The 58,542-nt window shown below is 41.5% G+C and overlaps 1 protein-coding gene across 2 annotated transcripts; it reads right to left on the reverse strand.

Moving 5' to 3' along the window:
* Nucleotides 1-6,902: 6,902 nt before the first annotated feature.
* ss18 (SS18 subunit of BAF chromatin remodeling complex) lies at nt 6,903-35,728 on the reverse strand. Of its 2 annotated transcripts, XM_052127913.1 has the most exons (10): nt 35,580-35,728; nt 25,860-25,936; nt 24,632-24,716; nt 20,405-20,531; nt 20,060-20,284; nt 13,068-13,232; nt 10,841-10,918; nt 10,166-10,288; nt 9,207-9,337; nt 6,903-7,686 (listed from the first exon to the last, which is right to left on the reverse strand). In XM_052127913.1, the coding sequence occupies exons 1-10, from the start codon at nt 35,646-35,648 to the stop codon at nt 7,660-7,662; spliced, it is 1,107 nt and encodes a 368-aa protein (XP_051983873.1). In that variant the 5' UTR covers nt 35,649-35,728; the 3' UTR covers nt 6,903-7,659. The 2 variants fall into 2 exon arrangements, with proteins under 2 accessions (XP_051983873.1, XP_051983875.1); XM_052127915.1 differs by lacking the exon at nt 10,841-10,918.
* Nucleotides 35,729-58,542: the final 22,814 nt, after the last annotated feature.

Genomic DNA, 58,542 nt, shown 5'->3' on the forward strand with positions numbered 1-58,542 from the left:
AGGCGCCTTTGGTTTTATTTTCTCCCAAAATACTAAATAAACACCTGTTTGACACTGAACTGCAAAATTTTCCTCTGAAAATTATCATTTTCAGTTTTGTTCAAGGTAATTAAATCAAACATTTATTTCATAAATTCAATAAATGTCCAATAAGTGAAAGGATAATATTTGGTGTTAAAAATATTAAAAACATTGTTTTTCTTAAGTTTTTCTTATATATACAGCTTTGTAAAACATTAAAAGAAATGTTTCTTAAATCAGCATTCCAACATGTATGGCAGCCATTCCATTTCAGTGTATGATGAATTCCAAGACACATGAAAGCTGTGATTGGAAATTAGGGTTATTCCACCAAATATTGATTTCTGAACTCTTCCTAAGTTAAAACGTTAGTATTGTGTTGTTTAAAAATGTATATGAATTTGTTTTCTTTGAAAAAGGTATGAAAACACTGCATCTGTTTTGTTATTTTGACTAGTTGTCATTTTCTGCAAATAAATGCTCTAAATGACAATATTTTTATTTGGAATTTGGGAGAAATGCTGTCAGTAGTTTACTCAAACACTTACCTATAAATAGTAAATCCAGAGAAACTGATAATTTTGCAGTGGTCTCTTAATTTTTTCCAGAGCTATTTACTGTATATTAAACTCAGCAAAAAAAGAAACATCCCTTTTTCAGAACACTGTATTTTAAAGATAATTTTGTAAAAATCCAAATAACTTTACAGATCTTTATTGTAAAGGGTTTAAAAAAAAAATTCCATGCTTGTTCAATGAATCATTTACAATTAATGAACATGCACCTGTGGAATGGTCGTTAAGACACTAACAGCTTAAAGACAGTGGGCAATTAAGGTCACAGTTATAAAAACTTAGGACACTAAAGAGACCTTTCTACTGACTCTGAAAAACACCTACAGGAAGATGCCCAGGGTCCCTGCTCATCTGCGTGAATGTGCCTTAGGCATGCTGCAAATATGGCCAGGGCAATAAATTGCAATCTCCGTACTGTAAGACACCTAAGACAGTACTACAGAGAGACAGGAAGGACAGCTGATCATCCTCGCAGTGTCAGACCATGTTTTGTGTGATATTGGTGTGATATTCAGAGTGGTACATCCGAATATCACACCTGCGGGACAGTTACAAGATGGCAACAACAACTGCCCAAGTTACATCAGGAATGCCCAATCCCTCCATCAGTGCTCAAACTGTCCGCAATAGGCTGAGAGAGGCAGGACTAAGGGCTTGGAGGCCTGTTGTAAGGCAGGTCCTTACCAGACATCACTGGCAACAACGTCACCTATGGGCACAAACCCACCTTCGCTGGACAGACAGGACTGGCAAGAAGTGCTCTTCACTGACGAGTTGTGGTTTTGTCTCACCAGGGGTGATTGTCGACTTACATTTATCATCGAAAGAATGAGCGTTACACCAAGACCTGTACTCTGGAGCGGGATCGATTTGGAGGTGGAGGGTCCGTCATGGTCTGGGGCGGTGTGTCAAAGCATCATCGGACTTGAGCTTGTTGTCAATGCAGGCAATCTCAATGCTGTGCGTTACAGGGAAGACATCCTCTTCCCTCATGTGGTACCCTTCCTGCAGGCTCATCCTGACATGACCCTCCAGCATGACAATACCGCCAGCCATACTGCTCGTTCTGTGCTTGATTTCCTGCAAGAGAGGAATGTCAGTGTTCTGCCATGGCTAGCGAAGAGCCCGGATCTCAATCCCATTGAGCATGTCTGGGACCTGTTGGATTGGAGAGTGAGCGCAGTCCATGAGGAGGAGATGCACTGAAGTAGTTAATGCAGCTGGAAGCCACATCAGATACTGCGTTTCCCTTCTGGTGTCCAGTGAAGGCCAGTTTTGGAGATGTCACTTTGTTCTTTCTTGGAGACATGTCCAATCCTTCTCCAATGTCTTCTAGTGATTATGGTGTCCATGCACTCTTGATTGCATCGAATGATGAGCTATTGGTTGTTAATGGTGTTGGGCCAAAAGATGCATAGTGTTCTTCTGAATCATTTTTTTTGGAACATTGACAGTTTGGATAAATCACTCTATGTCATTCTCCAGCATTCTGAGCCAGACAGCAGGGTGGAAAGAACATAGCGCTGGTATATTCTAATCTTAGTTTTGGGGCTATATTGTGTGGACATACATTTGTAGTTCAGCCTTTGGAATGCGATTCTAGTGTTGTTGAGGCAGCTCTTGGTGTCACTGCCTGCTCCTCCATTGTTTCTAACAACGCTGCTGAGGTAAGTGAATTCTTCAGTTGTGGGTAGGTCTTTTCCATCAAGTTGATTCGATGAGGGATTTGGGATGTTCAATGTCATCATCTCCATCTTTTTTTATTTGATCTTTAGTCCTGTCTGTTGTGAGAATTTGGTGAGTCAAGATGTTTTCTCATGCTGATGCTGGATGAGACTGCAGTGCTAGGTCATCTGCAAAATCCAGATCTTCCAGTGTTGAGAAGGGATCTTAAACCTTGTTTGTTTCATAACCCAGTCAATAGCCAAGTTGAAAAGCAGTGCTGACATTATGCACCCTTGTCTTACCCCAGTCTTGACGGTCGCTATTTCCCACCTTACATGTGAAGTTGGCATAGAATCTCCTGATGAGGGTGACCAGCTGCTGTGGGAACCCATAAGCCATACGTCTCTGTGGATACTGTCGAATGCCTTTTCTACAAAGTTGATGTTTATTTATATTAGATATAATAATATATATATATATATATATATATATATATATATATATATATATATTATACTGTATATTTAACATTTTGGGCTATTACTGAATATTTAGAATATGATTTGATATGAAACTCAATAACGATATGAACTTTTTTCCTTAATAATTTAGATTAACAGGAATGAGATGGCCTTGCCCGGCTCTTTAAATGCAAGCCCCTATGGGTGTTCGCAGCTCCCTGGGGAAACATGCTGCCCACCCCAAAGTAAAAGAGAGCGCTGGAATGACAGAAACTTGGCAGACAACATGATTTATATTTACATTTATGCATTTGGCAGATGCTTTTATCCAAAGCGACTTACAGTGCCCTTATTACAGGGACAATCCCCCCCAGAGCAACCTGGAGTTAAGTGACTTGCTCAAGGACACAATGGTGGTGACTGTGGGGATCGAACCGACAACCGACAATCTGCTTACCAGTTCAGTGCTTTTGCCCACTATGCCACCACCACACCAATTACACGATGATGTAAACAGAGAGGATAACAGCAACTGAAGAATGAACTATGTCAATAAAAGGTCAAATTAATACAGATTGTTAATTACAAATGGGAGTATTGATGGAACATAGTGTGATATCTATGTATATGTGCACCCCCCCACACACATGTTGTAACCGCCCCAATGTTCAAGCCAAATCTACACCCTAGTGTGCACCTATTCTAAATATACACCACAGCATCTCCACTTAGATGCCTAACTGTATAAACATATAAACATATCAGATAAACTAAAATGCAATAGCCAACATGACCAGAGTTTCATGCAACATCTAACTAATTATCGCTGGTGCAATCTGATATAAAGGGCACGTGACGATGCCACTGCAGGAGACCATCATCCCAGTATGACTTACTTTTTCTGCTGTACACAAAGATTTTTAGAAGAATATTTCAGCTCAGTTGGTTCTCACTATGTAAATGATTGGGTACAAAAAGGCAGCATAAATGTAATCCATAAGACCATAGTTGTTAAATCTATGTCTTCAGAAGTGATATTCATATGTATTCATGACATCAAGTCTAGTTTATTGTAATGCATTACTGGGAGAATGTCCTGCAGGTTCAATAAATAATCTTCAATTGGTTAAATGTGCAGCAGGTAGGGTAACTAGAAGCAAGAAATCTGATCTTAGCCAAATTTTATTGTCACTACACTGGCTACCTGTTAAGTTTCATATTCATTTTAAAATTCTGTTAATTATTTAAAAATCTTTGAATAGTTTAGCTTCTCAGTACATAAGTGACCTTCTACCAAGCTATAATCCATCACATTCACTCCAATCGCAAAATTCCGGCCTGTTAATAATACCTAGAAAATCAAAATCAACAAACTTGGAAATACTCTTCCTAGCTTTGTTTGGGACTCTGAAAGACACTTTGAGAGATTTTATTTATCTCTCAACCCATAGATACGCTGCATTAGTCAGGTCTGCCAAAACCAGAAACACTTCTCATATTATATCACTCTGCTTTAAAGGGAATGGCATCTATGCTAATATTGTTCTATTTGTTTCCCTCTCAACCTCAGTATACATACCCCGAGGATACCAGAGCCTGCCAGATCCAGCTCCTACCTATTGTACAAATCCCCCGGCTATGTGTTGCTGAGTGATGACTACTAACTGCAGCATATGCCAGCAAGACATCACATCAGTCTACTACAATGGACTTCACAGTAGATGGACTGCTGCCAACACCAACCATAAGACATAGGAGTCCTTCACTGGCCACTGCCTAAACCTCAGACTCAGGATAGACTTCACTGGAATGAATTGCCACAAGCCTCCAGCCAGACTGCGAAGAACCTCATTGACCTCTGCCTGCATCATCTTGGTCATAGGATGGACTACACTCTCTTAAAATGGGATGCATAGACAATAAATGAATGCCAACTAAAGCCTTTATCAACCATATAACAAATTACAGTGCTTCTATGTGCACTTCCACAGTTAATTCAGCATGGACTTTACTCATTAATCTTAAAATGTTTTCATAAATCTTTTGTTTAAACACTGGCCACCAATGGCTACTCAGTGTACTAATTTAAACCATGGCTTGTACTAGACATACTGTTTATAACTATTATTGGCATTCTATTCATGCTGTTTAGCCACAGTCATCTTTGGCTTGCTCACTGGGGGTCTTTATAAGCATAATCTACAATAATTTTTATCAAAATGCACAATAAAGACTTGATATTACAGACCTTACTTTTTATAGACACACATCACTTTGAGACAATGTGTGTTGTGAAAAGTGCAAAAAAAAATTGTTTTAAATGACTTGACATGAAATGACAGGTATATATATAAATATATCAATATTTAAGTTCCTTTTTACTTTAAATTCTTTTCCCTGCCCAGTAGATGGAGTAATGCATGAAGAATGCCAAAAACAAAAAAAAAAGAAGAATGAAAGTGGAGACTGACAGTAAAAAAGTACAAAAATAATGATTTGTTTCTCAATCACATTTATTATATCGCTTCTGAAGATATTTAACCACTGGTGTTACTTTTATGCTGCCTTTATGTGCATGTTGAAGCTTCAACATTTTTGTTCAGCAGGAGAATGAAAATCATACACATCTGGGATGGCATTTGTGTGAGTAAATTATGAGAATTATTTAGTGAACTATGCCTTTCAGGGACCGAGAGATCCTCTTCAGTCAAAAAATCCTGATGAAATGGTGCTGCTTTCTGATTTAAACGCTTGCGATGACACACATATTGTGCGGTGCACCAAGCGCCATCTGCCAATAAAGTTGGCATGATTCCATTTGGCTTTAGAGACCGTCACTCCTGGGAGGAGTTCCCATACTGTCAATTACTGAAACTGACCGAGCTACTTCCCTCCATTCAGGGAACCATAACCAATATGGTATGTATAAAAATCCTGTTCCCTGAATAAGGGAATAAGACACTGCAGCTGACACTATGGAAACTCTGTCAGCAGAGACTATTACTAAAGCCTTTATAGAATCAAGCCAGTTCATAGGCAGATGGCACAGCGCCATTTTAATTAGATTACCTACCGAAGGGAAGAGAACACGACCATTGGCAGCAAGAAAAACAGTAGTGTGGCAAAGCTACGCAGTGCCTCATTCCCTTATTCAGGAAAAGAGAGGAAAAGTGGAAGGTGGTCTACATAAGATAGGTAGGGAGAAATGTGGAGACATACCGGCAGTGCCGGTCCTCCCTATACTAAAACTATGCAAGTTGCATAGAGCTTCCAAATACCAAGGGACCTCTATGCTGTCAAAGATGTTAAAAAAAGCCTAGTATAGTTTTTGTCATCCAAACATAACAGAAAACATTTTCTATAACAAATAACATGCAAATATCAATGTAATTGTAGCTTCAAAGGCTATGCGTATTTCACCTATTCATTCAGTGATGTAGAGCAAAGGTAGAGTGTGATAGCAGGTGAGCCACACCAAGTTCAGTTGTGTGTGCATACATTCAAAAAAGTAAGTAATTTATTGCTAATATATATGATGGCCTTTCTTCCATAAAACACAAAATATGTTAAACTGAATGTTTGATCTGAAATGTAGGTGGTGCACTTACGTATTTTAGCCCTCACAGATTTACTGGTCCATAGACCTTATTAACGCTAGAGCCATCTTTGCTGTCACAAGGCTGTGACAGATAGACTTACAGTCTCTTCAATGGGCTGTACTGCAGTTTAAAGTGTTTTTGGATCGTTCTGCGGACAATACATTGATAAAATATCTGATCAAGAACATCCAGTATACAAAAAACTCCAGACAACACGAGTTGTTGAAAATCAGATGTGACCTATAGAGATTGTAAGCCTAACCCTCACAGCTCCTTTGTCATTCCCATTAAAAATCAAAGATGGTGCTAGCGTGAATAAGGTCTATGGGCCAGCAAATCTGTGAGGGCTAAAATACGCTCGAGCGCCACCTACATTTTAGATCTGTATATTGTGATGGAATGTGAGAAGAAAATCTTTTTTCTAGTTAGTTCGCAGTGTGTGTGTGAATGGTGAGCTTTAAAGTTGCCAAAAATGCATCAGAGTTTAATGCGTTAAATGTCTTATTAAATGCATGTTGGCACAGTTGTTTTTGCCAGTATATTTTTATGAAAAAGTCAAAGGCAACAAAATTGCAAAAAGACATGATTTTATTAAAAGCTATCCATGGATACCATATTGGACAATTTCAATGAGACTTCACTTTCAAGGATTATTTCTATATATAATGGTCACATTTCACACAAAGCAGTATTTTCATGATTGACATAAAATTCATTACAGTACCAGATGGTTTCAATGGAACTTCCCAGCCTCAAAAAAAAAAAAAAAAAACAAATACAGTCATTAAGCACTGGACAACACCTGGACTCAGCCTGAGCTCTATTTCATAAAGCATAAAATACTTTTATACATCATAGCATGGTTTTGAACCTGAAATGTAAAAAAAAATGCCTCCAGCATTATTGCATCTATGATATTGGCAGAAGGGGCTTGGAAATCACATGATGAACTTTATTAGAGAAACAAAACACATTCTGCAGGTTATGAGCATTGCTGTGTTATTTTCTGTAAATAATGCAGCTGTATCATTTAAGGCATTGCTGCTATGAGATGGCGTCTCTATGAAACTCAAAGATGCTGATAAATGTTGACAGGAAATTCTGTTTTACTTTCCTAATGCTGTAAAGTGACAATTCACATTTAGACCATCTGTGCTGAGAATCAAGCCAATCACTATTGAGAGTTTGTGGCCACATTTAGAGTTCAGTCTGCATGAGCGGGGAAGTTTCCGCTCTTCACAGGTGATGTACAGGGAGTTTAAAAGAGAGCACAAGCCCTTTAGGTCACACACAGCAAATTACAGGACACACTCCGACTGGATGTCAAGCACTCTGAATTTACTGCTGGTAGTTTCCATACTGACCCTGTGAGGAAAGAGACACAAAAGTCAATAACCTGTTTTTCATGTTCCAACATTTGAAATGTGCTCACTAGTTTAAGGCATCTGAAGTACTTTGTCAACATGAAACAGCAATTGTGACCCATTGTTCTAACGTAATGGGATGTATTTCAGAGTCAAACAATACATTTAAAAAGACTTTGACATTTTATCCATGCGTAATTGACTGGATGCTGAAAAATGGGTGCTCCATACCAAAATTAAGAGGTGAATGGGAGCATGCAGTAGATTGTGAAGGACTACTCCCTCCTGAAACATAGCTGTTACACACTTTTGAGGTGGCTTTTTGACTGAGACATTCACCCTTTTTTTTCAAAATCTATTCTTATTTGCTACGGTTACTTTAAACTCTAATTAGGAGCATGACAAAGTAAGCTGTAATAAATGTTTTCAATAAATTGTGCAAAGAAAGTAAAGCAATTCAACAATATTAAAACTCTTCCATTATAATGACAGAAGCTGTCACTCACTGCAGTTTTATACTGTTTAAGCTCACTGATGCTCCACACAGAGTTCTGTACTCTCACAAATGTTCTATAAATGAAGTGGCGTAAACAAAACAATCAATCAATTATTTACACTAGTCTATGCTTTGATTTTAATGGGAGCAATCTAGTTTTCATGTTAATAGTTTTCAGTGCATATTACCATCTTGCAAGCGAACAGTGCAAATGTAACAAATCCAAAATAAATCCAAATTAGCGACGATGCTTTTCGTCGGTAATTTGGATTTCGGATCCGATAAGTACACAAACGCACCATTGTGAGTAAAGAAACATAAATCCAGATCTAAACCAAAACAAACCAAGCTACTGTACAGCGTTCCTCCTCACATGTAAACAGCGCTGCTCTTCCAGCTGTCAGTTCTTGCGCGTTTCAAATGTCAATGCGATTACGTCACACGCGCATACAGCTGCTGACTGGAAGCTAAAAAAAGGACTTAAAAATGTCTCTTTTTCACACCAAAAGCGATCGTATCACTTTAGAAGACATACATTTAACAGCTGGAGTCATATGGATGACGTTTTTGCTGACTGTCTGTGATATGTGGAGCTTCAAAAGAGAAACCTCCATTCAATTGCATTTTAAGGGCCTACACTAAGCTATTTTTCATCAAATCAATCATACACACCTGGGATATCATGAGGGTGAGAAAATAATGAGTGTATTTTCATTTTTGGGTGAACTATCCCTTTATCAGGTCACATAGCTCAGTCATACTGAAGCTTATTTAAAAGGGTAGAAGTAATTTAGTTACTAAATTAGTTACATTGGTCTCCATTACTGATTCTTATTAAAATAGACAATACTAGCGATTATATGCCAACTCTCAGTAAAAGAAAATGATTTATTCCTCAAAAAATTTGTTGTGTAACTTGAATTCACTTTGTAAGGCCCATGAATAAACTCTAGATTAATTGATCATCATGTTGCTTTAAGTGCCACCGTGTCAGTTCATGTTTAGTGAGTGAAATTTGTTTTCACCTGGTCAAATGCATAGGGGCGCTGTGGCTGTCCCTGTGGTGGTCCGGGCTGTGGTGGTCTGTAGGCTGAATACTGCTGCCCTTGATTCTGGGGGTAGTTTGGGTACTGACCTTGAGCACCCTGAGATGAACCTGTTATTTCACATTCACAACACTGTAATAAATCATCCTCAATTAATCAAAATTCACATCAGTATTTATTATCCTTAGTTATTGGACTCAAGTAGATTAATCAATGATCTTACTCTTCCTCCACACACATATAAAATTCAATAAACAGATCACAAAGCTATTTATATGTTCAGCTCAAACGTTTGATATTCAGTGAAGAAAGTGGCTGATTACGATTTACTCTTGATGAATCAGTTTTCTAACCTACACAGCAAGGGTAAACATTTCCTTTTTCCTGCGTTTAGAAGCGTGATTGGCCTCAAGTGAAAGAGTTTGTTGTACGTCTTCACATATCACTGACATTTATCAAAATGTTTACATGGATTTATAGACTAACAGAAAGTCCCTACATAGCCCCTTCCCCTCAAATGGGCAAATGCACGTCAATTACGTATTTTAATTAAAAATGACAAAATGCACCATATACAAAAGGCACGTATGGTTTACACAGCTTTTAATCCTGGGTTATTAAGTCTTGCATTAGCAATGTTAACCCCAATTTGCAAAACTAACAGTGCTTGAATGTTACAGTGTCTCGTTTAGAAACCAAAAACAAATCATAAAATCTCTGTTTGCTTCAATAAATATTAAAACAGATTTTCCACAACAAAGTGATTTTGCTCCAGTGTTCACCTGCTAAAACACTCTGATGCTCTGATCAGCCAGCCAGAGTGTACATGATTAAAATCTGAACTCTCAAAGAAATACTCAGCATGGTTAGAAGAGTTCACATCTAGAATTCACATGATGTTTTCATACATTAATCTGTGAAAGTGATCTAATTCATACCGTATCCCTGCGGTTGTCCAGGATAACCCTGCTGTGTGGGGTACTGCTGCTGTTGTGGGTAACCCTGCTGCTGCGCTGGACCCTGCTGATATGCCTCCTGCTGCTGACCATACTGAGCGTTTCCTACGGAAACACCACAAACATTCATTGAGCAGAGCGAGCCATGAAACTTCCATGAAAACTACCTGCTAAGTAAAATGTATTGAATGTGGCTGCACAAACTCCAGCTGACATGTTTTGTGTTATGGACGATACTGATGTCCTCCTGCACAAGATTTAGGCTGGAAAGACTATTCTTCAACACATCACTGGCATAATGCAACACTAATGCTGTCATAGAGTTGTGACATTCTGGTGGAGAATTTCCTTGTACCACTTGAATTTGATTGATCATGTCAAGCTGATGCAATCACACTTCCTCCATTATACTGCACAGCTGACAAAAGCTTCTGTAGCAGTAAACTCAGCTATACAGACTTCAGTGAGTTTCTCTAAAGCTTGTCTCCCCTTTCTAAATGTAAATTCAAGAACACACTATTAAATGCAAGAATTGCTGTTAAAGCCTTAGCTTTAATGCTAGGTTTCTCTGCAAGTACTTGAGAAGCTGTATGTTTTACACTTATGGTTATCAAGCGCTCATCTCTTAGATATTGAGACAAGGGAATGATTTCGTACCCTCTGGTGCCCCCTGTCCTCCATGACTGTATTGTTCTGCATAGTATTCATCCTGACCGGGGTACTGCTGAGGTGGTCCTAAAAACATACACACGGCTTTAGACAAACCTGGGGCCTGTACCACGAAGCCGGTTTAGGTGTCTAGCCAGGTAAGTTTTAGCTAAGTGTGAGCCAAAGCTGGGATTTTGGAATCACAAAAGGTGGATCAGTTTTTACCAGAATTCAAAGCCATATTAACTTGCAACCCTCAGATGGGCTCCTCTTGAGCAAGTTTTGTTCTGGGTAACAGATCACAAACAGACACTGAATATATCAGCTGTGAGCAATTTGACAGATATATGATGCAATAAAATTACTCCATTACCTAATTCAAAGTGTACTTCACAGAAATAATAAAAAATAAAAATCCACCTATCCCTATACCTTAACCTAACCTAACTAGGGATGGGCATTTTGGTAATCTTTCAGTCCTACATTCTTCACTTTCACTCGTTAGGTTAAGGCTCTCCGACAAAACCCACAAGCCCTTATTTTGCATGAAGGAAAACATTTGAGATTCTCTGTGAAATACAAAATATGTTTCTTTATCATCTCCAAAGAAATGGGGGAAGCGCCTCCTCCTGCATGTATAAAAAAAGAACATAACACAAACTTTCAATTAAAGTGAAACTATCAAAAATCCTTGCTTGTATTTCAAATGGACTTTGGCGTGAACCTCTGCAAACAGTGCCGCATCAGGGCGTTTCAAATCGGTTTATCTTTATGCGCTGCTCTGCTATGAGTGCGGCTGGTCCACAGTTAATTTGAAGTGCTCATATATATGACAAGAACAGAAAATGACCCAAAAAATGCATCATGGAAATCATGGTGTTTCTCTATTTGCTTAAAATGTCCTTTTTTAGGCAGTAAATTAATAATAACACAGATCAAATAAATCGCAGACAGGCGATTATGTAATACAACTTTGTATGGTAAGCCTCAAGGAACTTATGTCATAACGAAATGCAAAGCGGACTGGTACCTCTCCCGTTTTCACATCGCACAAATCAAATCAAACCACAAAAGGACCCACAAATGAACCATACTCAGACCACCTCCTGATGTTGGCTTTTGGGTCCTTTTAAGGGGGTCTGAGATCATTTGTGTTGTTCACATATACACGTTATACTGCTCGGAGTGCTCAAACAAACTAGTTGTAAAATAAATGCCCTTATACACTCTTTCGTTTATCCTAAACCCATACAACAAACGTTAGCATTGCAGCAGCATTTATCACTTTGGTTGCTAGGAGACGTCTGTTGACAATCAAGGTATCGCTGAAAATCTCAACGTAATAAATCTCAATGTTAAAAATAAGGCCCCTCTTTGACACATTTGTGTATAGTTGTCACTAGATTTCAAATTGATAATTAAGGTCACCTTTGAGTACTCGTGCCCATCCCCTGATCCTACAGTACTTCACTTGAAGTTAAACATTGGTGCACCAAATATGTCTTTATATCATGCCGCAAGAAAGAAAAAAAGAGCTAAATGTTATTTCTGCATAATTTCCTCTAATATTCCAAGTGTTCACATTTTAATTACATAATAGTATATTTTTTATAATATAACATTATATCAAGATTTTATATTTTAAACAAAGATTTAAATCAGTTAAATCAATAAGCTTGCAAGTTCTTCTTGTGGACCTATATTTTACTTTCGCATTGATCAGCTATTTGTATTTGAAAGTCCATATTTTTTACAGCAGTCCTCTCGAGGTCTCACAGCAATAGAGTGGTTTCTTCTTGTAGTGCAAATGTCTTTAAATTCTTCATAATTTTACAGTGATCCCTTGTACTTTATACATGTTTACATTCTTCACAATTTCACAGGTATCTATTATGCTATGTAAATGTGTTTACAATTTTCTGTCTTCAGCAGCAAATCGCACCACGACTCATTACTCATCATGTCCATGGTCTTGCAAAATACAATTAAACTCAGGAATGGCATAGAAGGCTTGTATTGAGCATCGTGGTGCTATTTAACCGGACTGGATCTGTTAAGGTTACAGGATGGCTTTTGAGCTGAAAAACAGAGTTTGTTCAACTAGCTTCATGGTACAGGCCTGAGAACTGACTAAAAAAGACCTCATATGATTTTCAAACCTAAAGCAGCATATGAACAAAATAAAAAAGACAGCACAAAGCAGACACTATGACAGACACAACGACTGCTAACGTACCTTGATGTGGTGGTCTGTAGGGCGGCATTGGTCTCTGGCCCATCACATGATTGCCCTGACCCATCATGCCCATGGGGTTCTGCTGACCCTGGTAATGCTGCCCACCGCCGCTTGCAGGAGGCATGTTGTACTGTTGAGGTGGAGCTTGCTGGTGCATTATGGGCCCTTATGAAGCACAAACACAAAATCAAAGTGAGAAAATAAACACGCAACTGGACTTTATGAAACCATGATTTTAGAACTTGTCGTCCACACCTTTGAAAAAGGCTCAAGAAATGGGCATGAAAAACTGTGGAAAGGTGGGAAAGCGTCAGGAAAGTGCCAAGCACAACAACGCGGAGCAGAAAAACAAAAAAGCTAAATTAGGATTGCTTTGAAACTATAGAGCCGCTAAGAGGACAGGGAGTGAATTTCTTTTCTGAAATGTTTTGTGTTCCCACATAATTTTGATCTCTCTGCTATTTTGTGCTCTTGTGTTTTCTGTAGTGAATCTATAGACACATTGGTTTCTACCAATTGCAACTAAATTAGTTAATATATTAAAGAATTCAGACAGGAGCTTAGTTTACACGCAACCAAATAATCGGTTAATAATCTGATGGATAGCTCAATCGGATTGAAAAGCCTTCATGTAAACACCTCAATCCAGAAAAAAATATCTGTTAGCTTGGTACAAATGAAATTGACATCCCATTGAAAGGGGTGGTGTAGAAATAATCTATTTAAAGATTCATATTTGCCACTGTAAAATCCAACTACTTTTTCCAATTGTATTCTAAAGTACCTTGTGCTCGTGCGCAGTGCAAAGCAATGCCAACACTTATTATTAAGTGTATGGGGACATCACTTCCTGATGTTTTAACCATAATTTGTACAGCATATCTACTTTGCCGTAGTGACATTAAATACTACGTGACAGATTAGGAAATTAAATGTTAAGTTTTATGTGAGATGATGCAAAGTGAACACAGTAAATAGCCTAAACATCCTCCTCAAAACTCATGTTAAATTTATCAACCATGGTCAGTTAGTTAACTAAAAATAAAATAAACAACAGCCTATTAATGCAAACAAATAGGTTTTACAAAGACTTTCGGTCTGTCAAATAAAAATGTTAATATTGAATATTCGTTGAATTTAAAAAAGAAATGCACATTTGAATGCAAAAACCGTGCATTCGAATTTTAGGTGTATCAGGAGGCGCATGAGACATGACAACGACGTAGCTGACGCGGTTTGTTTTTGTTAGCCTATCCAGTTCAACCCATTAGTTGCGGCACAGCTGCATTGATAATTTTAAAAATGCTTAAAAAGAGAGTGAGGACTCGGAGAGGATTTTTCTTACACCAAAACATCTTAAAAGTGCTGTGTGGAGCTTCTTCGATTTTTTGAGTATCGAAGGCGAGATTGTTGACAAAACCAACGTCATTTGTAAGTTGTGTAAGAAACCGCTGTTATATCACTCCACAACATCTAACTTGAGAACACACATGCAGTCTTCTCATCCCGAAGAGTACTCTCGAGAATGTCATGACGAGGGGGCATTATTAAAACAGTCCAGGATATTACTGGCACATCGGTCAGACTGAGGACTTGGACTGAGCATGTGTTTTCATCAGCTGAAAACAATGTCAACAAAAACACTCAGCTCTTGCTGCAGATCAAGTTGACCGTTTTTGACAAACAATATGTAGATGTACGAGTGAGTGGATAGTTTCAGAATAACAGTTTGCCATTTTGTGTTAACATAATACATTACCCTGTCTGTTGAAGCATGTTCTCTCATATTACTGATGCTCTTATATGCACTTTTGTTACCTCAATTTCCTTGCATGCACATTTACCAAATTACATTTTATCCATGAACGATTGTCTAAAACCTTATGCACTTTAAACAAAGTCATAACATTTCATTTAAATAAAAAATGCAATGCTTGATTTGATTATATTTGCTCATTGCGCTTATTTGCGTCCTCTTGTGGGCTTAGGAGACAATACAGTACTTTTTTCCCCTCTAACAATGTCTTTAGAATTCAAATATTACTATTATTTAAGTAAAAAATTTGAATTTAGTTTTTCAGCCATTTTGACAGCCCTCGAAGACATATTTATATATTGTACAAAGAGTAACACTGCAAGCACCTCTTCTCTTGCGGTTTTAAATTACTTTTTTCCACTCCATTACGCCTTCATTATTGCTTGGGGATTTTTGCGTAGTGTCCCGTCCACAGCTGTAGCTTAAAATCTCTTATATTGTTTCCATTCCACGCACTCATACGGATCCAGCTCAAGGAACAATCTCCTGACAGTTTAAATGGCCTGGATCACCTACTTGGACTGTCACATATGGACCGTCATGATTTGTGAATGTGGATCTTTTGATCCTGGTCCTGAAGTTTTTCTTAAGTGCAATGCCCAAAAATAATAAAAGCAGGTGGCGCAGCAGTAAATACCTATAAAACTTTGGGGGAAATCAAAAAACGTTGAACCAAATTTTCAAAAGATCTCAACACTCCACACTCATATAAGTCCCCGAGTGTATTAACCTCCCTCACAATCCACTCTGAGCAGCAGAGAGGGGACTGAACACATAATTTTGGGTTCAGCCATATGCTTGAGGCAACATTCAAATAAAAGTCTGAATTAAACACTCTGGACACTTTTGTTCATACAGAGTGCAAATGCGACCTTTGTCAATCAGCCTGTGTAACATATTGAAAAGTAACCTGGGACGCTTACCATTCCAAATGTAGGACTTCGCTATGCCATCAACTTGCTTGAAATAAGAGTGGGGGACATCTACAGGGATTGTAGCTGGTAGTTCAATTTTGGAATACAATTTATTTTAATAAAATTAACTTTCCCAATCATAGATAAATGTAATAAAGCCCACATGCCCACATCGCTTGAAATTTTTTTTATTTAAGGGTCAAAATTAACCAACTAAAATCACATGAATTTGCTGGGAATAAAATGTCCAAGTACTTAATACCCTGTTTGGGCCACTGGAAGACGCCTGGCTGAAAAGCAGTCACTGGGCAGTACGCTGTCAGAGCCAAAGCTTCAGATTTGGACCAAATGACTCTGTATCCTGAGAACTTAGAAAAGTAATTCATAATTCTGTGGAGGCAAGGCATAGATCTAGTGGGGTAGGAGATGAATAATAAAACATAATCTGCGTAGAGTAAAAGCTTATGCGCCATACCTCCCGCCACCACCCCTGGAAAATCATCTTCCTTTCTTATCGTGGCTGCTAATGGTTCCAGGGCAATACAGAACAATAATGGGGAAAGAGGGCAACCCTGCCAGGTGCCCCTGTCCAGAGTAAACTAATCTGAAATTAATCCATTTGTTTGTACCGCTAATACCGGGTGTCTATAAAGTAACTTAATCCATCCAATAACAGTGTTCCTGAACCCGTTTATTTCCAAAATTGTAAAACAGATAATCCCTTTCTACCATATCAAACACCTTTTCAGCATCAAGTGAGAGAGCTGCGACTGGAGTCTGATCATTCGCCACTGACCACATGATATTGATGAAACACCTAATGTTATCAGAGAAGCTACGGCCCAGAATAAACCCGACCTGATCTATATGTATAAGAGTATACATAAGTCATAACTTTACTTAATCAATTAGTCAGAATTCTTGACACTATTTTAACGTCTAGCTGGATCAGGGAAATTGGACGATAACTCTCACACTCACTTGAATCAGTCCTTTTTAAAAATCAGACTGATCCAGGCTTGCGTCATGGTTGGTGGGAGCTTTCCATTCTTTAATGATCCATATAAACTTCTAATAAAAGTGGAGTCAATTCTGCAGCATAAGATCTAAAAAAATTTTTGGTAAAGCCGTCTGGCCCTGGAGCTTTGCCTGTAGGCAAGGCCTTAATTACCTCGCCAAAGCTCTTCCAAGGTAATCTCAGAATGAAGAAAATGTTTTGCTCAATTGTCAGTTTAAGGAGTTCTAATTGTTCCACAAAGTTTCTAATATCTTCATCAGTAGATGAAGATGTGGAACTATAGAGATCAACATTCTTTAATTCTTTAAAAGCATTATTAATATCGATGGCAGTGGTAAATATATTAGCACCAGCAGATTTCACTGAGGGAATGGCAGAAAAAGACTCTGCTTTATATATCTTGCCAAACACTTTCCTGCTTTGTCCCCAATTCAAAGTATGACTGTATTGCCCTGAATAGACAAAACTCCACCTTCCGCAACAATATAGTATTACATCTGTATTTCAATTGGGTCAATTCTCTGAGGCCCTCAGATGACATTCGGTGCTTCAGCTCTGCCACAAAACTTTTTTTCCCTCCCCAATTTGACATGCCCAATTCCCAATACGCTCTAGGTTCTCGTGATGGCGTAGTGACTTGCCTCAATTCAGGTGGCTGAGGACAAATCTCAGTTGCCTCCACATCTGAGACGTCACATCTTATCATGTGGCTTGTGCGCGTTACTGCAAAAGGTACCCGCTATTCTCCACAGCATCCACATTATGGCGACCACGAGGAGGGTAACGAATGTGACAACATCTCTTAACTAAAATGTTTCCAATTGAGCAATCAATAACAGATGAAATGAGGGATATATATATATATATATATATATATATATATATATATATATACACACATACACACAAATCTGTTCTAGAATAAATAGCAGATGGGTTAAAAAGTCTTCAAATATCTGTAAGACCAAGATTTTTATACATCCTGTGAAATGTCAATGTTGCTCTAAGGGGCTTACACACTTTTGCTTCTCTATGATTAAGGATTGAGTCCATCAAAAGATTTAAGTCTCCTTAATAATGATATATTATTATATATCATGAGAGGTGCCAGCGGCTTGCAGCATCCCTTCAAGATCTATAAAAAAAAGCCATGATCATCAGCATTAGGTGCGTAAATATTAGCTAAAATCAACCTTTGCCTCTGCATTTCTGCTAAAACAATAATGACTCTTCCTAATTTATCTTTAATCTGTTTGGGACATTTGAATTGTAGATGCTTACTTAGAGTAATGACTCCCCTGCACTTACTTGAGCCCGTACACCCCATTGTAAAGGGAATATAAATGGGCAAGGAGGTGAGAACCGCCTTGACAATATAAATAATAGTTTAATGAAAAACTTAAGACACAAACACACATGACGGTCAGCTGACAGTCTCTCTCTCTCTCTCTCGTAACACCACCTTCCGCAGTCGGCCTTTATCCCTCTTGGAAACAAAAAAGGCAGCCAGTTTCCTCAGATGGTCAAGTGACTGTTTAGTGAGTCAGACCCAATTGTCTGCAACGTGAGTGTGCAAGATGACTTACTCCATTGACTTTATGAAGGACAATGCTTGCAGCGGGCATGTGACTGTTTTACAGCCAATCTTAGCATTTATTCTCAATTTGGCCAGGAACATCAGTGCAAAAGCGAACTTCTGTTGATGTAAGAGTTTTGCATTCCTTGAATCGATCACGTTTCTCGAACGTGAATTCGAACATTCTAGGAACAAGAAAATGTTTTGTTCTTCCAAGAAAGCTTACCTTTATTTCTCGCCTTGTGTAACACGAGGTCTTTCTTGGATTATGTCAAAAATTTGGCCAGAATTGATCAGGGCCCGTCTCCCTCAGCGGATCGCGGAGCCAGAACTCTGTGAGCTCGCTCGATTTCCAGCTTATGGCCTGTTATGATACGATTCAGAAAGAGCCCTTCTAGGAATTCCACCACATTCTGACCCTCTGCTCCCTCAGGAATTCCAACAATTCGGACATTATTCCACTGGCTACAAGTCTCCATATCTTCCAACTTTTTCCAGATGCGCTCAAAGTCTGCCTTGGACGATTAGTTAATTCCCTCTGATGACTCCAGATAACCGATCCGTTTCTCAACATCCGTCACTCTTATTGCAGCAAGATCCTCGAAGTCAGCAACAACCTTCGTCAGCATTACCGACATGTCCATCAATTGTCGCCGAATTTCCTTCACCTCACTGGCCAAATCGACTTCCGGGCTTGCGAGGCTTCAGCTTGAGCACGTAAGTGTCTTTTAATGTCTCCAGAGCCTGAGGATTTTGAATTCTTTCAAATACTGTCTTCCTAGAACAGTAAGGAATCAGGGTGTATCGAATTCCACCGGTTTATGACACAAAAAGTATTAAAACTAGTAATGTGTGCAGAGCTCTGAATCTCGTGTGGCGCCACACGACTCTCTTATTAAATAACTTTTTTAATGTTTAATTGCTACAGTTGTTGAAAAACTTAAAGCACCGTTTACGCTGTTCTCCATTTAATTTCTGGCTCATGAATAATTCCTTTAAAAGCTTGAAGCAATTTTTACAAGAGACACTGAAGGCCTCAATATTTTATTCGTTTTGTTGCATTTTTGCCTGCCAGTACAAAACTAAGTTAACACAGAACTGTTAATGAAGCTGTTTTCCGCTTCCATTTTGCTTTTTACTTAGCATGTGAGAAACAGGCAAAATAGTTCCATATATTTATGCAATTTTTCAACAGAATAATTTCACGTAATTTCTTTTTTTTTTTTTTTAAATAAGGTGCTGTTTGGTTTGTAATGTATTCTTTGTGCCCTCTTGTGGACATTTTAAATGTATATATTTCATTTACAACTTTATTGCATTTTTGCATCGGTTGAAGCAAAGACATTTTTTTCAGAACCTCCACTAAATTACACGTTACTTTGTTTAGTACCCTTATGTTCAGGTTTTGTAAATCACTGAAATAAGCATTTTCCCTTAGGAATCATGAGAGAATCATAAAATGTATTCTAAGCAAAAAAATTGTGATTCTCAATTTATCCAGAATCGTGCAGCTCAAACATATAAACAAATATTTGTAATCGCATTGCAAAGTTTAGGGGACATTTAAACAGTACTGTACATTCGGAATCTACAATCGGATTGAATTTATTCGGAATGACGAAAAAACAGTGCATGTTAACATAGCTAGTGACAGTAGAGGAAAAGTACCCTGATTAGGCTGCATGTTCATGTTGGGTCGAGGGCCGTAACTGCCCATGGGTTGCCCCTGACTCATGTTCATCTGTCCCTGTGATGGCAAGCTCTGTGAGGAGGGTGCAGTGTGGTTATACACCCCAATGGAGCCATGGCTGCTGGGCTGCATGTTCATGGAGCCACTGGGAATGCTCGGCGTCTGATTGGGGCCAGGGCCCTGTATGGACATATGGTTAGGACCTACAGAAAGCACACAGTCATTAGTGCTGCAGTGACACACAACTTCACATGTCAAGTATATCTCAGTCAAATGGAGAATTTTGAGAGTGAGTGGACAGGAGAGGTTTGATCTGTCTTTACCAGGCATCTGCCCATTCATCTGGTTCTGCATGTGTGGGGCCGGTGGACCCTCTGGGGGCAAACTGTGACCGTGAGGGGGCTGTGAAGGGGCCCCGCTTTGATTCATGGGTATGTTCTGAGTAGGTGGCTAGAGAGAGACAAGAGTCAAGTCAAGTCAATTTTATTTGTATAGCGCCTTTCACAACACACATCGTTTCAAAGCAGCTTTACAGAATATCAGCATTAACAGACGATAAAACTGTAATGTCTATAAAGTCGATTAATCATCATTGTGTAATTTCGATAAAATACGATCTTTAATAGTGTTTAAAAATAATTAAATGATAATTGTATTAATAACCCCAGTGAGCAAGCTACGACACTGATATACGCTCAGGAGAATAATAAACCTGTTTTAGTCCACTTTGTGATAGGGTCTCAGCCCACTATTAAAGTAAACTAGTAATAGTTGAATATTATATTATCGTAGGGGTGGGTGATATGACCAAAATCTTATCACGATACGAGTAATTTTACATCACGATTACTATATATATATATATATATGAGTATTATTTTCTGGAAAACAAATACAAATCAGTTAACATTATAAATAACCATATTGTAAGGCCCATTTTTAGAAAACCTAGTCAGTGAAATAAATACTTTAAGTGAAAACATTTCCTCATATACTTTTCTCTTTATTTAGGAAATGACAAAGTTAAAAATAAAATAAACACTTTAAATTAACCTTACCATAATACTCAATTTCACATTATGCCACATTTCAGTCTATGTTATTGACCAGTTTTATTATAAACGTTCCTCAAGAAACTCAAGATCTTTTCAAAAGCAACAAAAGAAAATATTACATAATTTTAGTAAAAAATATGCAACCAAAATAACACGTCTTGCAGAAAATAAATGTAACAAATATTTATAAACAAAAAAAAAAAAAATACTTTTTTTTTTAATTCATCTTTTGTCTTTCATAATATTATTTAGACTGCTTACTTTGAAAGGTTTTAAAACAGATTCTTTGTATTACCACAAGTGATTATCACCTCATGAACAGTTTGCAGATTACATTTTTCTAATCTGTGTCAGTTTTTGTGAACAAGATGTCGCACCGGTTTTAATAACAGGCTCCCCTTTATTTTCGTAACTTTCCTTTTTATCACATCAGCAAAAAAATTATCAAATGATGGAGACGTACAGATGTGCGGTGTAGTTAAGCGCACCTTGGCATCAGAGGTGGAACGTAATTAATTATAACTTCTCTTGTTAGAGTACTTGAGTAAATTTGTTTCTTTTAAGTATGACTAAATAATAGTACCTTTTTACATGACTTGATTAAAAATGAAGTATTTAACATTGCTACAGTTATTTATCAACAAAATTACAATTAAGTACAAAAAAAAGATATAATATTTCTGAATTTTTGGGAAGTTTTTAGGGAAGAAGAATCAGCAAGTTATAAGCGCTAAACCGGTTTATAAAATAAAATGTGCTGTATGTAGCACGACGGAAGCCCACAGGGCACAGCATCATGAGCAAAGCAAAGCAGCTTGCATAAACTGCCGCCGGTGTCCTCTCTTCTCTAGCTTCACCGGAGCTGTTCATTCAGGTATGAGGAAACCGTCTGAGCAACATTAACAAAATGTAGTTTGACATATGTGGGGATACCTTGTTATCTTTCTACAATATGTCTAAAACAAACTTTTTAAATACCTTAGAAAGATACAATACCAATAGTCATAAATTAACAGGGACTCAGGGCAAAGAAATTGACAAAAATATCCCAGAAATTAAAAGTATGGGGGCAAAAAAATGCCCACGCAACGAGTTTCCGTGTTTTATATAAAGTTACAATTACATATATTGCGATCTTTTGACTTTTCACTGAACATTAATTTATTTCCCACCACCCAGTTCCGTGCTCTCTATGTTTATCAATCCGCATCGGTTCGGTATTGTACTCCCATGTTAAATTCAGTAACCGCTCACCCCCCCTTGTTCAAAATAAACTGTCCTAGTGGGTAATACTCACACTCACAGTGTTGTACTGTACTTCCCTGCCATGTGCTGCTTTTTATCTGTCTGAAGCCATGGGATAGATATTATATAATGAACGTATAAGAAACCACAAAACAATGTGATCAAATGCAACAATTTACTTAATAATCTCTCAATATGTTAAATAATTATTATGTTAATCAAGACTTTATTATTTCAACTGTAATACAACAATACATATATAGAACAACCACATTTAATGTTTGAATCAATTACATCTCTCACTAAACACTGTGTGAAATGTTTATTCTTGCCTTATTTTATTCTGTTTGCATGGAGCTGATAACAGTTTACTTGTTAATCTCATTCCATATCTGGACAATTGCTGCAATATCATAGAGGATACATTTCCTCCTTTATGATATTGCATTATATTAGTTTTGTACAGTATGTTAACTTAAGTCAAAATACTTGGACATACGTGAATGAAAATAAACCTGAAATAGGAATGTGTTTCAGTCATAATGCTCATTATGTAGTTTAGAGACATTTAGAATGTTACAAATGGCTATTTCTATTTAAATAAATGTATTCTTTTTTTCTTTTTTGATCCCCCTTTCTCCCAATTTGGAATACCCAATTCCCACAACTTAGTACGTCCTCGTGGTGGTGCAATTATTCACTTCAATCTGGGCGGCAGAGGACAAGTCTCAGTTGCCTCCTCTTCTGAGACTGTTAATCCGGGCATTTTATCACGTGGCTCGCTGTGCATGACACCGAATGTTATTTACTTGTAATTTTGTTGTGCATCTAGGCCACTTCCCTCTCTATCCTGGTTAGAGATTATTTTTTCAAAACAGTAATGCATGGAAAAGTCTTCATCTCTCTAAATAAATAGACTAAGAGAAAACAGAATATCAGGAGATATGGGTTTCTTTTTGCCTTTTTTTTTTTTTTTTAAAGTGGGGAAAAAACCCACTGTATTGCGATTCTAAACCACATGGTAGCATAACCATTTTATAATGATAAGAAAAATAATTTGTATAATAAATTACCAGGAATGTAAAGATGATAAAATAATTTATAATTATGCTTAGCATTTATCATGTTTATTTAATGCCTGAATGAAAATTGTCAATCTTTGTAGAGCAATAGTTCAGGCAGAATATTCCACCAGTCACAAACTAGAAAATTGTGCATGCATTAGAATGAGAACACAAATATTTCTTGGCTTAAAAGATACAACAACTAAAGCAATGAGGAACATGTATCTCATAAAAGAGGACAATGTGACCCCTCACGTGCTACTTAAATAATTCGCACAAAAATTTAAATTCTCTCATCACCCTCATGCCATCCCAGATGTGTATGACTTTCTTCAGAACACAAATGAAGATTTTCAGAAGAATATTTCAGCTCTGGTCCATAAAATGACTCCAGTGGTTAAATCCATGACTTCTGAAGTGATATGATAACACCTATCATATCACTTCAGAAGTCATGGATTTAACCACTGGAGTGGGTGAGAAATAGATACATTTTTTTAGTATGTTCATTTTTGCTAGAAATTTTTCTCCCTGCCCAGTAGATGGTGAAATGCATGAAGAATGTGAATCACCAAAAACAAAAGAAAGTGACAGTTAAAGTGGGGATTAACTGAGCAGGGAGGAGAATTTCTAGCAAAAATGAACGTACTAAAAAAAGTTATCTATTTCTCACCCAACCTATCATATCACTTCTGAAGTCATGGATTTAACCACTGGAGTCACATGGATTAGGCTACTTTTATGCTGCCTTTATATGCTTTTTTTGAGCGTGAACATTTTGGCACCCATTCACTTGCTTTGTATGAACCAAAAGAGCTGAGATGTTCTTCTAAAAATCTTAATTTGTGTTCTGCTGATGAAAGAAAGTCATACACATCCAGGATGGCATAAGGGTGACTAAATAATTAGGTAATTACAATTTTTGTGTGAACTATCCCTTTAAAGCACGATGTGGCCCGACTACCAAACAACTGCTCTACCGCCTCTATTGTGCCAAGTGACAGTTTTTTTTTTTTGTTGTTGCATTCCTTGCATTGTTTTGGACATGTTTAATGCTCAACAATAACTCTCTTATATTATTAAAAATCATTTTTAATATTAGTAAATAAACATTTTGCTTTATATTGCTCACTGTAGAAAACCTAAGCTAAATCCATTGCTGTATGTAATGAGGATAAACACTCACCGCAGGCAGCAGGGACTGCATGTTCTGATTCGAGTCTGCTATTGTGGCCAGATACACCAGATTTCTGTGCAGCATTTGCTGGTAGCTGTCAAAGGGCAATGACAACAGCTTGATCATGAGTACGTGACTGAATATTAAAAGCAACTTTGAAGAATTGTTTATTGTTCGTTTGACTGTTTTTTAGTCAGACGATACACTACATATAGCTAAAAAGGACCCTTCCCCCACTGACACAAAATCACAAAAGTGAAAAATTTTGGATTCAAAAGGGTGAATTTCACAGAGGTGAACCGTTTGCATCCCAGATTATTAAATTAACAACTATATTCACATAATGCAAACATTGCAAGGGGCAAAAGAATAATATTTATGTAATATGTGCAAGTTTGCGCAAACAATGCGGCACAGTGTTTCCCATTAATTACCTAGACTGTGGCGGCCCACCAGTCTAATCTGTCCCACACAGTTTCATAATGAACCGAAAATATTTTTACACTTCTCATAATAACATAAAAGATCTCTAACGTTGTGTTTTGCGTCGGCAAAGCATCTCTCACTCCCAGTCATTTTTAATCCATTTCTTTCATAGGATTTTCTTTATTTGACTACCATACATAACATAAAATAATCATAAGGCAATAGCCTCCTACCAGGTGCAGTTTACAATTCTGTCGCAGAGAATTGAGTTGATTGCATAGGTACCCTATTAGGTTGGGCATCGTCATAATTTTAGAAAAATGTACAACTTAAATTTTGACATGTTACTTAAGCATGTAAAATAATACTTTGAATCCCCAAGTGAATGACCAATTTACTTAAGCAATGCTTAATGTCGAGCCCTGGCTCAAATGTATGCTCTAGTCGATTTTGTGTTTTGACCATTTGCGAACTGCGTTAAACTCTGTCTCGTTTACCATGTTTTGTGGGAGTGACTTTTTTTCCCATTCATATCTATACAACCAAAGTGTATATGATTAAATTACTACTAGAGCACAAAATTGTTTGCACAAAGTTCTTCATAGATCTAGACTCTTAATTTTGCTCTCAAAGTGCACCAGATTGATGGATTTAACTTAACCGAACCCACCTAGAAGGTCCAAGGCACACCCACCACAGTCTCACAAAATCCTGTGAGAAACACTGCGGCATGTCTTACAGAATACTCGCTTGAGAAACTTTCATTAAAGCAAAGATGTGTATTCATGTCAGATACGGAGGATGAACTTACTGTGAGCATTCAGCTGTTTTTCCTTTACTCTGAAAGTCCATGATGCACTGAATCAACTGATTGTTTTCATCCAGTAACTGCAGGTAAAATTTAGCAACATTAAACATTATTAAAAGAAAGATAGTGAGCAAAGATTTGAAGAAATACAAATAGAAACGGAGTAACATTAATTGTAATAATTATGCAGAAAACACAGAAAAGAATAGTTTAAAAAAAGAAAGCTACCCTTTCCCATACAATGACCGTAAACAGGGACAGCAAGCTCCAAAAAGGACAAAATCCTTCTGCACATACACTGGTGGCCAAAAGTTTGGAATAATGTACAGATTTTGCTGTTTCGGAAGGAAAACGGTACTTTAATTCACCAAAGTGGCAATTAACTGATCACAAAGTATAGTCAGGACATTCCTGATGTAAAAAACAGCACCACCGCTATTTGCAAATAGTCATATTTGATCAAACCTTGACAGTCCCCATTTCCAGCAGCCATCACTCCAACACCTTATCCTTGAGTAATCATGCTAAATTGCTAATTTGATACAAAAAAAAAAAAATCACTTGCCATTATATCAAATACAGTTGAAAGCTATTTGGTTCGTTAAATGAAGCTTAACATTGTGTTTTGAGTAGTCAATATATGCAATAGACTGGCATGTCTTAAGGTCAAAAATGGCAAAAAAAGAAATGGCTTTCTCTAGTCTCATCAGTCAATAACTTTGAGGAATGAAGGCTATACAACGATTGAAACTGCCAAAAAACTGAATATTTCATACAAAAGGTGTACACTACAGTCTTTGTCCTGACAAAGGACAACTGGCTCTGACAAGGACAGAAAGAGATGTGGAAGGCCCAGATACAGCCAAGTACATGAGAGTCTCTAGTTAGTGAAACAAACACCTCACATGTCCTCAGCTGACCGCTTCATTGAATTCTACCCACTCAACACCAGTTTCATGTACAACAGTAAAGAGAAGACTCAGTGGTACAAGAAAAAGACACTTTTGAAACAGAAAAATGTTAAAATGGGCAAAGAAACCGACATTGGACAACAGATAACTGGAAGAGTGTTATGGATCCTAACCCCATTGAGCTTTTGTGGGATCCGCTATACTGTAAGGTGCCTGACAAGACTACTACATCTATGGCAAGTGCTACAGGAAGCGTAGGGTGAAAGGAGTATCTGGACAAACTGACAGCTAGAATGCCAAGGATCTGCAAAGCTGTCATTAATGCAAGTGGAGGATTTTTTGATGAGAACGCTGAAGTAGTTTAAGAAGTTTTGAGGGAAAAACAAAGTCAACTTGTAATAGTAGTTTTTCACGTTATTAATGTTCCGACAATACATTGTGATTAGTAGAACGCCACTTTGGTGAATAAAAGTACCAATTTCTTTCCATAGCATCAAAATCTGTACATTATTCCAAACTTTTGACAGCCAGTGTACAAATATGAAATCTCAAGACATGTGCCAGGTCAATGACAACAAACGTCACTGGTTCCTGTATATTTTGTGGCTGTTCGCATTGCATTTTTATGTTTGAAATTAAACACAAGGTAAAATAAATTTAGAGTTACAGTGGAAGATTTTTCAGTAGGAATTCTGCATTTTGTCTACTCATGTAAGCAAAGTAATAATTACTCTAGTACTTGTCAAGTCAGACAAAATTGCATTGCATCTTGTTGTTCTTACAGCATCTTGCATATTCATTATTACAGCCTGTTATAATGTAGTCCCGTTCACTGCCTCGCTGGCCGACTCAATAAAAGAATGCTAACAAATTGAGTCTTCACTACCTTTAGATTACCATAAATATCTTAAGTGCACACAACTGTTTTCAGCACGTCTGTCTGAACAGTACAGTATTCTCGGAAAGAACCAGAGACCCCCTGTAAAGCTATTTTGTGAACAACCTGATTGGTCAATGAAGATCGGAGCAGAATCAGCAGATCCCTTCCTGTTCGCTGTAACTGTGCCTCGGCATGCGTTTCAAGCCCCGACAATCTTATGAGCTAGTTCTTTCAATGCATTTCTATAAATGACTAGCAAACTCACTAGTTATTGGTTTAAATATTAAGTTAAGATAGACAATTTATGTAATAAAGGGTTTAATAATAATAATTATATATAATTATTATTAAAGCAATAGTATGCAAGTATAAACATCATGGGACCACACAGCCATCATAATGCTCAGGATTGGGACATATTGGGAAAGAAATAAAAGCTGAAATAAAATAATTCTCTCTAGTATTATTCTGACATTTCGCATTCCTTCTATACAAACAAATTTGAATTGAAAATGTTCCTCTTCAGGTTTTAACATCAGACATTACAATAATATAACTTTTTTATATTATTATAATAAAAGACACGCTATCAAATTAATAAAGAGTAATTATTAGTGGTTGACTGATATGTTTTTTTAATCGCCGATGCCGATATCCAGAGAGCAGGGTGGCCAATAGGCCGATACAATGCTGATATAATCACAATTTAATATAGTAAATACAAATATAAAATAAAAAATTATAATATAAATATATAAACTCATATTTAGCACCAGAGGTCAGGGTAACCGAATATTTTCTGTCATTTGCAGATTATATTTAGCAGTGATGGAAAAATCTGAAGGCCATCCACCATTTTGACGGATTAAACGGAGGGTGATCTATTGTAACTTGAAACTGTAATTCCGGCCCCTGTCCAGTTGGTGCGAGTGCACATATTAAATTTAATTAATTCTTTTTCCCGTATAGCTTTAGTCACTGCTACATACAATTGTAAAAATGTAACGGCAGCTGAGTGTGAAAAGTTTTTTCAAACAGCCAAACAACATTTATCAATCACCGGCAGTTAATGTTATGGGGCAAGCAAGTGGCAACAAGGAGGTCAGGAGGGAGTACCGGGTTCAGTGGGAGCAGGAGTTCACGAGGTTGAGGAGGGAAGGTGGCAAAATGTTCTGCGACAACTGCATAAACGCTAAAATGAGTAACGGATTTGTCAGAGGGTGCATGACGATGCAGAAATCAGCTTTGAATGATCACAAAAGTAGTCAAAGCCAAATCGAAGCTTCACAGGTGGTCAACCAGAGCGTGGCAATGGTCAAGCATGTAGAGAAATCACAGGCTGCCTGTAACAAGTTATTAAAAACACAGCTTAAGGTTGTGTTGCATATGGCACCTACAAACACCCCGAGCCCACCTATATCTTAACCTAATACCGTAATTTCCGGACTATAAGCCGCAACTTTTTTCCCACGCTTTGAACCTCGCGGCTTATACAATGACGAGGCTAATATATGGATTTTTCCCGCTTTCAAATTTTATAAAAAAAAAAAAAAACATTCTGTGACGTGCTCAGTTTTTTGGCAGCGTGAAGCTTTCATTAGACCAATGAAATTGCCGAATGGGTTAAGGTCAAAACAACTTTTTTTGTTTACTGTTTAGATTAAATCGAGCGCGCTCAAACTTCCCATCATTCTGATTACGGTAGTAATTTTGTCACCCTCACCATGGCAAAGACATGGAGAAACGCATACGATGCTGCTTTCAAGTTGAAGGCGATTGATCTGGCTGTTGGAAAAGGAAATAGAGCTGCTGCACGGGAGCTTGGTCTTAATGAGTCGATGATAAGACGTTGGAAACAGCAGCGTGAGGAATTGACTCAGTGCAAAAAGACAACTAAATCTGAGGCTATTCAACTCCAACACCGAAGGAGATGACTTCAGTGGTTTCAGTGCACAGGACGAGGAAGATAGTGACCAATGACTTTCTTGGTAGGCTACTGTTTACTGCAAATGTTTTATTACAAGCCGTGTGTGGCAGCGGGGGCGTGGTCAAGCGCCCGTCCGGGAGAGAAAAGCTGTAAGGGCGCTTACACCTGCGCTAAATTACGTCTAACACCGGTGTCTAATTTCAAGTGCCCTGCTTCACGTGTCCTTCTTGGGAAAACTGTCACACGGGCACCAGTGTGACAGTTTTCAGCAGGGCACTTGACGTTCCAGGTAAGGCTTTTAATGGCCACAGCAATGTTTACAATCAATTTTATAAAGTTTCTCAATTCTTCTATGCGCCAACACTAGACTGACATGTGTCACTCTCTCAGCTCTGTGGCTGCTGCCTTTTATGCCGCTCTCCCCATGCTTACTGAAATTAGACACCGGTGTTAGACATAATTTAGCTCAGGTGTAAGCGCCTTACCGCTTTTCTCTCCCGGACGGCGCTTGACCACGCCCCGCTGCCACACCGTGTTTCGTTAAAGCCTATTTATTTTTGTTACAAGCCGTGTTTCGTTAAAGCCTGAGTAAAGTTAATTTGTTTCAAAGTACCGGTAGGCACCTGCGGCTTATAGACAGGTGCGGCTTATTTATGTTTAAAATAATATTTTATTTAAAAATCAGTGGGTGCGGCTTATATTCAGGTGCGCTCAATAGTCCGGAAATTACGGTACACCTCTTAGAGTCTGCTGGGTGTCCAGACCACCATAACACTGTCAGTCAGATGGAGGAGGCTAAAGCAATAACCATAACCAGCGCAGTGGAGGACCGCCTCGCCAACAGCAGATACGTCGGAATAGTAGATGAAACTACTAATATAACGGTTGAGAAAATCACATGATGATCACATACCTGACAGTTCAGCAGATAGGGGAGCCTGCAACTGTGTTCATTGGAAATCATGTAATACCCTCTGGCACTGCAGAATGCATCACAGCAAAAATAAAAGATGTGACTCATGTAGTTGGACTGGGAAGTGACGGAGTTGCACAACAGCTGCGTCAGAATGATTGTCCCTACCTCATAAACATTCACTGTGGTGCGCATAGAACGGCACTAGCTGCCCATAATGCCTTCAAAAAGTCACCATTATTAATAACATACACCTACTACAAGAATTCCCCCATTCGAACACACAGATTAAATGAACTCCAAAACGAAATGGAGGAAAACTACATGTTGAGCCTAAAACAACCATTGGCTACGCGTAGGCTGTCATTGGAGAGGGCGGTTAAGGGCATTCATGCCAACTGGGTTTCTCTGGTGTTGGAGTTGGAAGAAGCTGTGAGAGACTGTCCGGTAGCTAAGGGTATTAGAAAGCACCTCCAAAAATACACATTCCCTGCCTTAACTCACCTGCTGACTGACGTCTTGTCCATGGTGAACCACATGAATCTCATGTTCCAAAAAGATGTTAAGATCTCCGTCCAACCTAACCTTGAACATGACCCTTGCTAGCCTAGGACTTGATGAAAGGGCCAGGTGAGGTGGAGACTAAATTCAATGAGGCTTAACAAGATGGCAAGGACTGTGGCATAACGCTCATGCAGGCAGATGCGCAGAACTCTTCAGTTTTGCGCAAACAGTACATCGCGGAGGTCACCAAATCTATCAGAAAAAGATTCCCTTTCGGAGCATGTGTGCCTCATCGCTGACCTCGACACCATACTCAATGCATCTCGCTAACTGACATCTGTTTTGAATTAATGGATCTCTTAAGGAAACTGGTCTCCAAACAGTTTGAAAAGCACTTTATTTTCATTGTATCTCCAAATACAGCCTCCGGAGGCAGCATTCCTGGTTTCGGACGCAACCTTGAAGTTGCACTCAAGTCCTCATGCGGATCCAGCATGAGCAGCAGTCAGTTTAAACAGCCTGGTGCGCCTGCTTGGAGTAACACGGAGTGACTGTCATGATTTCTGAATCAGAGGAACTTTTGATCCTGAAGTTTTTGATTCTGGCTGATAGAATATGCGTTTCAGCGGAAGATATTAGATGAGCGCTTGACAGGAAGAAAGAGGTTCGTGAATTACATCCGTTTAAATGAGATATCTGCACATTTGCAAACGGTATATAAATGAGTGCTCCCCAGGATGCTGGATCTGCTGAAGTTGTGTGAGGTTGTTTTATTACATGTATTTAAATGAGATATGCAGACGGTATGATATTAGTTTTATTGATATTTGCCTTTTTATTAGAGATGCACCGATTTTTTGCAAGTGTGACCTGCCGATACCGATTTTTCCGATTTTCTAAGAACTATTATTGACCACATATACAAACAAAATCTACCTTTCTTCAATGCTAAATTTTATTTTCATAATAAAATAAATTATTAAACATTACAATTTCCCCCAAACTGCACTAAGTTACAGGATCTTCTCTCACTTAAACAACTCTCAAAATAGAGTGCTCTGTGACTAGAAAGAGGTAGAAGTAACAATTAACTGCAAATGAGTTGCTTTAAATAACAGATGTCATTTTCCACTAGGGCTGGGATAAACGATTATTTTAGCAATTTATTTTTTCGATGCATCGATTAATCTAATGATTAATTTTTTTCGATTCGATTAATCGACTTGTGACAACACCGGTAATACCGGTTTCATCGGGGGTGGGGGTGTATAAAATGTAAAAAAAAAAAACATTTGCCGGGAGTTTGATTGACTGGCGATCTGATCAATCAATCATAATACGCCATTTTTGTCCGACAAAGTAGTCAGGAGAGAGAAGATTAACGTCGGTGGATTTGAATTTGAATAATGGACTGTAGGCTACTGTACTGACATCTTTCCGCGGATAAAACGACAGTCTTTCTGATGTAGGCTATATTCATGTTTAGCCTATTTGATGCTATAAATTAACCAAGGAAAAGATGATCGGTTCACGAGCAGCTTTAACTGAGGCAATCTGTCACGACACATTAAAGAGCCACAAAATAGTAGGCCTATTTATGGTTTAATTTTCTTTGAATGACCAAATTTGAAAGTTGAGACTTTATTAAATTTTACCTGCTTGGTCCTGTCTGTCAGCGCGTTGTCAGTGTCCTCTATGTATTTTTCACGACATTCATTCATAGCTATAAGCGCATTATTAATAGCTATAAGCGAAAACTTTAGGTGTCGACAATGTATTATAGCCTACTCCAACATCGAGTGCAAAGTGGGGAGTTGAAAAAAAACGTACGGTGCTCTGTCATTTAGCTGCAACCGGGTGGCGCCTCTTCAGATGCTGGTGCATTGCCATGGTGCTAGAATGGAAGGCCATCTCCATTTTGCAAAGACGACATATCACGGAATTGTTTCCTTTTAAATTAAAGAATTCCCATACTTTAGAGGAACGAGTGCATGCCGCCTTGCACTTCTGATAGTCTGAGGAGCCACTCGTGTTACTACTACTCGCCGGCGCCGCCATCTTTGTTTTGGATCCGACGAATCGAAGTGCATATTTTGCGTCGACGTATTTTTTGCGTCGACGTCATCGTCCCAGCCCTATTTTCCACTATTTTTATAAATGGGCCTTTTTCTCTTTATTACTCGTCTAACAAAACAATTCCAAAGATCTGAAAAAGTAAAGTGTCCAATACGCTCAACTTACGTTAGATGTCCAAATATCAGTTGTAAAACTGAGCACTGCTTCGGGAACGGCTTGCATAACTGTCAACACTCCCATTTTTCCCGGGAGTCTCCCATTTTGTTATTTCTCCCAAAAAAACTCTCGTAATTTGTATGGCCCAAACCACGTTATATGAATAATCAATCACATCAATATATTATTCCAAGGTGGTCCAGTTGCCAGATCTTGAATGAAACGCATCCTACTCGCACAATCGACACATCATACAAATTACAAATCATTTATGGCCACAATCTGGCAACCTACATCCCATTTGCTCTGTTGATATCTGCGCAGGCAGTAGACACAGGATGTTAAATCAAGCATCACTGGTAGAGGGGAGGAGAAGAATCAGCTGGTGTTCTGGTGAAAAAGACTAAATATACATGTACATTTAACAACAGCTGGATGGAAGAATTAAATTTCATATCGACAATGCCCACGCCTTTTACAATGTGTGTCGCACTGATTTTAATATCGGACACGGTGGGAAAAATTACGTTAAATCACAATGGCACAATTTCTATAGTATTTAGCCTGCCTCTGCCATCCACTTCCCCTCTCCCGGATTTGTGTACCCAAATGTTGACCGATAACAGGCTGCGTGTGTGACATGACACGAGATTAAACAACTCGGGCAACACGACGTCGGAAAGTACCTCCTCTACTCTGTATCGAGGAAATTTATCATATTTCTGATCCCTCTGTCCTCAACTATGGAGAACAGCTGGTCATCCAGGGCCATTAATTCCATAATTTTCCACTGATAAAAGTTGCTGGACAAATATGTGGGACATAATGAAGTGGTAATGGCAATGCTTTAGATTAGATGATTGTTCAAAATAGCCTATTGAATATCAGGAATTTATCATACGTAAACCCTGATATTACACTGCATACATTTATTTAATAGCTGTGAACACAGCATATAGCCTAAACATCAATGGATTGTCCCTACACGAAGACCAAAAGTTTCCCCCACTACTTGGTGCAGGTTGCCAGCTTGAACAGGGCCATGATGATTCACTTTCGGGTCGGATCCGATAATATAAGCACAACATCAGGATCAATATAACGGTCATATCAGATAGACAACTGCTCCCTTGTGATTGCAGTTCCGTCTTCTGATTGCATTTATTTGTGAAATTAAAATGTCAGTAAACAGAATAATTTCAATGAACTGTCTCAATACTCTCCCCATTTTACCAAAACCTCGGAGGATTTTTTTGGGGGGGGATTTCTGTGAGGCGGAAGGTAAACAATTAGCAATAAACACACATTTTTGTATGGAAACGGTTTAAAGGGCACATTTCTTATGCGATAAATCAAAACTTACACGACAACGTGACTTAGGCATGATGTCATCATACCATTTGTATCGATTAAAAGGTAATTTGAATGGAAACAGGCAGAAGACGGCAAATGTCGCAAACATTTTACGCATTTATACGTTGTCGATAACAAAATGGCGCGAACAGTGGACGGAAACTAGGATTATGTTGAAAAATTGCATTTGTGAAGGGAAAGCTCAATGAATTGACCGCCTGTCTACTAATTTTTAACACAAAAAACAATATTTTGACTGAACTACGTGTGAAGCTCAGTACGAAAAGTGCTGGTTTATAAAATATGTCAAACAATTTTGAGACAGGTACGATTCAATTTACGGCTATTCCATTAACTTGTATGGTTTTCGCAAATGTTGATTTGATGACAAACTTAGTTAACCCTTACGCTTTTAGAGCTGATGAGGTTGGCATTTTAATTTAAAACCTGTAAATGAATTGTATAGTTTGTACAGAACAATAGGTGGTTGATTATAAAGTAGTATCTGCTTCGGCTGATCAAATCAGAACTGAGTAATCGAAAATGGAGCTTGACTGCTCTGATCAGACCCAGTTAATCTATAGCAGTGACGTTAGCTTACGTGCTTGTAAAGATAAGCATATACAACTATATACATGCGATTAGTAACACTAAAGTTATGCTAAATGGCAAGCAAATTGTTCCATGTTAGCGCACATGCATTGCGATGCTTCTGAATGTTGTTTAATGCGTTTGAGAGAGAAATGAGCCGTCGAAATGAGAGTGCTGGACATATCGCGGTTAACAAAGAGCCCGCAGTGCAGGTGAAATCTGAGCCGTTGTGGAACGCTGAATACTGTATGTAAATCATATATGCCGCATGATTGCGCGTTTATTATCTAGCAGTTTATGAATATTATGATATAAACGTATGTGATGTTTATTTCTGGTGTTACGAGCGTGTTGGCGGGAGATATGCTACAGCTAACGCACATCACGACCATAAATTACAGAATGAACTCACCTTCTGAATTCCCGCGGGAGTTATATCGCTTTTAGCGCGCTGCCGGTGCGATGCAAACGCCACAGACATGATGTTTCTCTGTTAGTTGAGTTTAATGTTGATTCAATGTTGACCGAGTGAAGCGATAGTGACCGCGAACAAACATCAGACTGAACCACTGCTGTCTGGAGAGGGGGTGGGGGGAGTCCTGACTCTCTCTCTAAACAATGAACTGACAAGACCGTTTCATAACGAGACGCTTGACAGTGTATACCATTTTACAGTTATAATTAGTAAGTAAAGTTCGATTTATTTTAATTAATATAACAATACGTGCTAGAGCAGTGGAACAACAGCTTTCATTGTTAGTAATGGTTTCTCCCTACGAGACGAATCATAGAGCGAATGAATCTCTGTCAGAAGATGAGAGCGACTCGTGAAGGACTGACGGTGACTTACTGACCTTGAATTTAATTTACACAAACATGTACATAATTACAAAAGCATAGTGTTGTAAAATCCTACGAATAAAAGTGATATCACTCCAAAGTGATTTGTGAAAATAGTATTATAGTAGGACTACCCACCTTGGAAAACCTTTGGACTTTTTGTTGTTTATTATTGCAAAAAGTTTTCAACGTGCAAATGTCTGCTTATATTATGTTATGTGAATATATAGTTTAGCTAACGAAATAAAAAAGGTTAACAATAAATTCAAGATCCTTATTTTCATAAAATGAAATACATTTCATTTTAAAATATTAATTAACATTCACTGTACTACATATATCATTTGCCAGTTCAGTCCAAAACACAATAACAAAATTACAGTAAAAAATAAATAACGTGTCAGTGTTTTCCTCATTACAAAAAGTACAAATGACTCAATGATAGTGTATCTAGCAATAAAGGATTTGACAGGGTAGATGCAGGTACGGATTTAGAAAGCAGAGGCCCCTGGGCACAAAATCTTGGAGGCACCCCCCCTACCAGAACTCGTGGCCACTCACACAGCATCTTCATTTTTAGAAACAGTAAAAGGAAGTTGTGTGTTTTTCTTTAATTTAAAACAAAAGCACTTTTTTTTTATTTAATTTTTATTTGCACACTTTACATTTTCGAGAAAGAAGTATAGCCTACTGTATTTATTTATTTATTATTTTTGTATTACATTATCTGCCATAATTATTATATATGGTGGTGACAAAACCCGTATTAAATAGGTACAGTTAGGTGATTTTGCCGTTGCAGAGATGCCTGCTCGCTGTCCGATTGTCTGATATAAATGACCGCATTGCAATGCGCTTTGTGTTCTGTCTTACACAGCAAACTAATTCTTCAATGGTAAGACCAACATAATAACATTAAAATAAATAAATCATCTTGGTGAGATTCTTTTTTGTTTTTGAAAAATCATCCAAACTTGTTTATTATTAAAAAATTTCCCAATGAATTCAACACCACCTAACATCAATTTGGGAGTAATAAGTAGTGAGGGATTATAACATAAATGACTTTTCACATGTTGAAGAGGATAAAAGTTGTATGTGATAATAAATAGTTAATATGTTAGTATTTGCCATTTTTATTAAACTTATCCAATAGATGAATAGTCTCTATTAAACCAGTTAAGTAAAAATAAAATATTTATTTGCAACAGTTATATTACGATTGTTCCAAAGAAAAGAGATATGAGGAGAAAAAATACGAATGTGACAAATCTTCCAAGCAAGGAGTGCTTGTTGGTGAAATTTAGACAATTTAAGTGGTAATTTTGTGACACAATAGTCACACACAATGGCGGTTCTGGCTCACTTGGTACCCTAGCCCTGTTCTTAGGTGCCCTTTGAATTCTTTCAAATAAATTATATAAAATAATATAAATTATTCATGAACTGGCCAAAGAATTTTCATTAAATTTGAAAACATACATTTTAACATTAGACAATACATGTCAAGTCAAGTGGTATTTATTGTTGTTCAACCATATACAGTTAGTACAGTACACAGTGAAACGAGACAACGTTCCTCCAGGACAATGTTGTTTTATGTGCTACATAAAACAACATAGGACAAACACAGAACCACATGAGACTACACAGACTAAATAACATACCTATATAAAGTGCACGTGCAAACGTGTGCAAAAAGTACAGGACAGTACAATAAATTACAAAAAATTAACAGGACAATAGGCACAGTGAGAGACAGTGCAGCTCCGACCTACACAGTAGTGCAAAAAGATGACAGTTTCTAAAAATGCCAAATCTAAACATAACATACTATGAGATGAGTGTTCTATACACATAGCAGGTATTGAGGTAGCAGCCAGGTATAAAGTGACAATAATTAAAGTGCAACTCAGGACACGTGTGTGTGTGTCAGTCCAGTCTCTGAGTATTGAGGAGTCTGATGGTTTGGGGGAAGAAGCTGTTTCACAGTCTGGCCGTGAGGGCCCGAATGCTTTGGTACCTCTTGCCAGATGGCAGGAGGGTGAGGAGTTTGTGTGAGGGGTGTGTGGGGTCATCCACAATGCTGGTTGCTTTGCGGGTGCAGTGTTTTTTGTAAATGTCTTTGATGGATGGAAGAGAGACCCCGATGATCTTCTCAGCTGTCCTCACTATCCTCTGCAGGGCTTTGTGGTCCAAAACGGTGCAAGTCCCAAATCGGGTACTCAGCAGCACACGCACCTCTGCAGTCATCCACAGCTTCTGGTTGGAGCGTGTGGTGATGGTCTTGGAGAAGGTGACATCATCAATGCACTTGCTGATGTAGCTGGTCACTGATGCTGTGTATTCCTCCAAGTTGGTAGAGTCGCCATATGTTGCAGCCTCCCTGAACATGTGCCAGTCAGTACACTCAAAAAAGTCCTGAAGATCAGAGATGGCTCCTGCTGGCCAGGTTTTCACCTGCTTCTGGAGCGGTTTTGTGCGTCTGACGAGCGGTCTGTGTGCTGGAATTAGCATAACAGAGATGTGGTCTGAGTAGCCGGGCTCCACCCGGTACGTGCCTGGGATGTATGTGTAAACAAGATCAAGCATGTTCGCCCCTCTCGTTGCTAAGTCCAAATACTGATGGAATTTAGGGAGCACTGTCTTGAGAGTCGCATGGTTGAAATCTCCGGCTACAATAAACAGTCCGTCAGGGTGAGCGTTCTGCAGTTCGCTCATAGCCCAATACAGTTCACAGAGTGTTTTCTTAGCGTTAGCGCTGGGGGGAATGTAAACTCTAATAACAGTGGTGAATTCCCGTGGTAAATAAAAAGGTCTGCATCTAACAATTACAAGCTCCACCAGCGATGAGCAGTAACTAGAGACTAGCATAGAGTTATTGCACCATTCCGTGTTGATGTAAACACACAAGCCACAACCGTGAGTCTTACAGCACAGAGCTGCATTTCTGTCAGCATGAAACGAGGCGAGCCTGTCTAGCTGAATGGCGGTGTCTGGAACTCTGTAGCTGAGCCACGCCGTGAAAACAAAGATGCAGCAGTCTCTAAGCTCATGCTGCGTAGTCTGCTGGAGTCGGATTTAGTCCAGTTTATTGTCCAGGGAGCAAACATTTGAGAGCAGAGAGCTGGCCGGCTAGGGTTTGTTTTTAGCCTAGCATGGACCCCCGCCCTCTTGCTGCGCTTTCGCTTCCGATTTTAAATTCACTGTTGTTCTATATAGAATTGTTCTATTGTCTATACAGTATTTAACACAATTACATCAGAAGTAACTGCAATTCAATTACTGAAAAATTTAAAGTAATCCCTTTACTTTTTTCAATGAAAAAGTAATTGAATTACTTAGTAACACATTACACCCTAGACTGATCTGGGATGGCACGAGGGTGAGTAAATGATCAGAGAATGCACATTTTTGGGTGAACTATTCCTTTAAGGTAGCTTACATTTTGTCAATGTAGAATCCAAACTTTAATGTAAGGAACAACAAGGCCTTGTCCAAATCTCAGCTGACCATTTGCTCACTGGCACAATTATTTTAGCACAATTTAACATTTATGGAAAATGAATTTTTTTGTTGAAGATGAGATAAAATGCCTTTATCTTTTGCCCGTTTCCCTTCTTTCGTGCTTTTTTTTTCTGAAATTGAAATTCAGATTTCAATATCTGTTTTGATATTTTCATTTTCAGAGATTTTTCATCGAGATGCAATTACACAGGCTGTTAAAAATCACCCATCCCACCCCCTGTCTATCAAGGATCAACACTCAACCAATCACTGGCAATATACAATGTGTGTGGAATCCTGGGAGCGAGGAATACTGTGAAAATGCCGCGTATGGAGCGATAGCAGCTTGCTGTACGTGTCCAATGGTGAGCAAAGTGGGCATTTTCAATTAATTCCAATGAAAATCCACCTCGCACCTGGAATGCATTGAAAATGCCTGCTTCCCTACGCACACCATGTGCCAGTGGACACCCAGCATGTGAGCTCTTTGTGGGACTGGGAAACATCCACCTGTCGTGCCGCCCTAGGGAGCATTGTCGCCCTAGTCTGTTGCCTATATCGCCTATGCTAGGATCTGCCACTGATCACACATCAACAGAAATCTTGAGCCACCCACTTGATTAAAAATAGGGAACTATATACTCACTTTAATTGGAATGCAGCATTACTTTACGGGTTAATGGATGTTTCTGTCCATTTTCAAAGTTCTTCCATATTACATTGTGATATATCTTGCCATACAAGTAGTATAGATAATTACTAAATAATTACATCACCAAATAGCCCCTTGCCACATACAACTGTTATTTATTGGTATTTATTTATTTATGGTCATTATTTTACTATATAAAATGTAATCAGTATTGTCCCATTCACTGTTTGAATGGTTCCATCAGAGGGTAAAAATCAATAACTTAGCACGTTAGGCTTTTATTTGCATTCATCTGATTGATACAGGGGGTTGTTTATCTAATGGAGCTACATTGAATCGGTTACCTAACGTAACCTCGGTTCTCTCTAGATGAGGGAACGAGTATTGCGTAAGCTAGCTTACGCTACGGGAAAGATTCATCTTTTCTGAGATATTGAAGCCAAAAAATGATCCTTAATTTTGTATCATTTGTCAACGCAGTGCAGCAACTGCAGACCTTGAGCGGGCTAGCTAGCGAGATCATTGGTTGCTCTGCGGCAACTGCTGCAGCCTATAGACGAACTTGGGCGAACTCGCGTCCAATGAGAGGCGTCCGCGCGCTTACTGCATCAAAGCCCGCCAAAATGGCCGTGGCTAGAGTGCATATAAGCGTAGTTCGTAGGCTGGAACTCTGGTTTTCATTGAATGAAGCGAAAGTCGCTCGTGGCGCGAGCATGGCCGGCTATGCAATACTCGTTCCCTAATCTAGAGAGAACCGAGGTTACGTTAGGTAACCGATTCGTTCTCTTACGAGAGGTTCTCTCATATTGCGTAAGCTAGCTTACGCTACGGGAACCCATTGTCAATGCCGTGCGCGCCAAGCATCCACTGCATGAGCCCCGGGGGTTGGGGGACCCGGGGGAGCCCTTGTGAGTGGGGAAATAATATTTGGCCGGCAAGAGTGCGGGCCAGTGTGTGTGTAATACATAAGCACATACTGGGAAGGGAACGACAGAGCGGCGGTGCCGGTCTGTGTGGAATGAGTCCCATCAGTGCAGGTCACCAGGGGAGCTGTAGCGTATTAAACCGCTAGTAGTTTTGCCTGCAGGGCGGGCACTTCCAGATTGTAAAATCTGACAAAGGTGGAGGGGGAAGCCCAGCCTGCTGCCACACATATGTCGTGAATGGAAATCCCGCTGGACCATGCCCACGATGAGGCCATGCCTCTAGTGGAGTGAGCCCTAATGCCCAACGGGCATGGCAGGTCTTTTGACGCGTATGCGGCAGCAATAGTGTCCACTATCCATCTAGACAGTGTCTGTTTCAAGGTGGCGAGACCTTTGGTGCGCCCTCCGAACGAAACGAAAAGCTGCTCAGAGCGTCTGAAAGAGGCGGAGCGCGCAGGATGCTGGCAGCGCCGATAGGGAAATGACCTGTGCTCTGAAAGGAGTACCGATCACCTTGGGAACATAGCCGTGTCTAGGCTTTAAAATGACCTTGGAGTCACTTGGTCCAAACTCAAGGCACGCAGCGCTGACAGACAGCGCGTGAAGGTCTCCCACAGGTTTGACTGATGACAGGGCAGTCAGAAAAACGGTTTTGAGTGAAAGGTATTTCAAATCCACGGATTGAAGCGGTTCGAAAGGGGGGGCTTTCATAGTTTCGAGAACTATAGAAAGATCCCAGATAGGAACCGATGGGGGGCGCGGGGGGTTCATCCTTCTAGCTCCCTTGAGGAAGCGGATAACCAGCTTGTTTTTTCCCAGTGACTGGCCGTGCAGGGGTTCAGCGAACGCTGCGACGGCCGCCACATACACTTTGAGCGTGGATGGGGATCTGCCCTTATCCAGCAGCTCTTGTAAAAACACGAGCAGCGACGACACCCCACATGTCCGTGGGTCCAGGTCTCTGTCGGTGCACTATTTTGAAAACACAGACCATTTTGACGCATAGAGTCTTCTCGTGGAAGGGGCTCTAGCGTGTATGATGGTGTTTATTACCCCTTCTGGCAGAGCGACGGGTAGTCGTTGATTACCCACGCGTGCAGTGCCCAGCGCTCTGGGTGGGGATGCCAGATCGTGCCGCGAGCTTGAGAGAGGAGATCTGCTCTCACTGGGATGGGCCACGGCGCTGTCAGTGACAGCTGCGTAAGCTCCGGGAACCATGTCTGATTCTCCCAATGCGGGGCTATGAGGAGCACCGTGTGACACGTTTCCCTGATCCTCTGCATTACCTGTGGCAATAGCGAGACGGGAGGGAAGGCGTAAAGCGGGCGGTTGGGCCAGTCCTGGGCCAGCTGGCCCTCGCTCGAGAAAAATATTGGGCAGTGAGAGTTCTCTTCTGACGCAAGAGGTCTATCTCTGCTCTGCCGAATATGCGCCATAACTTCTGGACTGTTTGAGCGTGCAAGGACCATTCCCCTGGAGGAATATTGTCTCTGGACAGTCTGTCTGGGCCGTCGCTCAGGTGGCCTGGCACGTGCGTCGCCCTCAGCGAGCGCAGGTGGCACTGGGACCAACTCAGTATGCGTTTCGTCAGATGGAAGAGGTTCCTGGATCTGACACCGCCCTGACGGTTTAGGTAGGATACCACAGATCTGTTGTCCGAACGGACCAGGACGTGGTGACCCTGAATGACCGGGAGAAAGCGCACAAGCGCGTACTCGACCGCTATCATTTCCAGACAATTTATGTGAAGGAGCTTTTCCTGAACTGACCATAGGCCAAAAACCGGAGAGCCCTCGCGAGACCGCGCTCCAACCCGTGTTGGACGCCGCCTGTCGAGATGACTTTTCGGCGAGATACAGCTCCCATCGCCACTCCCCGCTGATACCATTCGGCCACTGTCCAGGGCTGTAGAGCTGAAATACAGGTCTGAGTCACCTTGATCGGCTGGCGGCCTGTGGCCCAAGCCCGGCGAGACGCGCGGGTGTTTAGCCAATGCTGAAGCGGGCGATGCGCAGTAAACCCAGCTGAAGTACTGCTGCGGCTGAGGCCATGTAACCTAGCACTCTCTGAAATTTTTTCAGAGGCGTGAGGCTGTTCATCTGAAAGGACGCGGCTAGTCGCTGAACACGGCGCGTGCTGTGTAGATAAGCGAGCCGTCATTGCCATGGAGTCTAGTTCTATTCCAAGGAAGGAAATTGCCTGACTGGGCTGTAGTGAGCTCTTGGTCCAATTGACTGCAAGACCCAAACTGTTCAGATGGCTGAGGAGAACTGTTCTGTGAGACAGAAGCTCCGTATGTGACTGTGCCATAATCAGCCAGTCGTCCAAATAGTTCAGAATTCGCAAGCCCTGACTCCGCAGGGGTGCGAGCGCCGCATCCATGCACTTCGTGAAAGTACGGGGTGCTAAAGACAGGCCGAACGGAAGGACGGTGTATTGATAAACCTGGCCGTCGAAGGCGAATCTCAAGAATGGCCTGTGATGGGGATTTATCTGAATCTGAAAGTAGGTATCTTTCATATCGAGAGAGATAAACCAGTCCCCCTGGCGCGTATGCGTGAGGAGTTTCCTGATTGTAAGCATTTTGAACAGTCTTTTTGCAAGCACCTTGTTCAAACCCCTGAGATCTAATATTGGTCTGAGGCCGCCGTCTTTCTTGGGAACAAGAAAATAATGGCTGTAAAACCCCGACTCGCTCAGCGAAGGCGGCACTTTCTCTATGGCCCTTTTGCACAGAAGGTTTGCTATTTCTGAATGAAGCATGCAGGCTGCTTCCGTGTTCACAATAGTTTCGAGCCACGCTCTGAAGCGGGAGGGCGGCGATCGAACTGTAGCAAATAGCCCTGTTTTATTGTGCTTAACACCCATTTGGATATCCCTGGGATAGCTTCCCACGCTTTGAAGCGTAACGCTAGAGGGTGAATGGCCAAATCGCCCTGATTGCCGCACACAGCGCGCTGAACAGAATGTGTGAGCGTGCTTCCTGTGCTTATGCATGACTGCTCGCAGACAGCAGGGACAGGCTGTTCTGTGAGTGACTTCCCGATTGAGGTGAATGGGGAAAGAGTCACATCTGTTAAGTGATGCGCGAGCGTAGTCACGGGCACGGGACTTACATACAGAGACGTGTTTGCTGGCCGTGTGACAGAGCGGGCAGAGAATGGGTGTGCGCACGTATTCGTGAGCGCGTTTATTGACTCTAACACTCGAGCGGGTTGTGTCCGCTTTATGTGAGTGGGCTCTGATCGGGACACGGGAAGTGTAATGCTTGTGTGTAGAGGTGAACACTGGATTGTGGGCACATTTTCTACACATAAGGCTGGTCGTGTGACAGAGCTGCCAGAGAAGGGGCGCCAGACGGATTCGTGGGCGTGTTTATTGACTCTAACACTCGAGCGGGCTGTGTCCGCTTTAAGTGAGTGGGCTCTGATAGGAACACGGGAAGTGTAATGCTTGTGTGTAGGGGTGAACACTGGATTGTGGGCACATTTTCTACACATAAGGCATGTTTGCTCTTTACAAGATTTCTTTGAGTCGCCGTGAAAACTGCGTTTGAGTGCAGGCAAGCGGGCAGTATCACCGGCTTGTTGGCTGCTGAATCCACCACTGTACAGGGGGCGAAGCTTTGACGGTGGTCCGGCCGCGGCGGGACTGAGCCGTCGTTTTTTCAACAAGGCTAGGAGGACTTCGGTTGCTCAGGTTTCAGCGCAACCTTAGACCGAGGCCCGCAGGGGGGCGGCGGTCTGCGGCGGCTGTCTGAGCGCGATCGAGGGCGGCCGCACTGTCGACGCTGAGAAGTCTGACTTTGTTGAGCTGGGCACTGTGAAGAGGCTCGTGCAGGAGGCTGGTCACGTGGGCGGCCTGCAGAGGAGCTTAGCGACGCGGCAGGAAGAGGTTCATGGCTTGGGTGGCTTTCTGGACTTCTGAAAAGCGGTCAACAATGCCACTCACCGCGGAGCCGAAGAGACCGGTCGGAGAGAGCGGTGCGTTGAGGAACGTGGAGCGCTCTGCTTCTCCCATGTCGGCTAGCGTTAGCCACAGATGTCTCTCGGTCACAGTCAGCGAGGCCATGCACTTCCCTAGAGCTTGGGCTGCAGCTTTGGTGGCGCTGGAGGGCGAGGTCCGTCGCGCTTCTTAGATCTGTAACAGCCTCTGGGTGCCTGCCTTTCTCATCCCACTCCTGAAGAAGGTCCGCTTGGAGGATCTGTAAGACGGCCATGGAGTGCAGAGCAGATGCGCTTGGCCGGGCGGCGGAATAGGCGCGCCAACATAGGCGGAAGTCGCTCTGCAGGCCTTAGACGGGAGCACTGGCTTAGACCGCCATCTCGCGGAGGGCGGGCAAAGGTGTGCTGCTACCGAATCCTCGACCGGGGGGATGGAGGAGTAGCCTTTGAGTGTGGAGTTCCAGCAGGAAGGGAGTGGCCCAGGCCGCGGGTGTTGCGCGGGCGACGGCTCTGAAGAAAGCAGCCGTCGAGTCTGTTGGGAGCCTGCTCAGGGGGCGGTGACCACTCGAGCCCGAGGCGGAGGCGTTTTAGTTCCCCTTCGACTCCGGCGCGGGTCCTGCTGGATTCCTGGGCCGAGGAGGAGGCGTGGGAGCCTGACCACTCCTTGCTGTCCGAAGCCATGATGGAACAGCCCTTATCCTCCGCCTCGTCCTCCGAGATGGCAGCAGTGCGGCCGCTGGGCGGCAACTGCGCATCCCGGGGGGGCGGGGAGGGTGAGAGCGATGCTTGAGGGAGAGGCTCCGGCGAGGCAGTCGCTTCTATCACCGGTTCTGGCAGCCTTTGGGAGCGGCGCTTTTTCCTGCGCGGCGGAACGGAAGGCGGCGTGGCGGCTTCGGTTCTGAGCGCTTTGAGTCGAGCCCGCAGGGTCGACATCAGAAGCTCCTCGCAGAGGTCGCATCCGCCTTCAGCGAGGGCGAGCTCTGCATGCCCCAGTCCCAGGCAGAGAGCGCAGATGATGTGGCGGTCTCCGGCGCTGAGAGGGGCGCGGCATGAAGCGCAAGTGGTGCGAGGCATCTTAAAAAGATGCTCGTTACTCTTTTGTGAAGTTCGTTAAGAACTAGCTTGCTCTAAAAAGGATACGTCGCCGGATGGCGAGCTCGCAGGATGGCTGAAGGTGGCGGAGACGGCCGGCTTCTTCGAGCGCTGTCCAAGCTTGCTAGATGCCCCTCGAACGGCGACGCGGCTTCCAGTTCAGAGATGCGAAGAGCTTCGCTGAAGAGATGAAAATCAGGGTTCCAGCCTCACGAACTACGCTTATATGCACTCTAGCCACGCCCATTTTGGCAGGCTTTGATGCAGTAAGCGCTGGACGCTCTCTCATTGGACGCGAGTTCGCCCAAGTTCGTCTATAAGCTGCAGCAGTTGCCGCAGAGCAACCAATGAGCTCGCTAGCTAGCCCGCTCAAGGTCTGCAGTTGCTGCACTGCATTGACAAATGATACAAAATTAAGGATAATTTTTTGGCTTCAATATCTCAGAAAAGATTAATCTTTCCCGTAGCGTAAGCTAGCTTACGCAATACGAGAGAACCTCTCGTAAGAGAACCTCGAGTTTATAGCTGTGTTCAATTTTACGAATCACCAGATGGCACTGTTTCCAATCCTTCCATAGATTTGAATATTTTGCTGGTACAATCTGGAAAAAGCCTCAGCACTACACAAGGTTTAATGTCCTTCTTCCTTCTTCCTACTGTTAATGACACACAAAGATCTAGAGAAACAAGCTAATCCTGACATCACAAAACAACAACTTCAACAAAATCAACAACTGTTTAAAAACTATGCAAGCTATGAAACCATATTATTTATGCTCCTGTTTGGAAGAGGATGAATAGGGCTAAAGCAGATAAACATTTTGTGTAGCCTATTTAAACTAAAATAAACGCATTTATCCAACTCCCTGCTGTGCTTGCTGGTTTGACTAAAACAAATTTGCTCTATTTTTGGTTATATGTTTTTTTCTCTCTTTTTTTTGTCTGCGTTGAGATGCTTAAGGCTTCTTGTGTTCCTGAAAGTAGTTGCCAAAGTGAAAAAAGAGCTACATATCAAGTTCATTTTTATAATTCTTTTCTGCATTATTTACTTGACTTAAGGATTTTTATTTTACAGCGTAATGTTTCTGGAAATACCCCATATGTAGTGTGTATGCTAACATGTTTCATGTTATACTGAAAAATCAAGTAAAATGAAACTTTATAGTTATATGAATTTCTTTAGATTTCATTCTATTTTAATTATATTTCTATAATCTTACTTCCTGTTTGCAACCTCAATTTCAAATTCAATTGTAATTCAGGAACTGAACTGGATTTGAATTGGAATTCTTAAATTAATTCTGAATGCACAAACTTGCTGCGAAGATTACACTGAAACAGAGCTTCTGTTGAGAATCTCTGTGTTTCTGTTGAGCTCTTGTGAGCAGAATGAATGATTAACTTGTGTTGTTTAAAGAGATAAGAAACACATATCGACTTTTTTTTTTATGAGAGACTATTCCATTTTATGAGAGACTCTAAAGGTTGAACAGGAATGGGGTGGATCCAAACAGTCTCATTGTGAACTGTTTAGGGGAAAAGGTCAGACGTGAGTTTCACCTTTCTCCTTTGCACTTGTAGTGAATCTACATTGTTAAAAAAAACTGTTTCATTGTAGCACTAATTTATTATCTTTTAAAAAAAAGTTATTATTAGCTCTAAAAATATATATTTTTAACAGAAGTAAAATTTGAAGATGGACCAAAATATTATAAATGTACATGATTTAGGAAAACATTAGATATCTTTGCATATATTTGTGTCTATTATTATACTGTATATTGTTAATAGTTTTTTTTCACACTGTACATTCAGTGGCCATTTTTACTCCCAAATTATAGTGTTTAGTCTTCTAAATAAACAATACTATTCAAATAAAATGGTGCATGGCTTTAACTTTTATATCAGCACCTCTGGGAACCAGAGGAGACTTAAATTGAGAAAAGCCATAACTTTACAAATATAAGGGTTTTCTTAACTTAATTAAAAAAAAATTGTTTTGCAACTGGGCCCAAGTTTGGGTAACAGGCTCCATCAAAATAAGAAAATATGCAAATTAACTTGACCTAAAGGGTGCATGAGAGGGTATGATCATATGACACAAATGCTTCTCCAGAGCCCAAATACTGGAACTGAAGAACACAATTTCTGCACGTAACCAAATCTAATTGCAAAATAATACATTTATCTTCAAATACAACCTATATTTGTTGTCTAATCAATGTTTGTGGTCACAATTTTGATGCAGACAAACTACATTTTAGTTTTTAATTTCTAAAGAGACGCACATGGAGAAAGTTTTAGTACATAATATAGCACAACTATCCTCAAAATCTGGAAAAGCTGGATTAAGATGAGTTAATTTGTAATTTCCCTGGGATTCACAAATTTGTCGAGCCTGCGCTGCTCTGTTCTACAAACTGAAACTATTGCTTATACTGATACCCTCGTGAGCTTGTGTTATATTATCAGATTAGTGCCAAATAACTGTTCACAATAAACAACTCCATGTAAAGTCAAAAAGTGTATGACTGTCACTGTGTTATCTTAGCCTTTTTTTTTTTCCTCCTTTTTTGGTGCAATATTATTTAGCTAATGCACTAAAAAATAAAGAAAAGACAATATGTGTAATACAATTAATGTTTTAATTAGTAGAGTAGATGAGTAGACGTTGGTAGCCAATGTTTAAACTAAATTACTTTGTATGAAGATTAATGATTAAGGGCTCTATTTTTGTGAGCGCACAAAGTGCAGTGCTATGCACAACCACTGTGTGCTACATCTTATCTAATTTTTGTGAGAGCAATAATTCTAAGTGCAATTTTCATGCCAGTGAGAGTGGGCATGGTTGGAGTGTTTTAGAGTGTTTGTGCTATCTGTGGGTGTATGCACACAAACTGTGTGTATATTAATAAGGTGGCGCAAAACACAGTTGAAACAGGTAATTGCTGTAAGATAAAAAAAAAAACAAGTTTGTTTTTCATCATAAAGTCAGTGGTGGTGGAAGAGAGTCTGGAGTTCCACAGGCTAACTAGTACCAAAGCGCCTTCTTAATCAGCATGATGAATTTCTTCAACTATGGGTTCTTGGGATGCTGCCCTGACAGGGACCAACAACCTTCCAGCCACAGCTCATGGCAGATATGTGGAAGAAGCTCCTCTATAGGTGGTTGATAAAGATATTACAGACAGGGTTCTCCATCAAACGTTCCCAGTTCACCCTCACATTCCGTTGAGGTTTGCTAGTTTTGTCTGGCAGTTTCCCCTGCCATCTGATCCAACTCACCATCAGGTGGTGATCAGTTGACAGCCCTGGTTCTCTCTTTACCAAAGTTTCCAAAACATATGATCGCATATCTGATGATACGACACTGAAGTCGATAATTGAAATTTGGCTTAAGGTGCTCTGGTCCTAAGTAGACTTATTTATAAACCTTATGTTCGAACATGGTGTGTAATATGGCCAATCCATGACTGGTATAGAAATCCAATAACAAAACTCAACTCGGGGTCAGATCAGGCAGGCTGTTCCTTCCAATCCCTCCCCTCCAGGTTTCTCTGCTGATGCCAATGTGGTACTCTCAAGGATAAAGTCCTTGGTTACAGAAACTGTCAGATAAACAGGACCTAAACCAATCTAATGCCTGTCCACAAATGCCAACATAACTCTCAAGCCTATCAAAATTAATGTTGAGATCTATGGTGCTGAAATCATTACCAAGATCTAAAAATACTAGAATAGAGTTGTGTTATGAGTGGAGGCAGCGAAGCAGATGAGGAGATGCGGATCCAAAAGCAGTTCAACTTTATTAGAAAAATAAACAAGGCGGGTACACAAAACACGGGAACACAGGAAAAACCCTCAATGGGGAAATAAAACATAAAACTAGAAAACACGGGCAGGGAACACATACCAGGCTAACAACAACATTCTACGAACAACAAGGAGTGAACAAAAAGCAGGGCTTAAATACACAGGGAGTGATAATACAAATGATAAACAGGTGTGAACAATGACACAAAATGGCAGTGAAGATGGCAGGAGCATTCTGGGAAGTGTAGTTCTTTAACAAAGACAAGTGAACACGAAGGCTAACACAGAGACTAAGGAGCTACACAAGGGACAAAAGTGAAAACTAAGGAAAGCAAAGGTGACAAAAATGGCAGACAAAGGGCAACAGTGAAACAAGACAAGGAATTCCTAACATAGCCCCCCCTCAAGGATCGGATTCCAGACGATCAAAATAACATAAAACAAAACAAAAAATGTCCATGACTGGGGGGGAGCTTGAGGTGGTCAGACAGACCAAGGGGGCAACAACGGGCAGACAGGCAGTCCAGGGGGCAACGAGGGGCAGATAGACAGTCCAGGGGGCACAGAAGGCAGGCAGGAAGTCCAAGGGGGCACAAAGGGCAGGCAGGAAGTCCAAGTGGGCACAAAGGGCAGGCAGGAAGTCCAAGGGGGCACAGATGGCAGGCAGGAAGTCCAAGGGGGCACAGATGGCAGGCAGGAAGTTCAAGCGGGCACAGATGGCAAGGACAGGTTCAGGTGGTCTGGGAGCTGGCCACCGGGCAAGGACAGGTTTGAGGGACCTGGGAAGGGGCCACAGGACAGGGACCGAGTCAGGAGGCCTAGGGGGAGGCCACAGGACAGGGACCGGGTCAGGAAGCCTGGGGGAAGGCCACAGGACGGGAACAGGGTCAGGAGGCCTGGGGGAAGGCCACAGGACGGGAACAGGGTCAGGAGGCCTGGGAGGAGGCCACAGGACAGGCTCTGGAGGCGAAGCCGTTGGAGGCTCGGGAGGCGGAGCCGCGGGAGGTTCGGGAGGCGGAGCCGTAGGAGGCTCGGGAGGCGGAGCCGTAGGAGGCTCGGGAGGTGGAGCCGTAGGAGGCTCAGGAGGCTCTGAGGGTGGAGCCGTAGGAGGCTCAGGAGGCGGAGCCGAGGGAGGCTCAGCTGAGGGAGGCTCTGGAGGCGGAGCCGAGGGAGGCTCAGGAGGCAGAGCCGTAGGACGCTCTAGAGTCGGAGCCCTAGAAGGCTCGGGAGTCTCTGGGAGCAGAGCCGTAGGAGGCTCGAGAGGCGGGGCCCTAGAAAGCTCTGGTGTCTCTGGGAGCAGAGCCGTAGGAGGCTCAGGAGGCGGAGCCGTAGGAGGCTCTGAAGGTGGAGCCGTAGGAGGCTCGGGGAGAAGGGCCGTGGAAGACTCGAGAGGCTGTGGAGGCGGAGCCCTGGAAGGCTCGAGAGGCTTGGAAGGCGGAGTCCTGGAAGTCTCGAGAGGCTTGAGGGGCGGAGCCCTGGGAGGCTCGGGAAGCTCGAGAGGCGGAGCCCTGGGAGGCTCGGGAGGCTTGAGAGGCGGAGCCCTGGGAGGCTCGGGAGACTTGAGAGGCGGAGCCCTGGGAGGCTCGGGAGACTTGAGAGGCGGAGCCCTGGGAGGCTCGGGAGACTTGAGAGGCGGAGCCCTGGGAGGCTCAAGAGGAGCCCTGGAAGGCTCGAGAGGCCAAGCTCTAGGAAGCCTGGGAGGCAGAGCTCTGGAAAGCTCGGGAGGCGGAGCTCTGGAAAGCTCGGGAGGCGGAGCTCTGGAAAGCTCGGGAGGCGGAGCTCCAAGAAGCTCGAGCAGCTCAGAAGGCGGAGCTCTGGAAAGCTCGGAGGGCGGAGCTCTGGAAAGCTCGGGAGGCGGAGCTCTGGAAAGCTCGGGACGCTCGGAAGGTGGAGCTCTAGGAAGCTCAGGAGGCGGAGCTCTAGAAAGCTCGGGAGGCGGAGCTCTGGAAAGCTCAGGATGCTCGGAAGGCGGAGCTCTGGGAAGCTCAGAAGGCGGAGCTCTGGGAAGCTCGGAAGGCTCGAGGGGCACAGGCTCTAGGACGGGCATGACCATTGGCGCTGGCTTTTGGTCAGTCCTGGCTATTGGCGTTGGCCCGGGAACGGTCGAGGCTACAGGCGCTGGCTCAGGGACGGTCGAGGCTACAGGCGCTGGCTCAGGGACGGTCGAGGCTACAGGCGCTGGCTCAGGGACGGTCGAGGCTACAGGCGCTGGCTCAGGGACGGTCGAGGCTACAGGCTGGCTCAGGGACGGTCGAGGCTACAGGCGCTGGCTCAGGGACGGTCGAGGCTACAGGCGCTGGCTCAGGGACGGTCGAGGCTACAGGCGCTGGCTCAGGGACGGTCGAGGCTACAGGCGCTGGCTCAGGGACGGTCGAGGCTACAGGCGCTGGCTCAGGGACGGTCGAGGCTACAGGCGCTGGCTCAGGGGCGGTCGAGGCTACAGGCGCTGGCTCAAGGACGACCAAGGCGACAGGCACTGGCTCGCTGACCTCTGAGGTGACAGGCACTGGCTCGCTGACTGTGGTATGCGCTGGCTTGTGTTCGCTGACCGTGGCTGACGAAGGCTCTGGTTCGCAGACCGGGGCAAGCGAGGGCTCTGGCTCGCTGACCGTAGCTGACGAGGTCTCTGGCTCGCAGACCGGGGCAGGCGAGGGCTCTGGCTCGCTGACCGTAGCTGGCGAGGGCTCTGACTCGCAGACCGGGGCAGGCTCTGGCTCGCAGACCGGGGCAGGCTCTGGCTCGCAGACCGGGGCAGACTCTGGCTCGCAGACCGGGGCAGGCGAGGGCTCTGGCTCGCTGACCGTAGTTGACGAGGGCTCTGGCTCGCTGGCCGTGGCAGGCGTAGGCTCTGGCTCGCTGGCCGTAGCTGACGAGGGCTCTGGCTCGCAGACCGTAGCTGACGAGGGCTCTGGCTCGCAGACCGTAGCTGACGAGGGCTCTGGCTCGCAGACCGGGGCAGGCGAGGGCTCTGGCTCGCTGACCGTAGCTGACGAGGGCTCTGGCTCGCTGGCCGTGGCAGGCGTGGGCTCTGGCTCGCTGGCCGTGGCTGACGAAGGCTCTGGCTCGCAGACCGTAGCTGACAAGGGCTCTGGCTCGCAGACCGGGGCAGGCGAGGGCTCTGGCTCGCTGACCGTAGCTGACGAGGGCTCTGGCTCGCTGACCGTAGCTGACGAGGGCTCTGGCTCACTGGCCGTGGCAGGCGTGGGCTCTGGCTCGCTGGCCGTGGCAGGCGTGGGCTCTGGCTCGCTGGCCGTGGCAGGCGTGGGCTCTGGCTCGCTGGCCGTGGCAGGCGGAGACTGGGGAGCAGAAGCCTTTCCTCTTCTCCTCCTCCGCCGGGCAGACGAAGTGGACCGTGCAGGCTCACTGACCAAGGCAGGCGTGAAAGGACGAACCACGGGCGAGTGGAGGGTTATTACTGTGGAAGGATTGGCAGAGTTCTCCTCGATGGCGCCCACAGTTAACGGCGAACCGCAGGCCAGCAGAGTCTCCTCCACGAACGCGTGGAGCGTCCAGCCACGCGTTGCCTGTGGCAACCGCTCCTTGAGCGCACTGTTCAGGCTCGCCCGGAAAAACCCCACCAGGTCGGAGTCAGGGAATTTGGTGGCACTCGCAATCGCGAGGAAATCGCGGATGTGGTCCTCCACCAGACGATTTCCCTGACTAAGCATGAGCAGCTGACAGCTCGCTTTTCGAACCGCTGGATCCATGTTTGGTTGTTCGTTCTGTTATGAGTGGAGGCAGCGAAGCAGACGAGGAGATGCGGATCCAAAAGCAGTTCAACTTTATTAGAAAAATAAACAAGGCGGGTACACAAAACACGGGAACAAAGGAAAAACCCTCAATGGGGAAATAAAACATAAAACTAGAAAACATGGGCAGGGAACACATACCAGGCTAACAACAACATTCAACAAACAACAAGGAGTGAACAAAAAGCAGGGCTTAAATACACAGGGAGTGATAATACAAATGATAAACAGGTGTGAACAATGACACAAAATGGCAGTGAAGATGGCAGGAGCATTCTGGGAAGTGTAGTTCTTTAACAAAGACAAGTGAACACGAAGGCTAACACAGAGACTAAGGAGCTACACAAGGGACAAAAGTGAAAACTAAGGAAAGCAAAGGTGACAAAAATGGCAGACAAAGGGCAACAGTGAAACAAGACAAGGAATTCCTAACAAGTTGCAGCTGTGGCCAGATGATAAGGGCCAGTCATTTAGAACTCTGATAAGTGTGGTCTCTGTACTATCTGTACTTTAATTACATTTTTCACATAAACCATTTCTCTGTAAAAATCAACAAAGTTGGGTGGACACATCCTTTTTTAGTATTTTAGACATACATTGGAGATTTGAGATCAGCCTATAATTAGTCAACTCTCCAGGATGTGGTTTCTTAATAAAAACTGTGAGGTGCCCTAAAGATATTAGGTAGGGTCTAGCAAACATTTTGTTAGTTTTGATGCTTTAATAAGTTTAGTTCGTTCTTCTTGACTTATAACAGCGAAGGACTGAAAATGCCTTTAGCGGCACTGTGCAGATGATGGCATAATTCCAATTTTGTTTCTGCTTTTTCTAATGGCTTAAATGTTATCAGTTAAGAAGTTCATAAAGTCATTACTACTCTGTTGCAAGGGAATATCTGGTTCAGTCAAAGCTTTGTTCATTGTCAGTTTAGGTTATTTTTTATGAGTTTGCTAAACCATGCAGACCTGGCAGCTTTTAGACCCTGTCTGTAGTTAAAGTTGATGTGGATTAGTTGATGTACAAAACTCTTATTTTGTACTCATCCAGTTGTTTAATCACCAAAGTTGCTGCAGTCACCAGAATTAAAACAACCAGTCTCTTTGTAACTATGCTGAAACTAATCTGTAGCAGAGTTGGTGTCTTGATCTTGTGCTCTTGCTCTAGAGACCTCTCAATATCATATAAATGTGGTCTTAGTCTCCGAATTTTAAATCTTGATTTAAATCTTGATGTCTCAGGAGTGCAATGTTCCGCTCTGGCAACAATCCAGAATCCAAATTATTGAGGCTATCAATGTAATTATTCAGGTTAAATGTAACAATGAAGAACTAAGTAAACAAGAACATTGCAAAAAAAAAACACACAAAAAAAAAAACACACACACATTACGAGTAGTGAGTCATTTTTCTCTCTTACAATTATAAACTGTTCAATTCATATCACAACCTGAGCATCTTGACCCCCTAATCGAAAATTGTTTCTGGGCCACTGGTATGCTTGTATTCAACTGTATTTGTAATTGCTATTCTCTCTTTGTCCCAGTTCCAGCCATTATTATTTCTTTCACAATCTCTTATCTTCCCTCATGCAGTCCCTCCCTCAAACCATCCCTGTTTTGTTTCACATCTGTCTGAGGTTCACTAGTAGTACACACCTATTTTGCTTTCAAAAAGGAATCAAAGGTTTCTGTATTTTTGGCCAATTGTTAGAGGTGAGCATCTGATTAGCTGAAATGTAGTTATGATTTCTGTTAATAAGGAATCTTATATGTAATGTTAATGTTATGTGAAGACAAACAATTTAGTTTATATGATCCTTCACACAAAATAATAATAATAATAACTCTTTGGCTGAACTTAATTCAGTTATGGACAGTTGTTCCACAAACTGGAAATGGGAATACTTGTGTGGCGGAAACTGAAATGAGAAAAATGCAATAAAATTGAATATGTTAAACAACCAAACTAAATTTCTTGCAGTTAACTACTCTTTTTTTTTGTAGTGTATGGTGTTAGCTGGAAGCATATAAATAAAACAGCAGACGGGGTTCATCTTCTAAAAGCTGTCTCAAAACAATGTCAATTTTTTTTTGCAATTCCGTTCAATGGCACAGAAATTACACACTTCAGAATGTAGAAAGGAAGTGCAATGTAGTATTCATGTCTGCCTCTTTTCCCCATTTTGGTTATTTTGCTATTTACCCTGCTAATTATTTGTGATACATCACTAAATGAATAAGATGACTTTATAACTGCAGCATCCATCAAAAATGGCAACTGAATCAAACTAAAGCATATGGGAAAAAGCCAATATGAGAGCCGAGTTACCCACCGCACCAAACTAAGTGAATGTGGCGGCAACAACAGGCCTGTAGGAGTATAGAGCAGAGAGTTCTGGGCCACAATTTCATCTTTGGAGGTAAAGCTTGACTGTGGACAGACCACAGTGTTTCAACCATTGACTCCATCATTGCTTGAGTCCAACGCAGAGTTCTAAGATGAGCACGTAGAACGTCTGGAAACCTCCTGTGCTGCCCTAGGGGAAAGTAATGCAAAGCTTAAAGCCAAGGCCCATAGCAGGCAGAACAATATCAGAATCATCGGCCTACCCGAGACGATTAAGGGCCCGCAGCCCACAACATTGTTCTCCTAAGTTACTCTTTGATGTTTTGGGTAATCAAGTGCTGTCTTCTCCCCTGGAGCTTGACCATGTTCACAGATTCCTTAGAGCTAAACCCAAACCAGGTAAAAGACCAAGAGCAGTCATAGTCCACTATCATCGGTATCAGAATGTATACAGAATATATATATATATATATATATATATATATATATATATATATATATATATATATATATATATATTAGGGCTGTCAATCGATTACAATTTTTAATCGAATTAATTACATCATGTCGAAATTAATTAATCACATTTAATTGCATATACAAATATTTGCTGAGAAAGCCCCTCATATAACAATAATTCAATATATAATGATGAAATATATATATATAGCATTATATTCTTGTGGCAGAAGAGTTCATCATTAATAAGACAATACAAAAAGCGGCTTTTGAATACAATGTATTGTTTACTACCATATTATTGAACATAAACCAATCATTGGCATACAGTTCACAGCAATCCATTTCACAGCAATCCAAGTAAATTTGTCAATCAGTTCGAGATTCATTATGAGGGACCCGTCAATGAACGCCTGCATCAGACATGCTTGTGTAGCGTCTTGGATGCGTTACATCATAAAAATTATATTTTTTGGTCACTGTGTCAAGTTGAATATAGTTTAATACTTAGAACACATATTGAGATCCCTTAGTTCGGATATGCGCTCAATCAAGTGTTTTGAATGCAAGAACGTAACGCATGTCTGTGTTGTTCTGATGGTCACGGGTGTTTTTCTTCACTGTATAAACTCACGCAGCTGAGGGAGGGAAAAACAGTTTTGCAGATCCTTGGCACTGGGGTGCACTGTCATGGAGTACTTACCACTGCCATCCACCCAAAGGAGCACCCTTGGCCATCCGCCGAGGGGTGGAGGATTTGCTCCCAGCCACCTGGATGCAGAGGAACAGCTGCCATTGGTGAGGGGAGAAAGGGCTCGCTGCCGGCTACCTGGAGTGATGGAGACGCTGTCAGGTGCGTAGGGGCATTCCATTTGCCAGAGGTCGGGGGACTGGGTTTTTTATTTGAATTATGATTAATTCACCTATTGGAGTGATAATATTTTCATGGCTTATTGAAAATAATATCACATGTATTTAGGTACAGCTTTGAAGTGAAATCTTTTAGAAACAGGGATGAGATTATTTATCAAAATATACCACAGTCAAGTCGCTTTTGAACACACACAAACTTTATTACTATTTCTAAACATAAATCTAATTTAATCTCTCTGCTTTATATATGTAGCCAAAACTTCCCTGCTTTGTCCCCAAACCAAAAGTCTTGCCCTGAATAGCCAAAACTCCACCTTCCACGACAAAATAGTAATAGTAAATTATATCTGTATTTCAATCGGGTCAGTTCTCTGAGGCCATCAGACAACATTTTGCCGCTTCAGCTCTGCTTCTGCACTTTTAATATTCCCTTCCAACTCCATGAGTTCTCGTGCTTTGGATTTTTTGGTGAATGATGCATACTGTATGAGCCGACCCCTAAGAACCACCTTAAGTGCCTCCCGAGCCAAGCCCACAGATAATACTGAGGACCAGTAGGTCTCGTTATAAACATTGATTTCAGCCTTTAACATTTGTTGGAAATCAGGATTTTGCATTAATACATTAAAGCGCAGTAGCAAATTTCAGTTGATGTAGATGTACACGGTATGGATTAAAGTGCCGCAATTCTCCACCATTATATTTTGGAACAGTATGTGTGAGCTAGGAATTCATTTAAACTGTCCATATTCTACATTATTATGTAAGGAAATTTATAATGGAATTAGTTGTGTTCGACAACCATCATAAATTCGATAAATGACAAATAACTAGATTATATGTCTGAATAAAATTCTCCACTAAAAGGGTAATACAACATCTTGTCACAATTTCTATTTTAAGGAATTAGCTTTAATAAGGGAATTGTTATTAATTCACAGAACCGGGTGAACAATCCACGTCAGACATTTATTGCTGCACATTTCAGTGTCACACAATAAGACACCAATTTTCAGCAGTACAAAAAAAGGTTTTCTTTTCAGCACACACCTCACTGACATGCAGACACACTCAAGCAGCTTCATGCATCTCTCTCTCTTGAACTGCGGCTGTGGCTCCACCTTATCCCTCTCCCATCTAATTGCAATCATTCTCCCAAAGCCGTGCTCACCATA

This window comes from Xyrauchen texanus, chromosome 6 (genome assembly GCF_025860055.1).
Source record: "Xyrauchen texanus isolate HMW12.3.18 chromosome 6, RBS_HiC_50CHRs, whole genome shotgun sequence".
NCBI classification, from domain to species: domain Eukaryota; kingdom Metazoa; phylum Chordata; class Actinopteri; order Cypriniformes; family Catostomidae; genus Xyrauchen; species Xyrauchen texanus.

What these genes read in the sequence shown, in the direction of transcription:
- ss18 (XM_052127913.1), bottom strand. Translation starts at nt 35,648, where the DNA reads ATGTCTGTGGCGTTTGCATCGCACCGGCAGCGCGCTAAAAGCGATATA. An exon ending in CTCCCGCGGGAATTCAGAAG is followed by an intron (nt 25,937 to 35,579) that starts GTGAGTTCATTC and finishes TTTTACCTGCAG; the next exon opens with TTACTGGATGAAAACAATCA. An exon ending in AAAACAGCTGAATGCTCACA is followed by an intron (nt 24,717 to 25,859) that starts GTAAGTTCATCC and finishes GCCCTTTGACAG; the next exon opens with CTACCAGCAAATGCTGCACA.